This window comes from Aquarana catesbeiana, linkage group LG02 (assembly GCF_042186555.1).
Source record: "Aquarana catesbeiana isolate 2022-GZ linkage group LG02, ASM4218655v1, whole genome shotgun sequence".
Lineage (NCBI taxonomy): Eukaryota > Metazoa > Chordata > Amphibia > Anura > Ranidae > Aquarana > Aquarana catesbeiana.
The window spans coordinates 360,066,189-360,138,277 of record NC_133325.1 but is presented as its reverse complement, the minus strand read 5'-3'; the positions used below and the strand labels follow the sequence as shown (position 1 = coordinate 360,138,277).

Below are 72,089 nucleotides of genomic sequence, written 5' to 3'. Positions count from 1 at the left end.
ATATTCATTCTCTTTTTTTTTTTTTTTAATACATATGTAGCACCCTCTACCAATAGGTAGGTGCTAGTAAGGTCTATTTTTACTAGGTTATCCAGCACAGGCAAATTTAGGCAGGCCTATGCTGTATGCTAGGCCTGTCTGTTTTGATCTGGGGGCTGGGAGTGGTCAGGGTAGCAGTGGGTGTGACCACCTGCACATCAGTTCTGAGGCGCCTCCCCTGTTTCTGAGGAGAATGTTCTAGAAAAGGGGCTGGGCCTGGAACTGGAGTGGCAGGCAGCTTGTGTGTGAGCCCTGACCAATCCCCAATCGGTATTGGCAGGGGGCGGGCCTCATATATAAGCTGAGGTGATATTCCACTGGGGGGAGAAGTCGGCCGAGTGAAGTGAGGAATGGCATGTTAGACAGTCGCAGGAGGCCATCCCCATCTGGGGGGGGGGTGCGCTGATCGCAGGAGAAGCCCTGGGGAGAGCTGTAAGGGAATATTGCCTCTACACGGACATTGGCAATGTCTCTGCCACCACACTGTTGGATGGCAGCAGTGCTGGGACAAGGTTATCTAGAGCCCAGGGCAAACATGTCAAGTTGCGCCCCCCCATTATGTATGAGCATTATGTGTCAGCAAAAATCTCCACCCCTAAAAAAAAATTGATCGCTAATCCGCATGCTCACCCCCTAAGCACCCAGCTCAAATCCTCTCTCTCCCCATATGCCCCCAGCACAAATCCCCTTCCACCCCAAAAATAAATATTACCCCTCCTAGCACAAATCCGCTACCCCTCAACTTTCCCCTCCAAACACAACCCCCCCCCCACTCTATCCCCCCCTTTCCAGCACAAATTCCCCTCCCCCGATTCCCTATCCTAGCACAATGCTCCCCCCACAAACTTGCCCTCCTAGCACAAATACCCAAATACCCCCAATCACTCATACTAGCACCCCCCCAAAAAAAAATCCCCTCAAGCATATTACTTCTATAGCACAAACCCCCCCCAAATCCCCTCTCTTAGCACAAATCCTCTTCCCTCATTCCCCCTCCCAAAACAAATCCCACCAAATTAGCATTCCTAGTAAATCTCACCAAATCTGCCCTTCAAGAACAGTTCTTAACCCTTACCACCCCCCTAAATTCCCCCACCCAACACAAATCCCCTCCTCCTAATCTCCTTGTGGTGCCCCCCTACCCCACATAATACCACAGTGCCCAGGGCAGTCGCCCCTCCTGCCCACCCCTTGTCCCGGCCCTGGATGGCAGGGAACTCCTGGTGCGGAGGGGCAGGTGAAACTGTCGGTACGCATGGTCCAGTCAAAGTTCCTCATCAAGGACTCAGGGCTGTTGGAAGGTCGGTGAGTGTTACAGTGGAGGGCTGGAAGTGCCAAGGAGTCTATGAGGGAACTCTGCTAGTACACGGTCACTAGCGGAGTCTTCATCAAACACATGGTGGATTATGGGGAGTCCTGAATCAAAAAAGAGACTGTGGAGATCTGGGTCAAGTCGATGTAGCCTGCGGGCTCATGATTTGCAAGTTGGGCTGGCTGGAAACAGTAGTCCATATTTTCTAGAAGACATGCTTTTAACCCACTAGGTCTCAGAGGAGAGGTGCTGCAGGCCTAGTGGCAGCGAGCAAACAGAGCCAAAGTAGAGAGGCTTATTCAGAGTGGGCCCCTACTACTCAATAGAAGAGGATGTGTCATATTTCAAGTAGTAACTTCAAGTTTGTGCAGGGGGAACCAAGTGTACAGAAGGAAACAAGTTATGGGCAGAAGGTGAAAGATCTACACGGTCATTAGTGATGTCTATGCCACCACACGGTCGGATGGTAAGAGAACTCTTAGATAGAATAGTCTGCGGAGCTTGAGCCGCAGGAGGAGCAACAGTCTGCATGGAGATGCAGGAGGAGAGTCATACCTAATTCAATTTGCATATTTAATCTTCTGGCTCTAACTTTGTTCAGAATGTACTAAATCCTTAAATATGATGACAATAACTTATCCTATGAGCATCCCGTATTCCTAATCCCTTTCCAAGTTGTACCCCCCAATAAAAACAACAAAAACAAAGCTCGCAAAAGGCTGTTCATTGTCTCTGAAAGTGATGTATAAAATCTGGCAGTGGGGTGATTTGGCGGATTTTTTGTTATTAGCTGCAACACCATGGCTACACATAGTTACATAGTTACATAGTAGGTGAGGTTGAAAAAAGACACAAGTTCATCAAGTCCAACCTATGTGTGTGATTATATGTCAGTATTATATTGTATATCCCTGTATGTTGCGGTCGTTCAGGTGCTTATCTGTGTTATTGATACCCCCTGCTGAGACCACTGCTTGCGGAAGGGAATTCCACATCCTTGCCCCTTTTACAGTAAAGAGCCCTCTACATAGTTTAAGGTTAAACCTCTTTTCTTCTAATCTTAATGAGTGGGGCCACGTGTCTTCTTAAACTTCCTTCCATCAAAAAGTTTTATCCCTATTGTGGGGTCACCAGTATGGTAGTTGTAGATTAAAATCATATCTCCTCTCAAGTGTCTCTTCTCCAGAGAGAATAAGTTCAGTGCTCACAACCTTTCCTCATAACTAAGATCCTCCAGACCCTTTATTAGCTTTGTTGCCCTTCTTTGTACTCGCTCCATTTCCAGTAAATCTTTCCAGAGTACTGGTGCCCACAACTGGACAGCATACTCAAGGTGCGGCCGGACCAGAGTGTAGTATGGCTCTATATTCATATATAACTTTAGTTATTGAATTACAAGAAACTTAGTAATAGTTTTAAGGTGATTACTATATATATATATATATATATATATATATATATATATATATATATATATATATATATATATATATATATATATATAAATGTATGTTTCTGAGCTCACAGATGGTCACTCACAGATTGACACATTGTCTCGGGACCATTATGGCTAGTCTTTTGTTAGTACCAGATGAAAAAACAGCTTTTTCATGCCTTCCATCTAGCCTTTAAAAGGTCAGACAATAGAGAAGGGCAGTGGACTTCTCCCAGGACATGGATGTGAATGTGCCTGGGCTTTGAACAGACCATCAGCTTCCAGAACTTTCAGAAGTTGAGGGGTCCCCTGGAATTGAATATGCTGTATTTATCCTGTATCATATCATCTGTAATACATCTTTAATCAAAGCTAAGTAAATCTCTTTATTACATTCTTTGTGTCTTGTGTGTGATAATCCTTGCATTTACTGACCACATATCTGAAAGGGTAAATATATGAATGAACCTATGAATAAATGTAACACAGAATTTAGCCCCTTGTTACACCAGAGTCTTGTAGAGTGGGAGAATTATTGCTTTATCCCTGGAGTTAATCCCTTTTTTTAATGCATGCCAATATTCTGTTTGTTTTGTTAGTAGCAGCGTGGCATTGCATGCCATTGCCGAGCCTATCATCTACTAGGACCTCCAGGCCCTTTTCCATCTTAGATTCCCCCAGAGGTTCTCCCCCCAGTGTATAGATTGCATTCATATTTTTGCCACCCAAATGCATTATTTTACATTTTTCTACATTAAACCTCATTTGCCATGTAGTTGCCCACCCCATTAATTTGTTCAGATCTTCTTGCAAGGTTTCCACATCCTGCGGAGAGAAAAGTTATTGCCCTGCTTAGCTTTGTATCGTCCGCAAATAGAGGAATTGAACTGTTTACCCCATCATCCAGGTCGTTTATGAACGAATTAAATAGGATTGGTCCCAGCGCAGAACCCTGTGGGACCCCACTACCCACCCTTGACCATTCCAAGTATTTCTCATTTATCACCACCCTCTTTTAGCCAATTTTCAATCCATGTACTCACCCTATGGTCCATGCCAACAGACCTTATTTTGTACAGTAAACGTTTATGGGGAACTGTGTCAAATGCTTTTGCAAAATCCAGATACACCACATCTACAGGCCTTCCTTTATCTAAATGGCAACTCACCTCCTCATAGAAGGTTAATAAATTGGTTTGGCAAGAACGATTCTTCATGAATCCATGCTGATTACTGCTAATGATACAGTTTTCATTACTAAAATCTTGTATATAGTCCCTTAGCATCCCCTCCAAGAGCTTGCTGACTGTTGATGCTAGGCTAACTGGTCTGTAATTCCCAGGGATGTATTTTGGCCCTTTTTTAAATATTGGTGCTACATTGGCTTTTCTCCAATCCTCTGGTACCATTCCAGTCAGTAGACTGTCAATAAAAATTAGGAACAATGGTCTGGCAATTACTTGACTGAGTTCCCTAAGTACCCTCGGGTGCAACCCATACGGTTTCGGTGATTTATTAATGTTAAGTTTCCCAAGCCTAATTCTAATTCTGTCCTCTGTTAGCCATGAGGGTGCTTCCTGTGATGTTTGTTTTATTGTCACTCTGATGTACCAATAAACGACACTTCAAGGATTACAGTTTTTACAGCTCTACTTATTACTGTTGCTTCCTGTGATGTGTCATGAGGATAAACACTGCAGTTTTGGTTACTGAAACCCCCCGATTCCCTCGTGAAGACTGAGGGGAAGAATAAATTCAATACCTTCATCATTTCCCCTTATTTTGTAACCTGATGTCCTTCCTCATTTTTTCTTTTTTTTTTTCTTTTTTACTGTTTACATACTAAAAGAATTTCTTGGGATTTTTTTTGCTCTCCTCCGCTATGTGTCTTTCACGTTCTATCTTAGCCGCCCTAATTGCACTCTTACATTTCTTGTTGCATTCTTTATAAAGTTTGAATGATGATGATGATCCTTCAATCTTGTATTTTTTGAAGGCCTTCTCTTTCGTTTTTATATGCATTTTTACATTGGCAATAAGCCATCCAAGACTTTTGTTCGCTCTTTTAAATTTGGTACCCAATGGGAAAGTGAACCCATCTCTCCTCCTTGTTCTTTGTTCCTAAGATTTTATCCCAATTTATATCTTCTAGCAAGGTTCTTAGTTTAGGGAAGTTGGCTCTTTTGAGATTCAGTGTCTTTGTATTTCCTTATGTTTCCTATTTGTGTGATTTATACTGAAGCCAATTGAGTCTACCATCTGATCCATGAAATTGTCCTGCAAGTCATTTAGGAACCGCAAGCCTTAGATGAATGCATGGTTCCCATTCGCCCAGTCTATGTCTGGATAATTAAAATCCCCCATTATGATAACACTTCCCATCCTTGCTGCTAATTTAGATTGTGATAAGAGGCCTCCCCCTCCCTCAGGTTTGGGAGCCTATAGCATACTCCCAGTATTATTTTCCCCTTAGCTTCATCCCTTTGGAGCTCTACCCATAAGGATTTCACCTCCTCCCTAGCTCACTTAGTGATGTCATCTTTCACATTCACTTGTACATTATTCTTGATATACATGCATAACCCTCCCCCTTTTTTACCCTCTCTATCCCTGTGATAAAGGGTATACCCTTGAATGGTTGCCAGTCAATCATGAGAGCTGTTGAACCAAGTCTCTAAAAATTCCCACAAAATCCCAAACCTCCTCGTACAACAGTATCTCTAGTTCACCCATCTTGTCTGCCAGGCTCCTGGCATTGGTGAACATGCCACATAGTTTAGACCGGTCGCATATTATTCTCTTATTGGGATAAGCCATAGACAGCATGCTACGGCATATTTTGGAGGATGATCATACTTTCTCACTGGCATTAGTTTGTCAGTGAATAGGTGCTTTCATACTGGCAGTATTTCAAGATGATTCAGTCTCTGACTCAGCTATGTGACCCTGCCCAGGATATTTTATGCCCAGTTGATTGTAGGCCCTTGTCTACAGTCATCACTCTTGCACCACTGCCACCCTCCTAAACTTTGGATTGCAGTTTTACATTTTATCTACTGCTGTGTCAGCTGACACTTGGCAGCCACTCCTTGTGGGTATCCTGTAAAGAAACTACAGAAAAACAATAATGCCTCCAGACCTACAAAGTTTTGAAAAGTCCACTATTTGGCTAATCTGAGGCCCCTTGACACTCGTGATTTTTCTTTTTTTGGGGGGCAATTTACACACGTTTCCACGTGTCACGCACAGGGCAGCCCTTTCATTTCTCAGAAATGGTACATGTCCTTTTTTGGACATTCTATGTTAGCATCTTGAGCTGCCACAGCAATCCCTTCTCATGGGCTGCATTTTTTTAAAAATAAAATAGGAGGTGGGGCAGTGTGAACATGTAAATTGCTTTTGGAAAATATTTTTATGGTACATTTTTTTTAGATGAATGTTGTTAATGACCTAGGGTACTCTGTCTTTATTAAAAATATATATATATATTCTATTGCTTTGACTTTAATTTTAAAGTGGTTGTAAACATCAGACATGAAACATGAACAAAGTATAGTGTGTACTTGTCTCAATCCAGAGCACCAAGTATAATTTCTATCTGCTGCTTTGTTCCTCTGCTATCAGCATGAGTCACTTCTGACAAGCTTTCCTGACACCAAGAGGAAAACAGTAACAGGGGAGGGACCTCCAGCTGATTGACAGTCTCAGCTCTGTTCCTGTGTGCAGTATGAAGGGGGGGGGGGGGGGATTGCCCCTTCCCTCCCCTCCAATCAGCTCTCAGAGCTTTACTCACTGATGTAACTATCTGCCCCCTGCTTTTCAGAGCTGAGAGATCCTGTGTAAAATCCTGCGCTTTGAATGAATGTAGGGGAAAGATGGCTGCAGATAAACAGGTACAATTTATGTAGGGGGATTTGTTTCCTCTCTGTGTATCACCTGAGGCAAGTCACTTCACTGGGTATATGGAGGGGTTTACAACCACTTTAAGCAAAGCATCCTTTAAGTATATAGATGGTCTTATAATTTCATGTGGATTCCAGACAGATGTATCTGATGGCTCTTTGTTTACTCTCAAGTTACTCTCAGGAGGTTCTGGTTTGTGACAAGTAAATCAGCTTGAAATCCAGGAAAAATTCACCTTTTTTTTAATTCTTATGTATGCATGCAGGTTTTCCCATTCTGTAGACAAGCTAGATCTTGGGAAAACTAGTTGCACAGACCAGACAGATATACACAAATATTCAGGAGAATGAAAGAGTAATTCTTCTTTTATTTCCGTCATCCCCAGTCTCACCAACTACTGTATAGATGCGGTAAGTGGCATTTGGGTGTGTTTTGCTAGAGAGGTTTTTTTTTTTTATTTGGAAGGGTGCATGTGATCAGCACAGGGCCAATCAGCACTGTCCAGACAGAAAGTCAGGGTTCATGAAGCTTTATAGGACAATCAGGGAAGAATGAAAACTCCTTCTACAAGCTTTAACCAGTGCTCGGCCAGACACTGATAGAAGTCACCAGACTGCTATATACTGCTGATGAGAAAAGGTATTTAGGAGTTTATATTTACTAAAATAATTGCATTTCCATGTTCTGTGCACTGTGGAAGACCAAATATAGTGAATGCAGGGTCCTGGGTTTAGTAACACTTTACAGTGGTTCCAAGTGGGTTTAGCATTTTTCTAAATTTCCTTTGAATTCCAAAGCTTGTTTATTGAAAATTCTTATCAACCTAATCACGATGGTCTAAGGGTCCAATGTTTTATATGTATTAGAGGCATAGATAATATAGTATGAGATGTGTTTGAATCCTTATGGTAGGGAAAGACCATACCTCTTTGGGGTCTTAACCACTTGCTTATTGGGCACCTAAACCCCCCTCCTGCCCAGACCAATTTTCAGCTTTTAGCGCTGTTACTCTTTGAATGACAATTGCGCGGTCATGCAACACTATACCTATATGAAATTTTTATCATTTTTTTCCCCACAAATAGAGATTTCTTTTGGTGGTATTTGATCACCTCTAGCTTTTTTATTTTTTGTTGAAAAAATAAAAAAAGACTGATTTAAAAAAAAAAAAAATACAAAACCGTTTTATATTTTGTTAATACATTTTGCAAACAGGTAATTTTTCTCCTTCATTGATGTACGCTGATGAGGCTGCACTGATGGGCACTGATAGGCTGCATTGATGGGCACTGAGATGTGGCACTGAAGGGCACTAATAGGTGGCACTGATAGGTGGTAGTGATGGGCACTGATCGGCACTGGTAGGCGACACTGCTAGGCAGCACTGATGAGGCACTGATTGGCACAACTGGTGGGCATTGATAGGTGGCACTGATGTACTGGTGGGCACTGATTGGTGGGCACATATAAGGCGGCTTTGCCTCTCCCTGCTCGGGACTGATATCCCTTCAATATAATCCGGCGATCGGCTTTTTTTTCTTCTCACACTGTCAGCGTGAGAAGAAAAAATAAAACGATTACCGATCCTCTGTTTACATCACATGATCAGCTGTCATTGGCTGACAGCTGATCACGTGGTAAGAGGTCAGGATCGACCCCTTACTTCGATCTGTGATCACCTGAGTCTCATTGACTCAGGTGATCACAGTGCGCACCGCACGCTCCCTGCAGGGGGCATGGCCAGCTTGCAAAGGGGAGGGCGTCAATGGAAGGCAGATTTGCGCTGTAACCGCCATTCGGCTATAGCGCGGATCTGAAGTAGTTAAAGTGGAAGTCCATGCAAAATCTAAAATCCCTGCATCTATAGACACCACGGTTCTAACACTAACCTCTCTATCCCTGTAAAGAAAAAAATAATATACATACCTTTTTGGAAGCCGATCTGACCCGCTCCGACCCGATCTCCATCGGCGGAAACTCTGCAGAGGATACGGAGGATAATGGCTGTGAAATGAATGGGAAGTGACGTCACCCATAGAGTTACTATGGGGCTTTTGTTGTCATCAGTCTCCTCTGCACCCGCCTCCACAGAGAAGCCGCGTCTTTCAGCTCAGTGTGGGTTCCGGTCGGAGCGGCTCAGATCAGCTTCCAAAAAGGTATGTATACTCATTTTTTCTTTACAGGGATAAAGAGGTTAGTGTTAGATCCATGAAGTCTGTAGATGTAGGGTTTTTAGTTTTTGCATGGACTTCCAATTTAAGCAGTCCCTTTGCCCACAGAAGTCCAACTACCACTTTGGCTAATGACAGCATCAAGCAAATATTTTATTTCTTGAGCTTCTGCCTTCTGGACTAGTGACTGGAAGTAGATATAGTATATAAACCCTGATGAAGCGTTGGAACCTCCAAAACGTGTTGGCATTAATGTTCTCAGTTATTCTTATTAAAGCTACCATTAATATTTAAACCTGCTCGAAAAGGTTAAATCTGATTGGTACATGCAATGTATCGCAGTTACTGGCAAAACACTTTCTGTATTGGCAGGTTAAAGAAAGCTCTGCTATTTCTTCACATGGCGTAATATACTAGCTGATTTTTTGGTTTTAATGGGAAAGTTATCTACACCACAAAACCAGGGTGTGCTTTTTTCATATCTTTTTTTGTCATTTTTATATAAACTACTAGATTAATCATGGAACAATACATATTATTTTTTCATATTGTTAGAAGTAATGTTTTGAATGGTATTAACAGAAACTGATGGAGATTACAGATAAGATGTCTAAAATATTTGGTACTTTTTTTGCAGAAGTTTCTCAATGGGAACTAGAACTGACACTCTTCCTACTAGTAACAAGACCGGTAAGATAATAGAATCTTACAGAGAAAGGCAAAAAGTTTGTTGACTTTTATAGGCGGCGACCTGAACTTTGCTACTGTGTAACGTACAATGACACGTAATATGAATGTTGTGGTGATCATGTTTTACAAGCATCAAGGTAATTCCATGGATCAAAGTTTCATACTTGTACATAATAAGAAAACACAAACCTAACCTTTTTATCTTTTCAATTTATGAACTGCTATCAGTATCTAGAACAGCAGTAAGGAAGATGACCAGTTCATTTTTCAAGCAGCTAACAAAATAACAGGTGCATAAAGAAATGTCTCACACCTAACCAAAGAGAACAAAGGCCAACATGTTGTCGGACCAGCAGCGCCTGTTCTGTGAAGTTCTTTGTAAAAGCATGGGTTAATCCGGTTACTTTTGTAAACAAAAGGTGCTGCTGTATAATAGTAACCATAAGGTGTAATAATTGCTGCAGTGTTCCACTAGCCACCTACCCTTCCCTTTCCATATGATGGTATTAAACTCAAAAGCAAATATTAAATATTGGTAGTGTATGTAAAACCCTTACCCAAAAAAGAACAAAACTGTTTGCTGTAACTGCTTATAAGGGGATAGCTGGAGTTTGGTATTCAGTTTGTCAGTGTATGTAAATCTGCTAGTGCATCTACCCTCCCCTTCCTCCAGACAGGGGCGGATCCAGAGTCTAGCCCCGGGGGGGCACTACCAGAAAAGAAGATGTTGCTTATAGCGCAAAAAATAAAAACCGCAGAGGTGATCAAATACCACCAAAAGAAAGCTCTATTTGTGGGGAAAAAAGGACATACATTTTGTTTTGGGTACAGTGTCGCACAACCGTACAATTGTCAGTGCCGTATCGCAAAAAGTCATTAAGGGGGGTAAAATCTTCTGGGACTGAAGTGGTTAAGATTGAACAAGACAAAAATGTCAATACTAAAAGGGCATCATATTTTTTTTTTTTTTTTTTTTATAAATAATTGCATACAACCTGTATTCTGTGATTTTTCATCATCATTAATTCTTGTACTCACTTTAATTCATTTACTTTGGCACTCTGATGGGGGGGGGAGGGGCTCCCATGGAGAAGCAATAGAGATTAATGGGATCCGGATTCCAGGATTGCAGGCAGTGACACACAGCCACTGCTTCATCCTGTCTTCACGCCGTGCTGGAACCTGGAGAAGATGGAGGGAGGAGGTGGGTGGAGCCAACACTCACACTAGGCGATGAAGAGGAAGAAGGCTCCGCTCTGAATGCTGGGGCTCTCCTCCTCCTCAGCAGCGGATCGGACGTAACTGACATCACTGGTTGGTAGACGCCAGGCAGCACAGGTCCTAGCAACCAATGCAGCAAACAGCAGAGGCCAAGCCAGCGGTTTGGCTCCACCCACCTCCTCCCTCCATCTTCTCCAGGCTCCAGCACGGCGTGAAGACAACAGGGTCTCTCTCTTCGGACTGCTGCTGATACTGATGTAAGAGAGAGAGAGACTCGAGAGTCAGTCAGTAATATTTTCGGGGGGGGCAATTGCCCCATTTCCACCCCCCCCAGAACCGCCCCTGTCCCCAAACTGACAATGCTGCTTTCCAAAGGTGTCTCTGTTGCTTCTTCATCTAGAACAGGGGTCTCCAAACTTTCTGAACAAATGGTCAGTTTACTGTCCTTCATATTTTAGGGGGCCAGATTGTGGCCACTGGGAGTAGAAAATGCCCGAGCATCAGTGGGAGTAAACAATGGGGGCGTTTTACTGGTGCAGCTGTGCATGGTTACCAATCAGTTTTTAAATTCAGGTTGTTTAATTAAGCGTTGACAAGAGAAACTAGAAGCTGATTGGTTACTATGCACAGCTGCACCAGATTCTGTGTGAATCAGTTTTAGTAAATTTTCCCCAATGTCTCAGGTTTTAGGTAAGTGGGAGTAAAAAAATTACACTGTGCCTATGGTAAGTAGGAGGAAGAATAGTGCCCCATCATTGGTGTCAGTGGCAAGAATTATGTTCTACTGTTGATGTCAGCAGGAGGAAGGCTGACAAAGGGCCATATCTGGCCCCCAGGCAATAGTTTGAAGACCACTGATCTAGAGTGTATGCACAGCAACATAAGAGGTGTCTTACTGGGCAGATCACCTGGTGAAAAGACAGGGGAAAAATAGTAAAAAAAAAAAACAAAAACAAAAACAAAAAAAAACGAATGCAGCCACCACATCTAATGGTTGGTAAGCTGCAATATATTACATTTTTGGTTTTGGGTTTAATACTGACTTAACACTTGGGGTATGGGTACACGTCTGGTATAGGCATGCCTCATCCATATCCCACAACAGAGTCCCTGAGCCGGGTATTGCTTGGGTATTTGAATTCATTTGAATGGGCTGCCCTGCCAGTGTTTTCCGCAGAAAAAGCATGCACCTTTTTCAAAACGCAAGGAATTTGCATGGAAATTCCTGCACCCAAACATGCTGCATTTTTACATGCGTGGGGGCCATTTCGGATGAATGGCATCCTCGCGCTTTTCTCACAGCGTGTGTTTTCTTAGCAAAAACTGACTTCTGTATTTGTATATGATCTCCAGGGGCTTTGGTAGTGCTCTGTAGATGCTTTTTGTAATGCAGAAGATATGATTTTACACGTTATGGCTCCTACTATACAGCAGCAATTTTTGCTTACTTGATTTTTGTGCTTTAGTCTAGTCAGTGCTTAAACTAGGTGTAAACCCTAATTGAATTACAAAATGCCTTATAAAAGTAATTGTATCATAAACAATTGCCTTGTTTCTATTTAATAAAATACTTCTTTAATCTTTTTTTTTCATTTGTTGCATCTCAGCACTAATAATATCCTGCACTCACCCATGAGACAAAGCGACAATGCAAGAGCACAATTGGGAGATTAATGTCCCCACCATAACAAGAAATGCCCGAACAATGACCTTCATGGATAGATCACCAGCTATGATTTTAATGAAAGCTGAAGATTTAAAATGGTTGAAAATGATTTCAAAATGTTAACATGTTCAAATACTATATATGAGATTTTAGTGATTGGGTTTACATATAGCCCACTTCCAGAGAGATAATTTACAAACCATTCACTTAAAATAAGGCCCGATGAGAGTGAAAAACTGGGATCTTGGATTTTTGGCACTTCTGCTTCAGTTTTGAAATGTATTTTAGTGCTTATACAGTATATTTACTCTAGAAAATTAGATTTAGGCATTTTTGAATGTGTTCAAATGTAAAACATCTTCATCCACGACTACAATAGTAGCCCCCAGCATAAGCATCAATAATAACAATTGGGCTTATTTTACTCCCACTTTTTCCTCAGTATAAAAACCATTGTGTTGCTCCATGTCAGCCCACGTTTGTCCGTTCTATGCCAGTATCATGTACCTCGCGGAGACTGAGTAGATGCCTCATCTGCACCTCCTGCCCAACACTCCTGAAGGTGGTGATAGAGAGTGTGAGGACACAGGGTGATGCTAGTGTTGGTATTTGCAAGCCAAGCTGGATTTGTGTTGCAGCCAGATGTGCAGAACCGGGAGCTGAGGATCAAGGAGTAGGAATCAGGCAAAGAAACAACATGGCACTGGATCAAAAACCAAACAAACGCCAGGAAACAAGCCAAAGTCATTAACAGCTGGGCAGTGTGGTATTGATTAAGGAGGCAAAGCCAGAGTCTAGGAAACAAGCCAAGGTCAGTAACAGCTGGGCAAACAGGTTACAAGGCAGAAGGCAGTAGCAAAGTCCAAACAAGCTGGGCAATACACAGTGAGGCAAAATCAGTAGGCCAGGTTTCAGCAAAAACAAGAACTAGCTGAAGACCACTCAGCAACTTCTTTCTACAGTGCTTCGGTTGATATAGGCCCCTAAGTGCCAATACCAGTGCTGAGTGTGCATGCTAACTTTTGCACCCCCGCATAGTTGCCAACAGTCCCGATTTTCCTGGGACAATCCCGATTTTGGGACCCTCGTCCCAATCGAAGGCCGTCCCGATTCGGGATTTTACCTTTTTTTTGCCCAGGAAAATCGTGAATGTTTGCTTTTGCAGCAGCTGGCTCCAACAAAATGGCCGCCGGCGCCATCGCTAGATCGTTCCCCTTGTGTTCAGGGGAGGGGGCTCGATCCGTGCAGCCAATTAATCGGCTTCTCTCTTCACAATACTGAAGCCGGGGTTAGCTGGACAGATCAGCCCCTCCCCTCTCCACTGAACACACGGCGCCGGCCGCTTGTGGAGTTTCTTCTGCTCTCTCTTGTCCCTCTCAGTTTAAAGCCCAGGCAGCGATTGGAGGATAGTAACTATGTACAGGAGGGGGGGGTTAACTATGTACAGGAGGGGGGGTTAATTATGTACAGGGGGGTGTAACTATGTATGGGGGGTTAACTATGTACAGGGGGGTTACTATGTACTGGGGGTTACCTATGTACAGGGGGGTTAACTATGTACAGGGGGGGTAACTATGTACAGGGGGGGTAACTATGTACAGGGGGGTTACTTTGTACGGGGGGGTGTCAGAAACCATGAACCAGACCGAGACAGAAGTACAGTAAAATCACACTTGTTTATTAATAAAAATAAAAAGGTAAATAGAGTAAGTGTAGTCAAAGCATAGCCAGTAACCAGTAAATGGATCGGGTAGTCAGCCAAGCCAGAGTTCAGTAACCAGATCGGGTAATCAGCCAAGCCAGAGTTCAGTAATCAGATTGGGTAATCAGGCAGGCCGGAAGTCAGGGATCCAAGTAGAGGAACAGCGAGCAGGATAAGGAGCCAGATGGGATGTCAGCAAAGCCAGTCTTTAAACAGGAACGCAGGAGATGGTTTCTTGTGATGTGACCAAGGCGAAGGCAGGAATGAAGTGAGCTGGAGATCTTTAAGTAGGCAGGACTGACGAGCAGATCCACAACAGCTGGTTAACTGTGGAGAGAGATGAGAGCTGGCAATTAGCCAACAGCTGAGTGGCCAGCTCAGAGAAGGAAGGGCTGAGCCAGCCCTGACAGGGGGTTACTATGTATGGGGGGTAACTATGTACAGGGGGGTTACTTTGTACAGGGGGGGGGTTACTATGCACATGGGGGATAACTATGCACTATGCAGGAGGGGTTACTATGTACGGGGGGGTAACAATGCATGGGGGGGGTTACTATGTACGGGGGGGTAACTATGTACAGGGGAGTAACTAGAGGTAGAGAGGTAACTATGTACAGGGGGGGGGTAACTATGGCTCTGCCTGGGACACTAATGTAAGGACTGAGGCTGGGAACACTGGTGTTAGGACTAACTCTGCTGGGGGCAACTGATGCAAGGAGGGACTCTGCTGGGGGCACCTGATGCAAGAATGGACTCTGCTGGGGACACCTGATGCAAGGACGGACTCTGCTGGGGACACCTGATGCAAGGACGGACTCTGCTGGGGACACCTGATGCAAGGACGGACTCTGCTGGGGACACCTGATGCAAGGACGGACTCTGCTGGGGGCACCTGATGCAAGGACGGACTCTGCTGGGGACACCTGATGCAAGGACGGACTCTGCTGGGGACACCTGATGCAAGGACGGACTCTGCTGGGGGCACCTGATGCAAGGCTGGACTCTGCTGGTGGTGTGCGATGTGGCAGGTGACACGCTCAGGGGTCCCACTGATTCGGCATTATGGTGAGTTGAATGATTTCATTCTATATTACAATGTAATAATAGAAATAATGCACTTCAATCATCCTGACACCACAACAACCATGGTGCCGGGATGATTGAAGTGCTAACACCAGGTGTTTGGAGTGTCTTTATCTGCTGATTGTTAAACTTTCTAGAATACACATATTTCTATTGTTGTGTAGGATCTGGGGCTGCTGTCCCTCCATCCCTCCCCCCCCTTTCCCTCTCCATCCCTAATTCATCTCAGACTCTAACCACACCCCTTTGAGCCATGCCCATTTAAGCTTTGCTCACTATTCCGCGTAAACCACGGCACGGTCGCGCGCCACATTTTTAGTTTTTCCTATGCCACACCTACAAACGAATGCCCCGCCCCCTAATTATAATAAGACTCTGCCTACAGCCAAAAAGTGCCCCTAAAAATGTTTTTACAATGTTCTGGTTTCCTTCTATTGACACGTTTCCAGGCTTCCTTACAGACAAGTGCTCATCCAGCTTGTTTACTGACAGCCACTGTACAAAAAAATTGCATAACCATACACCAGCTACTTCTGAACTATACCTTTATTTTTTCCTAAAAGCGATACACAAGCGATAAATGGAGATAATAATAGATGCTTTCAATATTACATATGCATAACACTCACAAGTGTTTGTTAGTAAAAAACTGGAACACAAGCTGCAATTGGCCCTCGGGCCAGACTTCAAACATGCCTGCTCAAGAGGGTGAAGGCAGTGCTGGAAAATAATGGCGGTCACACAAAATATTGACACGTTGGGCCCAATTTGGACATTTTCACGTAGGGGTGTACTCACTTTTGTTGCCAGCGGTTTAGATATTTTGAGGGGACAGCAAATTTACACTGTTATACAAGCTGTACACTCACTACTTTACATTGTAGAAAAGTGTTATTTCTTCAGTGTTGTCACATGAAAAGATATAATAAAATATTTACAAAAATGTGAGGGGTGTACTCACTTTTGTGAGATACTGTATATACAGTGTAGTGTACAGGATGAGGACCTCAGGGGTGTGCAGTATACAGGCATACCTCCCAACATTTTGAGATGGGAATGAGGGACACCTACTGGCAAATGTATGTAGCCAGTGTATGTAAGGTGAATTAACCAAAAAAAAGGTTAATTAAATCCACAAGGGTTTTTTTTTTTTTTTTTTTTTTTACCACTACTATTCATTTATATTGGCTTTTAATATTTACAAAAGCAGCAATTTAGAATTTGGATAAAAGGTTTAGCACTGGAAAACACTTTTTAAAAGAAAAAAAGTGCATTTTATATACAATTTTACAGATCAGACCAAAATGAGGGACAAATGAGGCCGAAAGAGGGACAGAGGGACATTGTTCAAAATGAGGGACAGTCTCTGGAAATCAGGGACAGTTGGGAGCTATGTACAGGGGTGCGCGGTGTTCAGAGGTGAATACATCACAGAGTTCAGGGGTCAGCATGTGCTGCCCCCCTCCCCCCCACATCCTCGATTGGATTGGCATCTCAATGTTAGCACATGTCCCCCTATCCCCCCATCAACCACTGAGAGTGGTGGTTAGTGATCAGTGTACAGCATGTATGGCGTGACTATGCAGAAGGTTGTGATGTCCGGCTGTTCCTCTAGGTGGCAGCACTCTCCAGCTTGTAGCGTGTAGTGACCGTCTCGGTTTGGAGTACCCGGAAGGAGCCGGTGTTTTGGAGAAATCTTGCGGCGCTAATGATTTGCTGGTATTAGTGCCCATGCTCGGGTACCTGGCAGCCGCTGCGCTGTGTGTGGCAGCAGTGTTACTTGTACGGACAGACGTGAGGTTTCTGGCCGATGTCCCCGGTCTGAGCTCTCTATGGTCTGAGCAATGTATGGTGAGCGGGGGAAGGCTTATGAATAAAAAGGAGCTGTCCAGCTATGATGGGGGAGCGACCAGTCCTGGGCTATACCTGGCTGTGCTGGGCCAAGTCTTCGATGTGTACAAGGGAAGCAAGCACTATGGGCCTGGGGGGTCCTACAGCTTCTTTGCAGGTACCAGGGGGCTCATTCACATATCATTCAATGCACCATACCGCCATTCCCGTATCGTTCAACGCGCCATTCCCATATCATTTAACGTACCATACTGCCATTCCTATATCGTTCAATGCACCATAGCCCATAGCGCCATTCCCATGTCGTTCAATGCACCATAGCGCCATTCCCATGTCGTTCAATGCACCATAGCGCCATTCACATGTCATTCAATGTACCATACCGCCATTCACATGTCATTCAATGTACCATACCGCCATTCACATATCGTACAGCGCACCATACCCATATCATTTGGCACACCATACCGCCATTCCCATGTTGTTCAACGCGCCATTCCCATATCATTTAACGTGCCATACCGCCATTCCCATATCGTTCAACGCACAATACCGCCATTCCCATATCATTCAACGCACCATACCGCCATTTACAGGTCATTCAACGCACCATACCGCCATTCACATGTCATTCAACGTAACATACCGCCATTCACATGTCATTCAACGTAACATACCGCCATTCACATGTCATTCAACGTAACATACCGCCATTCACATATCGTTCAACGCACCATACTGTCATTCAATGTACCATACCGCCATTCACATATCGTTCAGCGCACCATACAGCCATTCACATATTATTTGATGCACCATACCACCGTTCACATATCATTCGATGCACCATACCGCCATTCACATATCATTCGATGCACCATACCGCCATTCACATATCATTCGATGCACCATACCGCCATTCACATATCATTCGATGCACCATACCGCCATTCACATATCATTCGATGCACCATACCGCCATTCACATATCATTCGATGCACCATACCGCCATTCACATATCATTCGATGCACCATACCGCCATTCACATATCATTCGATGCACCAAACCGCCATTCACATATTATTCGATGCACCATACCGCCATTCACATATCATTTAATGCACCATACCGCCATTCACATATCATTCAATGCACTATACCGCCATTCACATATCATTCAATCAATGTACCATGCTGCTATTCACATATCATTTGATGCACTATACTGCCATTCACATGTCATTCAACGCACCATACCGCCATTCACATATCATTCAATCAATGTACCATACCGCCATTCACATATCATTCAATCAATGTACCATACCGCCGTTCACATATCATTCGATGCACCATACCGCCATTCACATATCATTCGATGCACCATACCGCCATTCACATATCATTCGATGCACCATACCGCCATTCACATATCATTCGATGCACCAAGCCGCCATTCACATATCATTCAATGCACCATACCGCCATTCACATATCATTCAATGCACCATACCGCCATTCACATATCATTCAATGCACCATACCGCCATTCACATATCATTCAATGCACCATACCGCCATTCACATATCATTCAATGCACCATACCGCCATTCACATATCATTCAATCAATGTACCATGCTGCTATTCACATATCATTTGATGCACTATACTGCCATTCACATGTCATTCAACGCACCATACCGCCATTCACATATCGTTCAATGCACCATACCTCCATTCCCATATCGTTCAACGTACCATACTGCCATTCCCATATCGTTCAACGCACCATACCGCCATTCACATATCATTTAATGCACCATAATGCCATTCACATATCATTTAAAGCACCATACTGCCGTTTACTACGGATGAGCTCTGGCGTGTTCGCACACTCCACGTGCAGAGCCCGCCAGGAAGTCGGCACGGCGCTGCACTAATCACAGGCAGTGAGACATTTCCCGATCTCTGCAGCCACACATCAGGAAATGTCTCACTGCCTGTGATTAGCGCAGCACCGTGCTGACTTCCTGGCGGGCTCTGCACGTGGAGTGTGCGAACACGCCAGAGCTCATCCTTACCGTTCACATATCATTCAATGCACCATACTGCCATTCACATACATGGAGGCCATCATTGCCCTGTTTGATTTGCACTTTCCAGAATGGGTCACAATGGGTTTGTGGAAGGGTCTGAATACTCCAAATTAGGTAGCTGTAGTACTTATTAGGGGGAAATGTTGAAGTGCAATATTCAGAACACACGCCCTAGGGCTCATTCACATGGTGGTTGGGTCCTAAAAGCACACTCGTCTGCCATTGTTTTACCACCCACCGACCACCTTAATACAAAAATGCAACCACTTAGGGCAGTACCCATGCCACGGCCACAATGCTTTCTTTCACGGCTGCATTAAAAAATAAGTAAACGGTAGTACCGACACCAAACGCAACACATTAAAGTGAAGGGCCACACCAAAGTACATGCAGCTGAGGCATAGTGACTTGGCATTTGGAGGGTTACTACAGTGCATTTCTTTTGGACGCAGCATGTCCTATTGTTTCACTGCATCCGAGCACCACAAACCAAAAATACTATTTAATTCATTTTTAATATTCAGAGCAAACTCTCCCATCCATCCATGTCTCCATACTTTACTTTGTTGAGAAATCACGCTGAAAAATACCCCCCCTAGCAGTTCTGGCCATGGCCATCTTGAGTAAGGGCAAATGATTTGTGTAGCAGTTACTTCCTGGAATCCATCTGCCCTTAGCTTAAGCATGCATGCAGAAGAGTGTACTTAGATGAGAATACCCCTCCTGAAGACTCCTGGGATATATGACATCATTTGCCAGGAAGTAACTAAAGAATTTAAAAACCGTTTAAAACGAGTAAATACGATACACTTTCCTATCTAATAAAAAGGGAGAGAGCTGCGCTTAACCATACACCTAAATGTAAAAAATACAACAATAACTTTAAAGTCCGTGGTAGACATGAACACCACTATGTGGAAAAAAGTGAGAAAATGTGCATCACTTTTAAGTCTTCTCGTGATGCTATTAATTCACAACATGACGTGAAAAATCCCTCCACCACACACAATGAACGCTTACCAGATAGCAAGCGTTATAGAGCTTGTAAGTTATTACCCAGCCCGGGACTTTATCCGTAGAGAAGAAGTCAAGTGGCAGCTCATATCTAAAAAGCTTCTCCTGTAGTGGAGCAGGACAGATGGTCTGAGTCCTTGTGTGGATCTAAGGGAGCCGATCTCTTTCAATATGTAAGCTCAGAAGGATAACCCAGAAAAAGAAAACTCGCCATATTGTAAAAACCAACTACCATTTAATATGAAAAAGTAATGCATTTACATAAAAGAGCATGTGTAAAAAGCCAGCCAGCTAGTACAAACGCCCGACCTTTAGGGATCGTAACAGCATGCCCCAGAATGTCAGTTTGTGACAAACCGCGTCGGGAGGAGGGATGTGCTGATGTCACGGCACTGTTAGGATCCCGGAAGGACGGGCATTTATACTACCTGCCACTTGACTTCCCCTCTGTGGATAAAGGCCCGGGCTGGGTAATAAACCATAAGCGCTGTAACACTTGCTATCTGATAAGCGTGCATTCTGTGTGGTGGAGGGATTTTCCACATTATGTTGTGAATTAATAGCATCACAAGAGGACTTAAAAGTGATGCACGTTTTATCACTTTTTACCACATAGTGATGTTCATGTCTACCATGGACTTTAAAGTTATTGTATTTTTTACATTTAGGTGTATGGTTTAGCGCAGCTCTCTCCCTTTTTATTGTATTTTGACTGTGTGTATCTCACAGCAGAGCTGCTGCTTTTTGTTATTTAGAGACACTTAGAGCCCTTTCTCACTTGCAGCGCTGCCATGTTAGCGGTAAAGCAGCACTAGTTTTAGCGGCATTTACCGTCATTTTAGTAGCACTAGTCGGTCGCTAGCGGGGGGGTTTTAACCCTTGCTAACGGCCGAATAAAGGATTAAAAGCGTCCACAAAGCGACGCTGCCGAGGCGCATTGATGGTGCTGCCCATTGATTTCAGTGGGCAGGGACGCTTTAGGAGCAGTGTATACATCGCTCCTAAAGCACCCCAAAGGTGCTGCTTGCAGGACTTTTTTATAACGTCCTGCCAACGCAGCACCCCAGTGTGAAAGTCCGTGGGCTTTCACACTGGGGAACACAGAGAGATGTTTTTCAGGTGCTTTACAGGTGCTATTTTTAGCGTTAAAACGCCTCCAGTGGGAAAGGAGTCTTAGCGCAGTTTGTTTTTTTATTCCTTACACTTTCCTATCTATTTACTAATACTAACAGCATAAGGATTAAAAATAACATGACAGCTAGCTGTCAAATCCCCGGTATATTCGAGAACGCAATGCGTTTCTCTTTGAGATAAAAGTGGTCTCAGCGGCGGATTCGCTGCAAGATCACTTTTACTCGGTGGCAGGAGAGGTGTCCACCCCCCTCCCACCGCGCTCCGGTCGTCTCTGCCGCTTTATGGACTCACCGGTAGCGGCGGAGACTATCGTGTCCTTTCCCTGGAGGCCTGGCTGCCGACTGACAGGAAGATGACCCACGCTCGGCTCCATAGCATAGAAGGGCGAAAGCAACGTCAATTGTCACTTCTGCCCATAGCTCTTAAAGGAAATTTTTTTTTCCAAGTGACTTTTTTTTTTATTGCATGCTAGTGTAAATATGAGATCTGAGATTTTGACCCCAGATCTCATATTTAAGAGATCCTGTCATGCTTTTTTTTCTATTACAAGGGATGTTTACATTTCTTGTAATAGGAATAAAAGTGACCCAAACTTTTTTTTTTTTTTGAAAAAAGACTGTCAAAATAAAAAGTGAAATAATTATAAATAAGAATTTTTTTTTTTTTTTTTTATTTAAACGCCCTGTCCCGATGAGCTCGCACGCAGAAGCAAATGCATACGTGAGTAGCCCCCGCATATGAAAACGATGTTAAAACCACACATATGAGGTATCGCCGAGATCGTTAGAGTGAGAGCAATAACTCCAGTCCTAGACCTCCTCTGTAACTCAAAACTGGTAATCTGTAGAAATTTTTAAACATCACCTATGGAGATTTTTAAGGGTAAAAATTTGTCTCCATTCCACAAGCGGCCGCAATTTTGAAGCATGACATGTTGGGTATCAATTTACTCAGCGTAACATTATCTTTCACGATATAAAAAAAATGGGGTAACTTTACTGTTGTCTTATTTTTTAATTCAAAAAAGTAAATTTTTTCCAAAAAAAGTGTGCTTGTAAGACCGCTGCGCAAATACGGTGTGACAGAAGATATTTCAACAACCGCCATTTTATTCTAGGGTGTTCAAAAAAAAAATATATATAATGTTTGCTGGGTTCTAAGTAATTTTCCAGCAAAAAAAATTATTTTAACGTAAACAAGTGTCAAAAAGAGGCTCGGTCCTTAAGTGGTTAAAGCCGTATTAATTCCAAAGCCTCTGTTTTCACCTAGTGATCTGGCCAATAGCACTCCTGCATTAGAATGCTTACACTTTGGATTAGAGGTCTACAAACTTTCTAAACAAGGGGCCAGTTTTCTGTCCTTCAGACTTCAGGGAGGTCTGGATTGTGGTCACCGGGAGTAGAAAATGTGCCAGCATCAGCTAGACTAAACAGTCCCCCATCTTTGGTGTCAATGAGAGGAACTGTGCCCCAACGTTTGTGTCATCAAGTAGAATTGGGCCCCATTGCTGGTGTCATTGGGAGGAACTGTGCCCCATCCTTATTGTCATTGGTAGGAATTGTGCCCTAGGTTGGTGTCATTGGTAGGGATTGTGCCCCATCATTGGTACCTTTGGGAGGAATTGTGCCCCATCGTTGGTGTCATTGGGCGCAATTGTGCCCCATCGTTATTGTCATTGGTAGGAATTGTGCCCCATCTTTGGTGTCATTGGTAGGGATTGTGCCACATCTTTGTAACATTGGTAGGAATTGTGCCCCATCGTTGGTACCATTGGGAGGACTTGTGCCCCATCGTTGGTACCATTGGGAGGACTTGTGCCCCATCGTTGGTATCATTGGGAAGAATTGTGCCCCATCGTTGGTACCATTGGGAGGAATTGTGCCTCATTGTTGGTATTATTGGGAGAAATTTTGCCCCATTGTTGGTATCATTGTGAGGAATTGTGCCCCATTGTCGGTATCATTGGGAGGAATTGTGCCTCATTGTTGGTATTATTGGGAGGCATTGTGCCCCATTGTTGGTATCATTAGGAGGAATTTCGCCCCATTGTTGGTATCATTGGGAGGAATTGCACCCCATTGTTGGGGTCATTGAGAGGAATTACACCCCATTGTTGGTATCCTTGGGAGGAACTGTGCCCCATCGCTGGTGTCACTGGTAGAAATTGTGCCCCATCACTAGTGTCATTGGGAGGAATTGTGCCCCATTCATTGGTGTCAGTAAAGGAAATGGTGCCCCAAGGATGAGGGTAGTAGTGTTAAATGTATTATGCCCCGTACACACGGTCGGACTTTGTTCGGACATTCCGACAACAAAATCCTAGGATTTCCGACGGATGTTGGCTCAAACTTGTCTTGCATACACACGGTCACACAAAGTTGTCGGAAAATCCGATCGTTTTAAACGCGGTGACGTAAAACATGTACGTCGGGACTATAAACGGGGCAGTGGCCAATAGCTTTCATCTCTTTATTTATTCTGAGCATGCGTGGCACTTTGTCCATCGGATTTGTGTACACACGATCGGAATTTCCGACAACGGATTTTGTTGTCGGAAAATTTTATCTCCTGCTCTCCAACTTTGTGTGTCGGAAAATCCGATGGAAAATGTCCGATGGAGCCCACACACGGTCGGAATTTCCGACAACACGCTCCGATCGGACATTTTCCATCGGAAAATCCGACTGTGTGTACGGGGCATTAGAAGATATTGATACCCTAGCCAAACTTCAGCTCATTAAAAAAATATATTTTAGTTATAAAAAAACAAAAATAGGTCCCAAACAAATGTGTATGAAAATTATATAAGTATAGTCGCACACAGAATGTGTGTAAAAAATAAATACAAATCAAAGTGCAAGTCTTAAAAGATACGAGTATAATTCCAGAGTAGCCAAATATACAGCACGTTGGGGTGACTTTGGTGCTCAGCAAATCAGGTGACTCGTAGTGCTCCCCCCCGTTGGGTCACCACTCACCAAAGTTGTTACCCCCGCAGGGGTAGTAGGCATGTGTGGGTAACCGTGGATGGACTTCCTCCTCAGCTCTCCCAGTGAATGCTGAGAGATGATCTACAGGAAGTGATGGAATCTGAAAATCATTAAAAAATTTAAACTGACAAAATGTTAAACCTCCTGTGGATAAGGACCCAGCCTTGAGAAGCTGTGGAGTGAGTTTTGGGCAGGTGCTGACCGGTGTGTATAACCCCTGATTTTGTGGCGACAGCTGCAGGGACCCAACAGACCAACAGACGGGACACTGGGAGAGCTGAGGAGGAAGTTCATCCACGGTTACCCACACATGCCTACTACCCCTGCAGGGGTAACATTTTTTGGTGAGTGGGGACCCAACGGGAGCACTACGAGTCACCCGATTAGCTGAGCACTAAAGTCACCCCAACAATCTGTATATTTGGCTACTCTGGAATTACACTCATATCTTTTGGGACTTGCACTTTGATTTTTATTTATTTTTTACACACATTCTGTGTGGGACTATACTTATATGATTTTCATACACATTTTTTGGGACCTATTTTTGTTTTTTTTTTTAAACTAAAAAATATTTTATATATGTATTTTTAATTATCTGTTTGGCTATTTGAAGCTTCACCAATGCAACACTTTCACTATATATGTGTGGCTTTTTAGGTTTTCACTACTGGCTTATTGGTTTGACAGACATATATCATTTACCACACTATATGTTTAATTAGGTCTATGGCAAGCTTTGTTTGATCACTTTTGTGTTTTTTTTCTGCCACAAAAGTATTGATTAAGAACAATTCTGCTATATCACACTTCTATACCCACTATTGATGGATACATACACACACATTTAGCCCAATAGGATAGGTATCCCCTCTTTATATAGGCAGGGTCACTTACCTACCATTCTTCCTATACTCATCCAGTTTTAATAGGGTAGCGCCACTCACCCTATTTTTTTACCTCTACTTACTGCAAGTTTCCTTGGGAACCGAATAGGGGGGGGCTGCAACCCGTTACAATTTTGAGCGCGGAGCATACCACAAATTTGAAACTTCAGCTCACACTTTATAAGCAGTTTCAGGAACATTTTTTATCGTTTTGGGAAAAAGGTTTTACATAACTAAAAGCTGATCATTGTAGGCACTCCTGTCAGTGTTAAATGGTTTGTCTCAACCAATGGCGTCCCTAGGGGGGGGGGGGGCAGAGGGGGCCCTGACCCCCCCAACATTATGCTGTGCCCCACCATGTGCCGCCCCCCCCAATTAAAATTTTTTTTTTTATTTTTTACAAAAAGGCAATGTCTAAGAGGAAGAGCGTCCCCAGTCAGCTCCAGCTGGTGATCACTCCCCCCTCCCTCAGCTCGCTGACACTGCCTTATGCGAGCGCTCACACAACCACAGCCGCCCGATCTGCTCCTTCCCCTGCATCCTCATTGGCAGGGAGAAAAGCGAGTTGCAGGAAGGACTCCACCAGGACTCTCAGTTACTGAAAAAAACAGACTGATTTCTCCAGTCCTTAGGACAGGAGAACCAGCCTGTAAATTCCAAGAGATGCCAGACCATCACTGTCAATAGCAGGGGCAGGACAGCAAGTGGAGGCTGGGGAACCCCACAGTGGCAGAACACCAGGGCCCGGTGGCAAGACAACCTTTGCAACCCTGATAGTTCTCCCACTGCTTTGGATCCTTATATTTTCTTGGTATGCTGGTGAAATATATATCTTGTTTTCTGCCACCCTGGGGGGGCCCAATACAGTAGGAAGGGAGCTCACTGCAGAACATGTGAAAGGGCCGTTGTGGGATCGTAGTAAAGGGCCCCAGGATTATATATATATATATATATATATATATATATATATATATATATATATATATATATATAAATAAAATTGCATTTTATAGTTGCCCCCCTACTTTTGTCCCTGACCCCCTATGTGCCCCCCCCTAAAAATGAAAGCTGGAGATGCCACTGGTCTCAAACCTCTAACTGCTACATCTGCAGAATAGCTTAGTTTGGTGAAACAAAGCATAAAAAACAAAAATCAAATGCAGCAATCACATCTAAGAATAGGTAAGCTGCAATACAATAAATGTTTGCTTCTGGCATTAATACAGTTTTAAAGTGAAATGAAACATGGAGATTGGTTTTAAGTACACCATGTACCCACATACAGCCATTCATTGCTATAGGTGGGAGTACACTCCATCTGTACTTCCCAGGCACAGCGAAAACAGCCTGTGTGCATGAGGCCATCTATAGAGTGACTACAGAGAAAGCACATACCCTTAACACAAGCCAAGAGCGACTTTTACAGGAAAATATTTGTATATAACTTTGGTGGATTATGACTCTGATCTATTGTGGTATACTATTTAGTGATATTGTGGTACATGCAGTTTTACTAAAGATAACCTCTTTTGGATCGTCATCGGATTGTAGCAGGTATATCTATAAAATGCGAGGAAAGAAACATGGGAGCTGCTAGTGTTGGCTTGTTTTTGAAGTGGTATACTTTAAGACTGTGATCCCAATCCTGGATATTACTTAGGGGCCGACTTTTGTTGCATGAATGTCAAAAGCATTTGTGCAAGTCAAATCAAATTTCACTATATATTTTCAAATTGATTAATTCCTGTATCATCAGCGACCTCTAGTTTTCAGAATGCAGTATAGGTTTTTGAAATACCTCAATGAGAACATATACCACATTTTTGGCCACTGGATGGAGCTGATGATACAGTTAATGAATCTATTTAAAAACATATTGTGAGCTTTCATTCAGCTTGCACAAATGTTTTGTAAATAGACCGCTTTAAGGTTGCCTACCCCTAGACTAAAAGGGAGTTCCACCCAAAAGTGGAACTTCTGCTTTAAGCACTCCTCGCCCCCTTGCATGCCACATTTGGCTTGTAATTTTTTGGGGGAAGGGGGGGTACCTGGTTTTTACAGGTACTTCCTGTCCCACTTCCTTTTTTCCATCTTCTGGCCACCTAGGCGACTCCTCTTCCCCCCCAGGTGGCCCCTCCCTCTTTGTAATCTTCAGGGACACGTCACAGTTCTCAGAAGATTGCCTGGACAATAGGAGAGCGCAGCGCCACTCGCACATGCGCAGTGCGTCCCAGCCGTGAAGCCGCAAGTTGTCACGGCCAGGTGCCAACAGTTGCTATGACGGCGCCGTGGAGGGGAGGGGGAGAGGAACGAGGCTTCGGGCGGCCGCATCGTTGGACCATGGGACAGGTGAGTGTCTGTTTAGTAATAGCAGCTTGTAGCTCCTGACTTTTAGTAAATGGAAGAACAGTGGAACGCCGCTTTAAAGATGTGGAGATGTACCTGAACAACATGGGAGAAAGTCAAAGATCACCGGGCACAGCGTCTCCTCCTCACACCTGATTCTCTGATTGTCGTAGTACCGTGTCACAATCGATTGCATTGCACAGTAATCATGGGTTTAAATCGGATAGTGAGGAGGCAATATATCGCCTCTTCACCACCTGTCAAATACACTCGGATCACTTTTCAGGGGAGCAGCAGTGCCTGCTGCACTTTTGAATGAGCCCTTAGTTGCATTCAGCAATGGCCCCCCTAATGCTTATTCACACGTAAAGTTGGGGTTTGGTAAAACCCTGTGGTTAAGTTGGCTTATGCGGCTCTTGCTCCTACTTCAGCTTCAGTAGTCCCTCTGAATTGCACTCTGATGCTCTTGAACGGCGTGTCAGCAGGTCAAGACTATGATCAGCAGTTACAGTCTACTGGTAGATCGCGATCTACAGGTTGCTGACCCCCCCTTTATACTTGTTTCTGGCCAGAGACCAACAGACTTTAACGCCAGGGTGAAACAGAGCTTCCGGGCTTTGATTTTCAAATCAAGTTACAGCAAATCCAGTGCGTCTATCCTCAGGAGTCCTCCTCAGCTTTGCTGTACTTTGTCTAATGCAGGGAAAATAATAGGTCTGCTGCATAGGGGTCATATTAGCCATCCTATACTTTGCTTCCTTGCACTCCCATATGACCCCAAACTGCTACCAGAGCTCTAAAAATTGAACTTCAGGCAGATATACAATAGTACAAGGAACAGGTCCAGGATGACCTGGGCTCAGACGAAATGGGTTGAATGATACTAGACATCAGACTGAGGACACCTAGCAGCAGAAACAAGTATTGAGGATGAAATCTCTGGATTCAAGGTGAATATTGCAGCAAAAGCTGGTTTAGCCATTTTATCTAAATTTATACAGGGTTTGACACACTCTCCTGTCCACACATATGTGCCCCTTTAATACCATACATGTACAATGGTGTACAGAAAAAAAATGTCAACAGACATGGTGTGAACAACACCTTAAAGCTGAACTCCATGTATGAGCTTAATTGCATAGTTACATTGGTCCAACTTCAAGTAAGTATGCATATCTCATACCTGAGGGACCAATGTGGAAGTGGTGAATCACTGTACTAGTCAACACTACTGCAGTGATAACCACTATCTTCCAGGTCCTGTGCTGAGCACACACAGTTCTTGTTAATGAAGTGATGTTCTGGGCTCTCAATGCATTTTGATCAGGAAAACCGGATGATCATAAACAGGCAATGGTAAGATCAAACTGTGTGACTTAAAACCATCAGTTATGCCATCCTTGTGTGTACAAACCTGTATGTCCTGGACCAGAAGAGACCACAGGGGACACCTAGCTCACCCCGGTGTTTCACCTCCATCACCATACTACAGTTAGGGCTGTATATATCTGGTTGGTCTCCATATATGTGTGTGGTATATTTTATTATTTAACATCCATTGCCTTCCTCCCACAATTGTATATGGCAGGCCATAGGTGATGTGATTTTTTTTATCCTCCAATCACGGGTTGTAGGAAAGAAAAGCACTCAATTCCTCCATCAACAGAGTCAATTTTGATGGGGGAACCCCTCCCACAGAGCTATTGTGTTCTCCCGACAGGGGGGGATTGGGGGTGTAGGGAAAAACCTACATTGCTTTTTTCAGGCCAACAGTAAAGCTAGGTACACACGGGCCAAAAAATCGGTACAACAGTTACCGGCCAACTTTAGGCCCATGTGTACAGCTCCTTGTCTGACAGAACCTGGTCTCAGAACTGACTTCTGTTGAACGAGCATGCTGGATAACCAGCAGCCAATTGGCATCTGGTCAATGTTTGCAGCCAATGGCTGTGATCACTGACTGGTGTGTTCTGGTGGGGGGCATCCCTCTGTTAGAACACAGTAGCTCAGCAGGAAAGATAGCTTAGTACAGTGACCTCCTGGGGCCCGATTGGTTGAATGAAAAAAACCTTCCTGTGTATACCAGGCTTAATTAACCACTTACCAACCGGCCCATAGCCGAATGACGGCTGCAGGGCGGTTGGATAACTCTGGGAGGACGTCATATGACGTCCTCCCGGAATTCCCCTCTCGCGCGCCCCCTGGGGCGCGCACCCGAACACATCCGTGACCTGGACCCGGCGCATCACGGATCCCGGTAAATGGCCGCTGATCGCGGCCGTTTACCATGTGATCGCGCCGTCAAATCACGGCGCGATCACATGTAAACAGACCGGCGTCATCTGATGACGCCGGTTCCTCTCCTCCCCTCCTGTGTACCGATCGGTACACAGTGAGCGGGGAGGGGGATGGATGGATGTCTGCAGCGCTGTGGGCTGGATGTGTAGTGCCCACAGCGCTGCACAGAGACATCCAGCCATCCATCCATCCATGCTCAGCCATCCCTCACTACTCTGCAATGCTGTGCAATACTCTGCAATACCCCCACAATACTCTGCAATGCTGTGCAATACTCTGCAATACTCTGCAATGCTGTGCAATACTCTGCAATACTCTGCAATACCCCCACAATACTCTGCAATGCCCCCACAATACTCTGCAATGCTGTGCAATACTCTGCAGTGCTGTGCAATACTCTGCAATACCCCCACAATACTCTCCAATGCTGTGCAATACTCTGCCATGCCCCCGCCATACTCTGCCATGCCCCCGCCATACTCTGCCATGCCCCCGCCATACTCTGCCATGCCCCCGCCATACTCCGCCATACCCCACAATACCCCGCCATGCTGAGCCATGCTCAGCTGTACTCGCCCTCTGTATGTGGCCAGGCTGTGGAAGTCTCACACATGTGGTATCGCCGTACTCAGGAGGAGCAGGAGAATCTATTTTGGGGTGTCATTTTTGGTATGTACATGTTATGTGGTAGAAATATTGTATAAATGGACAACTTTGTGTTAAAAAAAAAAAAAAGCGTTTTAACCACTTCCCGCCCGCCGGCCGTCATACAATGTCCTTGACTTTGTGCGGGGATATCTGAATGATGGGTGCAGCTACAGGCATCATTCAGATATCAGCTTTTTCAGCCGGCGATTCCCTACACCATAGGAATGATCATAGCGGCTGTTCCACTGCTTGATCGTTCTTACGGGAGGCGAGAGGGGATGTCCCCCCCCTCCCACGCTTCTACCGACTCACCGCTACGATCGAAGCCAGGATCGTTTTTTTTTTTTTTTTTTCAGGCTTCCCAGCCTAGAGGTGAGATGTGGGGTCTTATTGACCCCATATCTCACTGTAAAGAGGACCTGTCATGCCATATTCCTATTACAAGGATGTTTATATTCCTTGTAATAGGAATAAAAGTGGTCAAAAATTTTTTTTTTTGGGAAAAAAGCATCAAACTAAAATAAAGTAAAATGAACAATAAAAAAAAAAAATTTTTTTAAAGCGCCCCTGTCCCTGTGTGCTCGCATGCAGAAGCGAACGCATACGTAAGTCCCGCCCACATATGAAAACGGTGTTCAAACCACACATGTGAGGTATCGCTGCGATCGGTAGAGCGAGAGCAATAATTTTGGCCCTAGACCTCCTCTGTAACTCAAAACATGTAACCAGTAAAAAATTTTAAAGCGTCGCCTATGGGGATTTTTGAGTAGCAAAGTTTGGCGCCATTCCACAAGCGCGTGCAATTTTGAAAGGTGACATGTTGGGTATCTATTTACTCAGCGTAACTTAATCTTTTACATTATGCAAAAACATTAGGCTAACTTTACTGTTTTGGTTTTTGTAAAGCACAAAACAGTTTTTTTTCCAAAAAAAACGCGTTTAAAAAATTGCTGCGCAAATACCGTGCGAGATAAAAAGTTGCAACGACCGCCATTGTATTCTCTAGGGTCTTTGCTAAAAAAACATATATATATAATGTTTTGGGGTTCTATGTAATTTTCTAGCTAATAAATGATGATTTTTACATGTAGGAGAGAAATGTCAGAATTGGCCTGGGTGCTCTAGAACGCCTGAAGGTGCTCCCCTGCATGTTGGGCCTCTGTATGTGGCCACGCTGTGTAAAAGTCTCACACATGTGGTATCGCCGTACTCGGGAGTAATAGCAAAATGTGTTTTGGGGTGTAATTTGTGGTATGCATATGCGGTGTGTGAGAAATAACCTGCTAATATGACAATTTTGTGGGGAAAAAAAAAAAGTAAAAAAAAAACCTTGATTTTGCAAAGAATTGTGGGAAAAAATGACAACTTCAAAAAACTCATCATGCATCTTTCTAAATACCTTGGAATGTCTTCTTTCCAAAAAGGGGTCATTTGGGGGGTATTTATACTTTTCTGGAATGTTAGGGTCTCAAGAAATTAGATAGGCCGTCAGTACTTCAGGTGTGATCAATTTTCAGATATTCGCACCATAGCTTTTGGACTCTATAACTTTCACAAAGACCAAATAATATCCACCGATTTGGGTTAATTTTACCAAAGATATGTAGCAGTATAAATTTTGGCCAAAATATATGAAGAAAAATTACTAATTTGCAAAATATTATAACAGAAATAAAGAAAAATTTATTTTTTTACAGATTTTTCGGTCTTTTTTCTTTTACGGCGCAAAAAATAAAGAACCCAGCGGTGATTAAATACCACCAAAAGAAAGCTCCATTTGTGTGAAAAAAAGGACAAAAATTTCATATAGATACAGTGTTGCATGACTGAGTAATTGTCATTCAAAATGTGAGAGCACCAAAAGCTGAAAATTGGTCTGGTTAGGAAGGGGGTTTAAGTGCCCAGTGGTCAAGTGGTTAAAGAGTATTTCCACACTTTTGCAGCCAAATTGAGAGAACACTTACTTTATATATATCCAAAAATTGCAACCTTATTTAGATGCCCTTTTCTGCAAAGTTTTGAACTGTAAATTCCTACATCATGTTCTTTGTTTATGAGGGGACTGGGCAGCTATGTTTGCCATAATTAACCCTGACTAGAACTAACGAAATATCTGCCAGCACAGTCCAAACTAGGTTTGGACAGTACAAAGAGTTAAACATTAAAAGAGAAGTAAAGGATTTTTTTTTTGATTCATACTTACCTAGGTGGATGCAACATTGGTCCGATGCTCCATCTGTCCTCCGCCGCTTCTGCACTGAGAACCGAGTGATCAAACATCGCCGATCACTCGGTTCTCAGAGCTCTGTGAGCAGAGGGCTGCTGACTGTCAGTCACAGCTCTCTGCTCTGCTCCTCCACGCTCATTGGAGCGCTGGGCTGTGGAGGGGGCGGAGCGGCTCGCTGAGAGGCTGAGCGGGGTGTCAGTCCAGGCACCTGGCGGATCCAGACTCCATGGTCAGGATGACACGATGCCTGGACTGACATTGGTGACGTCAGCAGAGAGTGGACTTCAGAGACCCTAGAGAATAACATGGCGGTCGTTGCAATATTTTATGTCACACAATATTTGCACAGTGGTCTTTCAAACGCAATGTTTTTGGAAAAAATACACTTCACTGAATTTTTAAAAAACAAAACAGTAAAGTTAGCCCAATTTTTGTATATTGTGAAAGATGATGTTATGCCGAGTAAATAGATACCAAACATGTTACACTTTAAAATTGCACGTACTTGTAGAACGGCGACAAACTACGGTACTTAAGAATCTCCATAGACGATGCTTTAAAAAATTTTAACGGTTACCAGTTTAGAGTTACAGAGGAGGTCTTTTGCTAAAATTATTGCTCTCACACTAACAATCGTGGTGATGCGATTACGTATGTGTTTTCTTTGGTGCGCAAGCTCGTGGGGACGGAGCGCTTTTAAAAAAAATAATAATAATTCTGATCACTTTTATTGCTGTAACAAGGAATGTAAAAAGTTACTCTTATCATTTTGGGAAAAAGGCTTTACATAACTAAAAGCTGATCATTCTAAAAGACCCCAAACCCCTCCTCTGCACTTCAAAGTATTCAAAATGCCAAAATGACGTCTCTTTCGGGTTACTACATCGGAGACCAGATCGAAACTTGTGATAATGGCCGAGTGGCTGGTTTTTATTACTTGAAAGCCGACTGCCGCCTCTAAAAAAACGTTACCGGAGTGATGCCTCTGGCTGCAGGCATCACCCCAGTATAACCACTTTAACAAAATGACGTACAGGTACATGATTTTGCGTGAAGTGGTTAAAACGCGTTTTGAGGTATGCTTTGTGAATAGGAAGATGAATATATTAGGATTTTCTCAAATATGACTGCAAAGATGGAAATACGCTTAAAAGTAAAAATAAGTCAGGAATTGGAAAAAGTAGATTACAATATATAAGTGTCACTTGTGTGATCCATTTCCTTGTGTTTACTTCCTTTTACTACATTATTTTTTATAAATATTCCTTTTTTTTTTAACAGCAAGAGATGCATCTCGTGCCTATGTTACTGGGGACTTCACAGAGCAAGGCCTTGTAGACGATGTGTCGGAACTGTCACCCGCACAGATGCTGCACCTCCACAACTGGTATAACTTCTATCAGAAGAATTATACTCCAGTCGGTAGGTTTTCACCTGACCATAGGGTTCTCTAATGTAGAGCTATTCACAGAGGTTTATTTACTAAAGCTGGAGAGTGCAAAGTCAGGCTCACTTCTGCATGGAAACCAGTCTCAAGTTCTATTGCCACAGCTAATTGAACAAGCTGAGGTTAGAAGCTGATTGGCTACCATGTACAGCTGCACCAGATTCTGAGTGCACCAGCCCTAGTAAATCTACCCCACTGTGTGGCTTTTCAGATGTTGCATGGCTATAATTGGGAATCCCATTTCTACAATAGCTTGAAAGCCACAGGTTTCCAATTCTGAGCTCTACTATATATGTTTAACAAAAGATATCCTTATTGAAATATTTTTCTTTTAGGGAAACTCATAGGGAAGTTTTATGATGAGCAAGGAAATCCCACAAAGGCATTGGAGGATGCACTAGCAATCATTGATATTGGATTAAAGCTGAAAGAGCAGAGGCAAGAGGAGAATAAACAGTTTCCACCCTGTAATTCAGAATTTAATGCTGGCGTCACTAAAGTATGGTGTTCTAAGCACAGGTAAGAGTAAGTACAAGTCTGTCTGATATTAAGCCTTAACCACTTCAGCCCCGGAGAATTTCGCAGCTCAATGACCGGAGGACTTCTTACAATTTGGCACTGCGCTGCTTTAACTGGTAATTGCGCGGTCATGCAATGTTGTACCCAAACAAAATTTGCGTCCTTTTTTTCCCACAAATAGAGCTTTCTTTTGATGGTATTTAATTGCCTCTGCGATTTTTATTTTTTGCGATATAAACGGAAAAAGACTGAAAATTTTGAAAAAAAATTATATTTTCTACGTTTTGTTATAAAAAAAATGAATAAACTCAATTTTAGTCATACATTTGGGCCAAATTGTATTCAGCCACATGGCTTTGGTAAAAAAATGTAAATAAGCATGTATTTATTGGTTTGCGCAAATGTTATAGCGTCTACAAACTAGGGTACATTTTCTGGAATTTTATGCAGCTTTTAATTTATGACTGCCTATCTCATTTCTTGAGGTGCTAAAAATGTCAGGGCAGTACAACCCCCCCCCTCCCCCATGACCCCATTTTGGAAAGTAGACACCCCGAGGAAATTGCTGAGAGGCATGTTGAGCCCATTGAATATTTTATTTTTTTTGTCACAAGTGATTGTAAAATGACAAAAAAAAAATGAAAATTACACAAAGTTGTCACTAAATGATATATTGCTCAAACATGCCATGGGCATATGTGGAATTACACCTCAAAATACATTTAGCTGCTTCTCCTGAGTACAGGGATACCACATGTGTGAGACTTTTTGGGAGCCTAGCTGCGTACGGGACCCCGAAAACCAAGCACCACCTTCAGGGTTTCTAAGGGCGTAAAATGGTTATTTCACTTCCTCACTACCTATTGGTCCCCTTTCACACTGGGGCAGTTTGCAGGTGCTATTGCACTAAAAATAGCGCCTGAAAACCGACCTAAAACTGCCGCTGCTGTGTCTCCAGTGTGAAAGCCCGAGGGCTTTCACAATGGAGCGGTGCGCTGGTAAGAGGGAAAAAAAAACTCCTGCAAACAGCATCTTTGGAGCCGTGTATACACCGCTCCTGCCCATTGAAATCAATGGGGCAGCGCGGCTATACCGCCTACTATTTTGGGTTGTAATTCCACATATAACCATGCCATGTTTGAACAATATATTATTTAGTGACAACTTTGTGCAAAGAAAAAATTAAAAAAAGGTGTAATTTTCCCGAAACTTGTGGCAAAATATAAAATATTCCATAGACTCAACAAGCCTCTCAGCAAATAGCTTGGGGTGTCTACTTTCCAAAATGGGGTCATTTGGGGGGGTTTTGTGCTATCTTGGCATTTTATGACCTTCAAAACTGTGATAGGTAGTGAGGAGTAAAATCAAAAACTTACACCCTTCGAAATCCTGAAGGCGGTGATTGGTTTTCGGGGTCCTGTATGCGGCTAGGCTACCAAAAAGTCTCACACATGAGGTATCCCCGTACTCCGGAGAAGCAGCAGAATGCATTTTGGGGTGTAATTCCACATATAACCATGCCATGTTTGAACAATATATTATTTAGTAACAACTTTGTGCAAAAAAAAAAAAAAAAAGTGTAATTTTCCCGAAACTTGTGGCAAAGTATAAAATATTCCATGGATTTAACATGCCTCTCAGCAAATAGCTTGGAGTGTCTACTTTCCAAAAAGGGGTCATTTGGGGGGGGGGGGGGGGGGTTTGAACTGTCTTGGCATTTTATGCACAACATTTAGAAGCTTATGTCACACATCACCCACTCTTCTAACCACTTGAAGACAAAGCCCTTTCTGACACTTTTTGTTTACATGAAAAAATATTTTTTTTTTTTTTGCAAGAAAATTACTTTGAACCCCCAAACAATATATTTTTTTTAAAGCAAAGGCCCTACAGATTAAAATGGTGGGTGTTGCAATTTTTCTTTTCACTCTTTTGCGCAGCGACTTTTCAAACGCAATTTTCTTGGAAAAAACACACTTTTTAAAATTTTAATGCACTAAAACACACTATATTGCCCAAATGTTTGATGAAATAAAAAAGATGATCTTATGCCGAGTACATGGATACCAAACACGCCTTTAAAACACGATGCTTTAAAATTGCGCACAAACGTGCAGCGGCGACAAACTACATACATCTTTAACCTCCCTGGTGGTATGATTCTTTCGGATTTTAGGTGCTGAAAGCGGTACAATTATTTTGCATGGAAATTTGGCGTTTTATATTGTAGGTCTGTAAATCTTAACAATAACACACTTAAATCTGTCCAAACCAGAGTCTAGTAGATATCCTGGGTATGATAAAGTTTGAAACACAAAAACATAAATTATAATATAATAAATAAAAATAAATAATTAAAAAAAATTTAAAAAAATAGTAATAAATTAAATTTCCCCACAATTCACTATCGCTCAATTCTGCAAGTGTTCTAATTTACTATCGCTGTTTTCTAGCTGGTCTAAAGCCACTTTTGACGTAAAGGGACACTTTTTGGTTGCTATGGACAATCTCCAGTTTCCAGGCAGAAAGAACAGTGTATATCATGTAAAACTGCATGCAGGGCATGGGCCAGAGCACTGGGGACAAAAGGGATGTGAAATAATTTCATACAGTACTGTAATCTGTAAGATTACAGTACTGTATGTGTTATGATTGACATTTTTTTGAATTTGCCGCCAGGCTCCGCCCCCGTGCGTCGCGCCGCTCGCAGGGAACGGAGCCTGGCACGGAGAGGCTTCGGAGGAGGACGGAGCCCTCGGACACTGCGGGGGACATCGCAGGATCCCGGGGACAAGGTAAGTAAAGCCGCCCCAGGATCCTGCAATGAGATCCCGAGTGTGGCTCGGGGTTACCGCTAATGGTACTGAATTTTAACCCCGAGCCACACTCGGGAATACCGCCAGGGAGGCTATAAACCTTTACAGGTTACCATTTTACATCTACAGAGGAGGTCTAAAGCTAAAATTACTGCCCTCGGTCTGACCTTTGCGGTGATACTTCACATGCATGGTGCAATTGCTGTTTACATATGACACCAGACCGATGCTTGCGTTCGCCTTTGTGTGTGAGCACAGGGGGACAGGGGTGCTTTTTTTTTTTTTTTTTTTTTTTTTTTTAATTTTATTATTTCTTTTGCTTTTTTATTATATTTTTAAACTGTTCCTTTCATTTTTTTTTAAATCATTTTTATCTCAGGGAATGTGAATATCCCCTATGGTACTCTCTTTTTAAAAAAAAAAAAAAATTGGGGTCTTTTAGACATAGATCTGTCCTCTGCCCTCAAAGCATCTGACCACACCAAGATCGGTGTGATAAAATGCTTTGCCATTTTCCCAATGGCGCTGTTTATATCCGGCGAAACCTAAGTCATGAAATGCTCGTAGTGTCCGATTTCTTAGGCCATAGAGATTCTGGTCTCTGATCAGCTCTATGGCCAGCTGGCTGAACCACCGGCTGCATTCTCGGGTTCCCTGTTGGGACAGGAGAGCCAGAGAAAACCATGGAAGACGGTGGGATGGGGGGGGGGTGTTCCCTCCCACTGCTTATAAAAGCAGTCTAGAGGCTAATTAGCCGCTAGGATTGCTTTTATATGAAATCCAACCACTGGCTGAAAAGAATGATACCAAGATGATATCTAAACCTGCAGGCATCATTCTGGTATAACCACTCAAAAGTCCAGCAACATACCAGTACGTTGCTGGTCCTTGTTGGGCATACATTGTAATGTTCTTTTTTTCATGCAGCCTGTGGGCTAAACGAAAAAAAAAAAAAAGATTGCTCGGTTTTGTATGCCTACCATTAGAGTACCGCCCTTCATCCACCCACTTCTAATGGGCATACATACACCATTTTTTTTTTTTTTTTAAACTGTGGTGGTGAAATCACCACACGCTGTTGCTGTCAAGATAAAAAAACCCGTGCTGCAGCTGAATGGCGTACCTGCTAAGCAAATGATGGTTAACAATAAAACAAAGTAACATTACAGTATAACAGTAAGACTTACTGTACCTGCAAAGCAAATACAATAAAACATAGTAAAAATAAAACATTGCAAAATATATGCTGAAGCATGGGGGCAATCTGCTCCTAATATTATAAGCAAATTGCTCTTCCACCCCTGCCCCCATGCTTCGGCATATATGCTCTTTTTTTTAACTGTGGTGGTGAAATCACCCCCGACAGCGCTGGAGTCACGGCTTTATGTATTGTGGGAGCAAATGCTGTTGCTGTCAAGTTAAATAAACCCGTGCTGCAGCTGAATGGTGTACCTGCTAAGCTAAAGATGGTTAACAATAAAACAAACATTACAGTATAACTTACCATACCTCCAAAGCAAATACAATAAAACATAGTAAAAGAAAAACAGAGAGAGAACGATAGATATAGAACAATAGTGAGCGGACAGTAGAGAGCGAACATGAGAGAGAACAATAGAGAGAGAGAAGAAAATTACAACCACAACTATTTTAGGATTTTTTATTTTATTTTTTTTTTTGTGGTTTTGTGTGTGTGTTTTTTTTTTTTTTTTCACTTTTATAAAAACTGTAAAAATAACTGTAAACTGAACGTTGCAGATTAGGGTCTGTCAAAGTGTGATGGCCATCACATCTTTCGAGACCCCGAGACCCTGTGTTATGCACCGTACACACGGTCGGACTTTGTTCGGACATTCCGACAACGAAATCCTAGGATTTTTTCCGACTGATGTTGGCTCAAACCTGTCTTGCATACACACGGTCACACAAAATTGTTGGAAAATCCGATCGTTCTAAACGCGGTGACGTAAAACACGTATGTCGGGACTATAAACGGGGCAGTAGCCAATAGCTTTCATCTCTTTATTTATTCTGAGCATGCGTGGCACTTTGTCCGTCGGATTTGTGTACACACGATCGGAATTTCCGACAACGGATTTTGTTGTCAGAAAATTTTATATCCTGCTCTCAAACTTTGTGTGTCGGAAAATCCGATGGAAAATGTGTGATGGAGCCTACACACGGTCAGAATTTCCGACAACAAGGTCCTATCACACATTTTCCATCGGAAAATCCGACCGTGTGTACAGGGCATAAGTGTGCCTAGGACTGTGTGGTGCTGTACCCTATGCTAATAACTAATGGAGAGACCAGGTTGGTCAGAACAGGAGGGACAATAAAAATGGGTGTCACGCCTAAATCCGCGTTTGCTGCAGACACAACATCTTTTTTGGGGGTTTCCAAGGTACCAGGGAGGACAAAAGGAAAATGCCTCTCATGCAGCCAGTTCACTGTATTTGGATTGGGAAGTTGGGCAAGAGCACCGTCTGGAAACAGAAGGGCTCTGACGATCTCTTCCTGGAATTTAAGGAAGGATCCAGTCCGTCCTGAAGCTTTGTATAGCACAAAAGCGTTCGACAAAGCCAATTGAAATAAATAAACAGACAATTTTTTGTACTAGCGTCTGGCCTTACGGGCAGTTAGGTACGGTGCCAACAACTGGTCATTGAGGTCCACCCCTCCCATGTTAAGTTTGTATTCATGGACACAGAGTGGTTTCTCCACAACACCAGTCGCCATAGGAATTTGGACTGCCGTGTCTGCGTGATGCGAGGACAGAACGAAAACATTCCGTGAAACCCTCCACTTCACTGCTAACAAATTATTACACTTCAAGCAGGCTCTCTCCCCCTGTCTAAGTCGGGATTCTATAAGCCGTTGGGGGAAGCCCCGGTGATTAGATCGCACGGTTGCCACATGTGCCAATTCCATTATCAAAAAGGTGACTAAAAAGAGGCATGCTCGTGTAATATTTGTCCACGTATAAGTAGTACCCCTTTCCGAATAAGGGTGACACCAAGTCCTACACTATTTTACCAGCGCTCCCTATTTAGTCTGGGCAGTTCTCCGGCTCTACGTGACTATCTCTTCCCTCGTAAACCATAAAACTATATGTATAGCCTGTGGCCCTATCACAGAGATTATACATCTTGACCCCGTATCTGGCACGCTTGCTGGGAAGATACTGTTTGATAGACAAGCGGCCAGAAAACTTAATCAGGGACTCATGAACGCAGACAACTTGATCGGGAGTAAACAAGGCTGCAAAACGTTGGTTCAAGTGGTTTACGAGGGGCCGAATTTTGTAGAGCCGATCAAATCCAGGGTCACCTCGTGGACGACAGAGTTCATTGTCATTGAAGTGCATGAACCGCAAGATCTGCTCGTATCGTGTCCTGGCCATGGAGGCAGAGAACAAGGGCATATGGTGAATTGGGTCAGTGGACCAATATGACCGCAACTCACTCGTTTTAGTTATGCCCATGAGGAGGGATAGGATCAGAAAGGTCTTAAATTCGGAAACCGTAATTGGTTTCCAATCTCTGGCAAGGGTCAGCTGGGGATTAGCGGCGATGAATTGACCAGCATACAAATTGCTTTGGTCCACAATAGATCCATAGAGATGTTCGGTGAAAAACAGCGAATAAAAATCAAGTGACGTAAAATCAACTGTTTCCACCTAAATTCCGGGTTCATCAATGAATGGGGAAGTACGGGTGCTGCAGAAGTGGTGGGTTCCCAATTAGGATTGGTGAATGCAGCAGGAAGGGCACTATGGGCTCGATGGGCCTGTCTTTGTCTTCTTCTTGGTGGCAGCGAGACACTCGCCAGCTTGAACTGCACTTATGGGACTCGTCACGTCACCAAGTGTTACTGCAGTGCTGGATGTACGACCAGGGTGTACTAGGCCGCTGGTGCTTGCCAGTTCACCAGAAGGATGAGCGGCACTAGTACTGGCTCTTTGCTCCTTACGAACGACCTGTGGTTCTTGCACCTCAACGACAGCAGAAGATGATCAGGTCTGGTACACTGACCTTGGCAGGGACCACAACTCCGTCGTCAGAGCTATCTGTCAGGGTGCCGCTGCTGTCTACAGGTTCGTATTCTGAGCCTGAATCTGACAGATGAGTGACTTCCTCTTCACTATCTGTCATGCTCAGAAACGTGTAGAACTCTTCACTACTGTACCTTCGATTTGACATTTTGGTCTCTAAATTTACTGGTACAGTAGTGAGACTCACAGGTAAAAAAGCACCTGACTGTCAGCGACTGCTTCAAACGCTACCAAAAAAAAATGTTAGCGTTCGCAGGGATCAGGCCTGACTCTGCGAATGCTGCAGTTATGTGTTTTGTGTTTTGTAAGTGACAGTGATCGATTGATACTGCACTTGGGTGGGCTGGGAGGAGGGGCTAAACGCAGGTGCTAGCAGGTATCTGGGCTGATCCCGCTAACACTGCGTTTTTGGGAACCCCAAACTGCTGGGGACGCTAGTATAGATCTGATCAGATCAGATATTGATCCATTCAGACACTATACTACTAAGGGAGGCGTATGGTGCGTGCGTGGGTGTTAGCACTACTGGCACTAATCTGATGCTGCCTGGGGTGACGAAGGCCCTATCTGACGCTAAAACCTAACTTTGATCACCCGCCGGGTGATCAGGGGGTTAAACCTTTATTGGGTAAAATAAGGCGGGAGCCCTGACGCTATAAAAAATAAACTAGCTACACTGCGTCACCCGTGACACTTATACTGTGATCACAGGTGACAGGGGATAATCAAGGGGTTAAACTTTTATTGGGGGGGTAAGGGGGGTCCCTAGACCTATCTGGGCTGAAGACTAATTACCCTAACACTGATTTTTGTCACTAATCACACTAGTACAGCGATAAAAAACAATATGCTGTACTGGGTGATACAGTGACAGGTGGTGAAGGGGTTAACTGGGGGTGTGATCGGGAGGGTGAATTGTGTGCCTATGTGACCTGGTGTCAGTGTAGTGTTGGTGCAACTCGCTGTTAAATGCTCTCTCCTCTCGGTCTGGAATGGAAAAGACCGACACGAGGAAAGATGACATCACTTCCCCTGTCAGGGGAAGGATCTCATTCGTCAGGACCGACCACCAGGTCCAGGCCAGATTTCATTGGCCTGGGCGTGGGGTTTGATCGGTTCCTGATCTAATTCGATTGTCGTGGCTGGTGGGGGGGGGGCTGGCCGCACGCGGAACATTCAGTTATGTGATTTCGCGGCGGCTGGTCCGGAACTGGCTAAAAGAGATTTTTTTTGATTCATACTTATGTGGATGGAGCATCGGTCCCCCGCTGTCTCTTCACTGAGAACCGAGCCACCGAACACCAGTTCTCTCACCTCCCCAAAAGGAGAGCTGCTGCCTGTCAGTCAGCATCTCTCCTCTCTGCTTCTCCACGCTCATTGGAGTGCTGAGCTGTGGAGGGGCGGGGAGCAACCATCTCAGCGGCTCGCCGAGACTGCCATCAGTCCAGGCACCTGGCAGATCCAGACTTGGGAAGTCGGGATAATGCACTGCCTCGACTGATAGCAGTGATATCAGTGGAGAGCGAAGTTCAGACCGCTCTGCGCTGAAAGCGGGTCACAGGAGTGAAAAACGAATTGCACCCGTGTGACCCATAGGAGAAACCCAGCCTAAAAAGGCTGGGCTGTTTTTTTAACCGGTTCCCGACAGGCCGCCGCAGTTATACAGAATGGCTCCCCTGGGCGAGCCGTCATAGCTGTAGGTCAGCTCTTTAAGACGCTGTAGGAGGCGCGCAACCACAGCGTGTGCCCGGAGGACACAATGACCGCCGGGCGCTCGTGACAGAGCGAGAGCCGGGATTTGTGTTTGTGTGTGTAAACACACAAATCCCGGTTCTCTCGGGAGAGGAGAGAGATCGTGTGTTCATACTAAGTATGAATACCGATCTCTATCCCCCCTACAGTTAGAACACACCTAAAGAACACAGTTAACCCCTTGATCGTCCCCTGGTGTTAACCTCTTCCCTGCCAGTGACATTTATACAGCAATCAGTGCATTTTTATAGCACTGATCGCTGTATAATTGTCAATGTCCCAAAAATGTGTCAAAAGTGTCCAATTTGTCCGCTGCAATATCGCAGTCCCGATAAAAAAAAAAAAAAAAAAGCGCAGATCACTGCTATTACTAGTAAAAAATAAATATGCCATAAATCTATCCCCTGTTTTGTAGATGCTATAACTTTTGCACAAACCAATCAATATACGCTTATTGCGATTTTTTTTTTTTTTTGTATTGTTTTACCAAAAATATGTAGAAGAATACATCGGCCTAAACTAATAAAAAAAATTGTTTATTTTTTTTTTTAATTTGGGATATTTATTATAGCAAAAAGTAAAAGATATTGTGTTTTTTTTCAAAATTGTCGCTCTTCTTTTGTTTATAGCGCAAAGAATAAAAACTGCAGAGGTGATCAAATACCACCAAAAGAAAGCTCTATTTGTGGGGAAAAAAGGACGTCAATTTTGTTTGGGTATAGCGTCACACAACTGCGCAATTGTCAGTTAAAGCGACATAGTGCCGTATCACAAAAAATGGCCTGGTCATTGAGCAGCCAAATCTTCCGGGGCTGAAATGGTTAAAGAACGTATGTGACCTGCATCCCACAGAACTGGTTTAGAAATGACATGTCAGATAACTATAAGGACAGGATGAGAACAATTTATTTCCTTATAGAAACAAAAATAAAAATAAAAACTGCGCTTGGAAAATAAGGTAAAAAGCTGCGGTTATAAGTGAGGCACACCAATACAGACAAGAAATATAAAAAAAACACGCTAAATATTATATACAAACAGGTGATATTCAAAATTAGTGAAAATTTATAGTCCTATGTAAAGGAATGTCCAACAATCACACAGTAGGTGACGTGATTTTCTTCTATTTTCATATGCTGTTAGGTGAAAATTCAAATGAAATGTGGTGAAATGCTTACCAGAAAGTAAGCCAAACAGGCGAGTGGCTTAATCCCAGCCTGGGCCTTTATGAAAAACGATCCAAGGATAGGTCACACTCGTACCGTGTATTCAAATCCACAAAAGATTACCCAGAAAATATATTGAAAAACATAGCGTAATACTGACAAAATATGAAATCCAAAAAAAAGGAAAGATGTGCAACACTCAACAAAAAACAAAATCATATATAATCATAAAAACATCCAGTGTTGGGGGCGTGGTCTGGAGCTGCATGGGGTAGGACTCACGGTGTGAGTGCTCCGCTCGAGACATATCCTTAACAGCGATCCTTGGGGCTATATTCTTAGCCGAAAGACGCCTGTGGAACCCGGATCACCTGCCTAACTAGAGACCGACATGTCTCCTCCAAAGTGCTCCGGAGCGGCGGTGAAACTAGCTCAATATCGCCATGACGATCGAGACACGGGTGAGGAAGATGGTGCCGCTCAGTCCCCTGCACCTGATGACCAGGCCTCCGGAGACACGGCCAGAGTGCTGGAGGCTATAGCTCTCTGTCAATTCACCCTTACCTCCAGGATCGAGGAGGTGAAAATTGACATCTCCCTGATCCGACAGGATGTCCACAAGCTCCGTGAGAGGGTGACAGAGGCCGAACGCCGTGTTGATCACGTGGAGGAGGGCCTGCATCCATTACAAATCACCACTGAACAGCTACAGCACCAATTGAATATGGTTCTCTCTAAACAAGATGAAATGGAGAACCGACTCAGGAGATGCAATCTCCGTTTTGTTGGTCTCCCTGAGAGGGCTGAGGGTGCTGACCCCCCCACCTATTTGGAAAATCTGCTTATCAAGACTTTTGTCAGAGAGGCCTTTTCCTCCATGTTTGTTGTGGAACGTGCCCATCGCCTCGCTGCAAAACCTCCACCCGCAGGTGCCCCACCGAGAACCTTTATTGCAAAGTTCTTAAATTACCGAGATCGGGACGCGATCCTTCGACTTACACGTGAAAGAGGAAATATCCCCCTTGGCAACCTAACTGTGGCGGTCTATCCGAATTTCTCCGCAGAGGTACAAAAGAAAAGAGTGCGCTTTACGGAGGCAAAGCGACAGCTCCGTATCCACCACCTCACATACGCAACACATACGCAATGCTTTTCCCTGCACGCCTTCGTGTGGTGTGTGACGGCAAGGCGCAGTTCTTTGAAAACCCACAGGATGTTCTCTCCTGGCTAGAGCAACATGATGCGCCCAATCCGGGCCCTGCATAACCTTTCACCGCACACGTACAGCAGCCTCCGGTTACTCGAAACTAATTGATCGCCGCACACAATTTGCCTGACCTACTCTGATGCCTGCGGAAACCGTGAGTTGGGACCCTCTGCACTGTAACATTCAAATTTGCCTTATTTAATTATCCCAGCTGCAATTAACAGCCCCCTCGCTCCTTATTCCACCGCATCAATTGACATTGCTGCTTCACCACCAACATGTCCACTTCATTAGTCTCGGGCGGCCCCCTTGCACCGGCAACCCAGGACACTGACTGCCTCTCCCGCTTTGCCGTGCGCTTTTCAGCAGGATCGCCCCCCCTGGTCTCGCTGGTCACCTTGAGACTGTGGCCCATTCGCCACTACCGACTGGTATCAACCTAAGAAAGTTTCCCTGTCCAGCCTCTGCCTAATCCATTCTGATGGATGGCAGTGTGTTGAATCTGCTTTGCTGGTACAGAGTTCATGCAGTTTGTTTGACCTCAGTTCTTTTATATTTTGTTTTCTTTTCTTTTGTTTTTTCGATTTTTACAATGACATGCTATGCGCATAATCTAACCTTATTTAAGCAGCTGGTATCAACAGCTCTGGCTCGCTCTTTTAGGCATGCAATGTTTAAATGCAGGGTATGGTTATTACGTATTCTTTTCTGCACTCAATTGCGGATGGGGGGCTCCCCACTCCTGCCTCGTAGCTTTTGGTTAACTAGTGTACCTGTATATTGTGTAAGCAGATGCATGGAGATGTGGATATTATTTTGTACTGTCTGCCGCCCCCTGAGGATCCGAATGTACCCACCAACTCACCCCCATATGACATGGCTGCACTAAAAATTCTAACCTGGAATGTTCGGGGCCTGGGTGAAAGGGCTAAACGAACAGCAGTACTCTCACATCTCAAATCCCAACGAGCGGATATTTCTATCCTGGTCGAAACCCACCTCACAGGCCAAAAACAGCTTTGTCTTAAAAAACCATGGGTGGGTTGGTTATACCAGGCCCCGCACACCTCCAATTCCCGCGGGATCGCAATCCTTGTAGCCAAAACGGTGCGATTCCAGCTCCACACTCTGCAGTCGGATCCTCAGGGCCGGACGCTGTTTTTGCATGCTACAGTTGGAGGCCTTGAGATACTCCTAATGGCCTTCTATATCCCTCCCCCATTTCAGTTTGCTATGTTACAGCAGGGTGTTGCCTTCATGTCTCATTACCCCTCGGTGCCGGCAGTCTGGGCAGGGGACTTCAATATGGTTATAAACTCACACGTAGATAGACTAAGCCCCGCTAATCCTCCCCCCTCAGCGCCAAATATCACCAGATTCGGTAAATTCCTCGCAGAATTTGCCCTCACCGACACTTGGCGACACACGCACCCCTCAAAATCGCGTTTCTCCTGCTTCACACCCTCATGATCCTCAATGTCCCGTATATATTATATTCTCACTACCCTCCCTCTACTTCCTTACCTCCTAGATGTAGGCTTTGCAGCCAGGGCACTCTCTGATCACTCCCCATACTGGATCAAGCTTCGGCTGCCGTCTCCCCCTGCTGCCAAGATTTGGAGAATAAACCCATTTTGGCTCCCCATTCTTTCCGACCTGGATGACATCCAGAGTGAATGGGGACACTATTTCCGTGTTAACGACGGTACGGCCCGGGCTGGCTCCATATGGGAAGCCTTCAAAACACACGCCCGCATGATTCTCTCTATTCGCATTAACCGTCATAAGGCCACCTCCAAGCAGCTTCTTCACCAAGCAGAGGAACACCTCAATACCCTAGAGCAAGCTTTTCAGGACAACCCAACCGCTGCCAATGCCTCTCTTGTTCATATGCACTCTAGACTCACAAACCAACTCCACTTTGAAAAGGCCAAGCAAGGCATTTTTTTCAGCAAGCAACGTGTCTTCGAACACGGCGAGCGAGCTGGTAAGCTTCTCTCATATATGGCCCACTTAGATCACAAACCCCCAGTAGTGATATCTCTTCGGTCGCCCTCCGGGATCATAGTTTCCTATCCCGATCGAGTGGCTGAGGAGTTTAGGTCCTTTTATTCCACCCTCTACTCTTCCACATCCCACAAATCCCCAGCAGAACTTTCAGACCTCTTACAAAATATAGACTTCCCCACACTATCACCCCCACAGATTGCGCAATTGGAAGCACCAATCACTACGGAACGTATCTCAGAAGCAATCGCCCTACTCCCCACATCCAAGGCGCCCGGCTCTGATGAACTCCCCCTCGAGTTCTACAAACAATTTGGTGAGATTTTAATTCCCAAGCTTTGTAAACTTTATGCGCATATTTTCAATACTAACACTCTTCCAAACTCCATGAGCGAAGCCCTCATTGTCCTTATACCTAAACCGGGTAAAGATCCACTTCTCCCCGAGTCGTACAGACCTATATCCCTTCTCCAACTAGATGTAAAAATACTAGCAAAGATTTTGGCCATACGCCTTAATAAGGTAATCTCTAGTTTAATACACCCCGATCAAACTGGCTTTATGCCAGACAAAAACACGGCCTTTAATTTGAGACGACTCCACATGAATCTCCAAGCTCAACACACGGATATAGGCACCAGAGTAGTGGTTAGCTTGGACGCTGCTAAAGCATTCGACTCAGAGTGGAACTACTTATGGGAATGCCTTAAAAGATTTGGCTTTGGCCCAAGATTTATAAAATGGCTCCAGCTCCTATACCAAGCCCCTAAAGCGCACATACAGGTAAATGGCAGAATTTCCCCCTCCTTCCCACTATCCCGAGGTACTCGTCAGGGCTGCCCAATCTCGCCTATGCTCTACGCCCTCGCTGTAGAACCCCTAGCGATAGCTCTTCGGTGTCATCCAGATATTAGGGGCCTTCGCTGCGGCCAGATGACGGAAGTAATAAGTCTATACGCCGATGACATGCTCCTATACCTCTCCGACTCGGGGCTCTCACTCCAAACCGCCCTCCGTATTATCACAGACTTTGGGGCATTCTCTGGGCTACAGATAAACTGGACTAAGTCCCAAATCCTTCCACTAGATATAGGAGCCCCCACGGCTGATCCGGCCGCTCTCCCCCTTGTCAGGGCAAGTACCATTAAATATTTGGGTATCCACGTATCCCGATCTCTCTCTGACTTCATCGCCCTTAACATTGAACCACTTTTCATTATACTAAAAATCAAGACACAAACATGGTCCAGACTCCCCCTCGGGGTTATGGGCCGAATCAGCCTGGTAAAAATGATCCTTCTCCCTAAGCTATTATATATCTTTTGGCAAGCCCCCCTATCCCTTCCGGTGCGTATATTCAAGTCAATGGAATCTATCCTCAACTCCTTCATATGGGGCCCATCCCGTCACAAATTATCAATGAAGGTTCTGAAGTGCCCAACTGAATCAGGAGGCACTGCGCTCCCTGATCTCTTCACATACTACATAGCATCTCAACTTTCTCATTTTTTCCATCTCAACCACACAGACAGAACCCGCTACTCCCAAATGGTCTGCTCACGGCTCCACGGCCAGATATCTCACCCCTTCCAAATCTTATTCTGCACTCCCCAGGGGTTATGCCATGGCAGAGACAAAAGGCACATGTTGTCACATCACTGTAAGGTCTGGCAAACCGCTATGCGACTAGGTCAAGCACCATCTCCTCATTCCCACACCCCCCTATGGGATAACCCCACCTTACCGGAACTCACTAAAATTCCCGATCACGATTTATGGGTAACCAAAGGCGTGATATATCTGTCACAAGTTGTGGCTAACGGGTCGGTTAAAACGTTTCAGACACTAAAAGACACCTTTGCCCTATCAAACCATATGCTTTTCCGCTACCTCCAATTGCGACACGCACTCAACACACAGCTTGGTGGCCCCATCCCTGCTCTTGAGATCCCATTATTGGTGGATATAGTCTTGGGAGAAGACCCAAAAAAAATGGATTTCCCAAATATACACGTATCTTATGCGACCCGGTGCCGAGACTACTACAAAAAAGCTGAGGTCGAGATGGGAATCGGACCTGGGCGTCCTGACGGACGAGGACTGGGAGGAAGCCCTTGGCAATTGCAAGATTGTATCCCCAAAACTCTCCGACCGCTTATCCCATTTATATGTCCTCCACAGATCATACTTGACACCGGCTCGCATATCCAAATACAAACATGACCACAACCCTGGCTGCCCAGACTGCGGTCACCACATGGCCTCCTTCTTTCACTTGATGTGGGATTGCCCATTTAAACATGGGTTTTGGACACAGGTGGTGAAATTTCTACACGATCGCATGGGCTCCCCACTGTCCCTTTGCCCCCGTCAGTGTGTGCTGGGTCTCCTCTCACTCTCCGAGAGTGACAAATATTTAAACAGACAACCTCAGACTTTCCACCAGAAGAAGTGACAAAGGGGTAATATAATGCAGCGAACCTCATAAAAATCTTGCTTACCAGATGGCAAATATAAGTGAGCAGACTATCACAAACACAGACCGAACTCCTGGCAGGAGCAGTGTAGATACGTCCTGGCATCCATGTCCCGAACTCAGCAGTGCATATTGTATAAAGAAGCAGCCAATAGTGTGATACTGTATCAAACTTTGGTGGTTCACTGTAATGACACACACTGCAGGGAAAGCAGGCTCCTCTCAGCTATGTAGCAGCCACACATACAATATGCACTGCTGAGTTCGGGACATGGATGCCAGGACGTATCTACGCTGCTCCTGCCAGGAGTTCGGTCTGTGTTTGTGATAGTCTGCTCACTTAAATTTGCTATCTGGTAAGCAGGATTTTTATGAGGTTCGCTGCATTATATTACCCCTTTGTCACTTCTTCTGGTGGAAAGTCTGAGGCTGTGTGGAATCTGTTCACAATATATTGCCATCTGGTAAGCAGGATTTACATGTGGTCTCCTGCACCTTCTGGTACTTCTTTCCATACCTTCATCTGGGGGATAGCTATATTGCCCACTTGTTTGTAGTATCTGGTAAGCAGATTCTTTGTAAGGTTTGTGCACCATTTTCTCCTATTGGTGACCATACACTTTATTGCATGATTGCATGCCACTCACATTACGATCCTATGTTTGAATTCAACACTGGATGTTTTTATGATTATATATGATTTTGTTTTTTGTTGAGTGTTGCACATCTTTCCTTTTTTTGGATTTCATATTTTGTCAGTATTACGCTATGTTTTTCAATATATTTTCTGGGTAATCTTTTGTGGATCTGAATACACGGTACGAGTGTGACCTATTCTTGGATCGTTTTTCATAAAGGCCCAGGCTGGGTTTAAGCCACTCGCCTGTTTGGCTTACTTTCTGGTAAGCATTTCACCACATAGATTTCATTTGAATTTTCACCTAACAGCATATGAAAATTGAAGAAAATCACGTCACCTACTGTGTGATTGTTGGACATTCCTTTACATAGGACTATAAATTTTCACTAATTTTGAATATCACCTGTTTGTATATAATATTTAGCGCTTTTTTTTATATTTCTAATTTATTTTCTTGCTTGTGTTGTTTTCTGTGGTTTTAATAGATGTCCTCTTTGCTTCAGTACTGGCCTGAAGCAAGCACTCTCTTGGTACAGGTTTACATTGAATGTTTCCTGTACTTTCAGTTCAGATAATTTATTTGGCATGTTTGCATGTACCTAATTTGTAGAGTAAATTGTGTTCACTTTACTTCAGTAAAGTAGTCTCTGCACCGAGCAGAGGGAGCCAAGGCAGTAGATGGGGCCTGTACCAACAGTCATTGGGCTTGTGTTGATGGGAAATTGTAGCTTGCATTCGGGTACAATCTACTTATATTGCTCTGCTTTGCCATAATGTTAGAATTCTACATAAGGCTACTGCACAGGTGCACCGAGGATTGGAGACGGAATGTAAACAAAGAGGTCCAAGACATGATTGCAAGTGGTTGGAAAACTTCTCACATGAAAAATTAACAAAGCATATCCCTCAATAGTGGGTACTTGTCTCAGTCCAAAGCACTGAGTGTCATTTCTCTCTGCTGCCTTGTTCCTCTGCTATCCAACAAGTTTTCTGGACACCAAGAGAAAAAATTTACAGGGGAGGGAGTTCCAGCACATAGCCTGTGATTGGTAGCCTCAGCTCTGTTCCTGTGTGCCTTGTGGAGGGAGGGGGGTGTCCTTTCCCTCCAATCTCCTCTCAGAACTTTCCTCACTGAGCACTGCAGAGTGTAATTTCAGCACCCCCTGCTTTCTGAAAGCTCAGACAAGCTGCATAAATTCTGCACTTTGAATGGATGTAGAGGAGAGAGGGCTGCAAAAAAAACAAGTACAACTTACATAGGACGATTTGTTTCATCTCTGTATCGCCTGAGGCCGCTCATTTCACTAGATATATGTACAACTACTTTAAGTATATATCTAAGAAGGGGGCTGGGTTAGCAGTGCACAGTGGGGGGCATATAGTAGAAGTGCACTTATATTTTTAAAACTATCACTGTCTTGATCTCTTTTTGTTCTTGACATACGTGGAAAACAAAAAACAGTTCTTAAAGCGGGGGTTCACCCACACCGCCAAAAAAAAAAAATATTAAAAGCCAGCAGCTACAAATACTGCAGCTGCTGACTTTTAATACATGGCCACTTACCTGTCCCAGGGTCCAGCGATGTCGGCAGGGGACGCCGAGAACCCGCTCGGTTCTCGGCAGCTGCCGCCGCCATCCTAGGTGAGGGAATCAGGAAGTGAAGCGTTGCGGCTTCACTTCCCGGTTCCCTACTGCGCATGCGCAAATCGCGCTGCGTGTCCCTAGTGGTCCCCGTTCTCTCCTGGGAGCTGTGTGTTCCCAGCAGACAGCGCGGTTGGGACGGGAAGAGGCATAGACTCCCATGGGAGTCTATGCCGGAAGTGGGTGCAAATACCTGTCTTAGACAGGTATCTGCACCCCCCTACCCCCTGAAAGGTGCCAAATGTGACACCGGAGGGGGGGGAGGGTTCCGAAAAGCGGAAGTTCCATTTTTGTGTGGAACTCCGCTTTAAAGACATCACAAAAAAAAAAAGCCTTGTTTGCCCCCACAACACAAAAAATAAATACATAATTCAGTTTTAATAGCAATAAAGAAAATATTTCCCATAGCTTAGTCATGAAATTGTTCTGTTCCAAAAAGGGTATACACTACCACGAGGCCACTTGGATAATGTTAGAATTAAAAAAAGTGATTCAGTATTCATAAAGAAATGTGTTAATTTGTCTTCTTACACTGATTCTGCAATTCATCACTAGTGTTAATTTTGACGTCAAATTTCGATTTAGTCTTTTGACTAAAATGCCGTTTTAGTCGTATTTTAGTCATCTGAATTCTACTCATATTTTAGTCGACGAAAAAATGTTAGTTGACAAAATTAACACTGCTCATCACACTATGCAATATATATCAGTGGTGCAGCTAAATCAAGGATTATTAGGACATTTAAGGGGTAACTACACTTTTGCAGAAAAAAAAAAAAAAATTAGCAAAATTGAAAAAAAAAAAATTTTTTTTTTTCTAATAGTGGTTTCAATTCAACATTAATATTTGACCGCAGTGACACGAAAATTCCAAGGCGCAAAATGGAGTTTTTTTTTTTCTCAAAAAAATTATATTTTATGCAAAAATAAAATTATACATTTGGTATGTATACCTGTTTATTATGCCAGGCATTCATTCAAATGGCAATATTGGATTAAGGGTTTCAATGGAAATTAGTTGAGCCACTAATGGCAAGAAAGAATGTTCTGACAAACTAATTTTCTACAGATGTTTGACTGTGTATGGCCAGCTTTAGTGCAAACTTCTGAGAAAAGCTGTAAGCCGATCACACAAGCAAGAAATTACATTTTAGGTGCATTCTGTACACCAAGGGTATACAAAATGTGTCTGGGTTGCCCTATTATTGCATTGAAATTTTGGATAGCTTTAGAAACCTACAGCAATCGCAGAACATTACATTGCAAAATGACTCGTGTAGCAATTTTATATGATATAATATTTTTTTAACAAAATTTGAGGATTTCCTTTAGGGGTCCTTTCACACGGGTGGTCAGCCAGACGGACTCTACTTTGCTCAGCGGGAGATAGATTCCCTGATCCCCGCTAAGTAGGCGAATGATAGGTCCGTCTTCGCTTTGTGCAAAGATGGACCTGTCAGAGCCCCACTCTCCTCTATGGGGGATCGGATGAAAACGAACCACCTGTCCGACTTCATCCGATTCGCCAGACAAATGGAAAATAGGGTCACCATCCGTCTGGATTTCATGGACAGGATCGGATAGCAGTGGATGTCAGCGGACATGTAACCGCTGATCGCCGCTCCATAGGATTGAATGGAGTGTCCGATTAGGTACGCCTGAAAAATGGACAGGCAGACCTGATTGGAAAGCCCGTGTGAAAGAGGCCCGAGTAACAAAATAATATGCACAGTGACTGGAATTTGTATAGTTTTATCAGTTTGTAGTTGAAATATTTAATTTTTTTTCCCATTTGTCTTTCACTTAGTGGTGGAATACAGAGGGACTGGGTTGGTGTTCCCAGGAAATTGTATTTAGCTGGCTATGATGGCTATCGCTGTGTTTGTGTCAGGACGACTGGGCCTCCATCAGAACATCTAGGATCTAAACAACACAATGATAAAGGAGATCTAGATAATCCTTCCCTTCAGCAATATAAAGACTGCAATCCACTATTTGACTGGTGTCTACTTAAAGAATAAGGAGTTTGTGTTTTAGACGGTCTACTTTAAGCAATACAGCGATGTTAAACAGAAAGAATTAACATTTCAAACTGGCAGCAATAAAAAGTGCATTAACTCTGTATTGCACTCCATTGCATGGGCAGGTCTAGCAACAAATTCCAAGAAGTTCCTCGATTATTTGATTATTTGCCCTTTGTTTATTAAAAGAATTAAACATCCTTTTTTGAATGGATTTTCTTCGTGATTTTGTGACTAGCTTTAAAGTCAAGAGTAGGTACTCGGTGTTATAAGTACCGCACTTCCACCACAAATTTGACAGCTTTTAGGCTCCGTTCACACACATGCGGTGCGGGAAACAGCGAATCCTGTGCATTTCCTGCACCGCATTGAAATCACACAGTGTTCATGCGAACTGCAATGGGTGTTAATGTGAACAACACCCCAAAACAGTTCACAAAACACAGTGCGATTGATAGAATCGGATTGCATAAGTGTGAACACCCATGCAATCCGGTTCCAGTGCGGGAGGAAAAAAGGGTTTTGCACCTTTATTTTGTCTGGATTCAGTGCGATTTGGGCCATACAAACAAATGGCTCAAAATCTCACCGCACAGACATCACATGTGGGCAGCACAGTGCTTAAGTGGTTAGCACTTTTGCCTAGCAGCACTAGGGTCATCGGTATGAATCCCAACTACCACACTGCCTGGAGTTCTCCCTGTGCATGCGTGAGTTTCCTCTTGTACTCTGGTTTCCTCCCACACTCCAGAGACATGCTGGTAGGTTTATTGGCCCTAGTATGTGTATGTATGAATGTGAGTTAGAGACCTTAGATTGTACGCTCCTTGAAGGCAGAGACTGATGTGAATATGTAAAGCACTGCATAAATTAATGGTGCTATATGAGTTCCTGTAATAAATAAATGTGATTTGCACAGGAATGCAGTGTAAATCACATGTGATGTGCTGTACTGCATATATGTAAACGGAGTCTTAAAGTGTTACTAAACCCAGGACCCTGTATTCACTATATCTGGTTTCCCACCGTACACAGAACATGGAAATGCAATTATTTTAGTAAATATAAACTGCTAAATACCTTCTCTCATCAGCAGTATATTGTGACTTCTATCAGTGTCTGGCTGCTGCATGACCCCTGACTTTGTCTGGACAGTGCTGATTGGCCCTGTGCTGATCACATGCACCCTCCCAAAAAATGAAAAACCTCTAATACACACCAAACTCAGCATGTGTAGAGTGCCTCCTAGGGCTTTTTTTTGTTTGTTTTAACAGAAATGGGCTTGGTTCTTTTAGCAGATGGATTGGGGACAATAAAAAAATAAAGGGGGGAAGATCAGACAAGATGTTTTTACACAATGCGCAGGATTAACCTATTAGGTTCCACAATGAGTATAACAAACATGCTTTATTGCATATACAGACTGATTTTATTGTTGTGGGTTTAGTAACACTTTAAACAGTACTGTTTATTCTTTGAGAAGTAAACTGACCTATTTGTGGGAAATGCTAGGCTTGGGAGTAGGGAGGTTTGTCAAGATAAACTTGATCAAGGAGATCTTTGGGATAAGTAAAAAAAAAAAAAAAAAACACACTGTCCTAACTCCATGATGCAGCTTTCCGACACCAACTCTAAAACAAGGAACTGAGCAATCACATGAACGCCGATCACTCAATTCTTGGTTTGCTTATTGGAGTGCCGAGCTACAGAAGGGTAGGAGTGGCTGGCTCCAGCTTTCAGCTGTGCACTGAAGGGTGGAGCCAGCTGTCCGTCAGGCAAGTGGGTGGATCCACGCAATAACATTGGGATGTTTTCAGAGCCTGACTCTGCTCTGCCTTGTCAGCTAATAGCAGGCAGTATTTCACTATCAGCTGGGTCTGGGTCAAAGTTGGAATGAAAGAAAGTATTCCTGTGACCCAAAAGAGAAGTATGGCCAAAAAAAATAAAAGAAGCTTTGCCCATACTTTTTTTTTAACCACTTAAGCCCCGGACCATTTGGCTGGCCAAAGACCAGAGCACTGCGATTCGGCACTGCGTCGCTTTAACTGACAATTGCACAGTCATGCGATGTGGCTCCCAAACAAAATTGACATCCTTTTTTTTCCCCACAAATAGATATTTCTTTTGGTGGTATTTGATCATCTCTGCAGTTTTTATTTTTCGTGCTATAAACAAAAAAAGAGCGACAATTTTGGAAAAAAGCTATATTTTTTACTTTTTGTTATAATAAATATCCCCCAAAAAATATATAAAAACACATTTTCTTTCCTCAGTTTAGGCCGATACATATTCTTCTACATATTTTTGGTAAAAAAAAAAATAAAAAATTCGCAATTAGCGTTTATTGATTTGTTTGTGCAAAAGTTATAGCGTCTACAAAATAGGGGATAGTTTTATTGCAGGGAGCTGTGATCAGAGTCAGTGTCATTGGGCAGAACGGGGAAATGCTTGTTTACATTAGCATTTTCCCGTTCTTCTTCTCCGTGAGACGATCGCGGGTATCCCCACGGACATAGAGTCCGCAGGACCCACGATCACGTTCACGGAGCTCCCAGCGGGCATGTTAATCGCCTGTACGTGCCCTTCTGCCGCAGTATATCTGCGCGAGGTGGTCGGGAATCGGTTAAATAGGTTGAGTCAACAGTTGAAGAAGGTAGGGTACATAACAAGGCTGTAAAAATTTGTTGATGAAAGCAGGGGAAGACTGTGATTAGGTACATCTAGTTCAGTTTTTAGTGATGCTAATCAAGTACAAATGACTGCAAAAGATAACATCCAGGTACCACTGTTGCAGCAAAGGTTTTTGGCTGCTTTGTAAACAAGCGCAACACTTGTAGATACAGTATATGCATGCACTTGTAGAAACATCTATTTCACAGTTCTGTGAATGGGGGAACTACAACTAGCGTCAGCCATTGTGGCTGTTGGCTTCTAGTTCTCAATGGACTACCAGGACGCTGATGAGCGCTCTAGTTGCTTCTTGTCATTGAGTAACTGTCTGCCCATATGAGGTATGGGCAGACAGCTACACTGACATTCTGCAGGAGCCTGAGATTGCACCTGTATTCTGCTGATCATGGGGACAATGTTCTACAGGCTCATAATATAAAAAACAATAATTAATGCACATTTTTTTACCTGCAAAAAGATGTGTATTTATTTATTTTTTTCCTACAAAAGGTGAACTTACCCTTTAGGCTGAGTTCACACTGTTGCAAATTCAATGCTGGTTCCCCGCAATCCAATTTGCAATAGCAGGAGATTTTGACTGGCTCTCTATGGCGCCGGTTCACATATCTCTGCTGCAGCTTCGTTGCGAATTTGCACAGGAGCCCCGTGCATCTTTTGGTCTGTTTCAGGTCCAAATTCAGCCAAACATTCAAGCTGAAATCGGACCTGAAACGGTGAACGCACTGGACCCCTGCTGTGAACCGCGTATAAAAAGCCTATTGTAAAGCAGCTGAGCAAGAGCACTGTTATCATGGGTGGACGTCTTACGACTTTCTCCTAGGTGCCACGGAGCAGGGTCCTCCAGACACAGCGGAAGACAAATCATTGTACTGGGTCGGCTCTGGTACACAATGACTTTCATTTATAGCCAATCATTGTGTACTATTGTGATCTCTATGATTGGTCACAGTGATCACATGGTACAGACAGGGCCAATCACAGCGCCCCTGTATCGTGTGATAGCTGGAGCCAATCACAGCTATCACAATTGTACACAGTGGCATATGAATGGATGCCATTCATAAAAATATAGCAAGCAATCAGTGCAAAAAAAAAAAAAAAACCTGATCACCTCCCCAGAGCAGTACAGTGTCACTATAAAACCTATAATTTATTTTTTACAGTCAGTGTCCCCGATCGCTGCCACACCAGTCATATGATGGAGCTGTACTGTTCTGGTGATAGTATATAAAAGAAAAAAAAAATGTATTTAATTTTCCAAAAAATTGTGACAAAAAAATTACAACTTCAAAAAACTCACCATGCCTCTTGCCAAATACCTTGGACGGTCTACTTTCCTAAAGGGGGTAATTTGGGGGGTATTAATATCATCTCAAGAAATTAGATAGGCTGTAAGTACATTAGAATTGATCAATTTTTAAATGTATATTCTAGGGTTGCACTGATACTGAGTATTTGCACAAGTATCGGTACTCGTGCAAATGCACCGATGCCCGAAACCGATACTTTCAGGCTCGGTTCTTTGAGCTGTCAGTGGGTCTCCCCGGTCTTAAAAAAGTCTGGTAATTGGAGCTGTCCAAAAAAAAAAAAAAAAATGCAGCCGGAAATGTTTATTAACAATTGCTCAGCCCTGAAACACTTAAATAAAAAGAACGTTTCTTTTTGTATATTTCTGTTTCTTCATCTGCAGATCAAAGGGATGAACAAATGTTCCTCTGTTTAACCCCTCAATAACCTTTAATTTACTCTAATCAGCCTTAATTAACTCCCTAATCTCCTCCATTTAATTTTTATTTTCCTGCTTTTTTTCACGTCTATTTTATGAACGATAAACAATTAAAACTTTTTTGTTTGCTTTGTTAGTGAATATTTTTACACATTTCACATTGAAAAAAATCGCTAAATTAAAAAAATAAATCAATGTATTTCATTTGTAAATAACTTTTCAATGCTTTGTACCATTGACGGCTGAAGTTAAAACAAAACAGTTGCGGTAGGTATCGGTAATTGGTATCGGCGAGTACCAAAAAAAAAAGTATCGGTACCTGTACTCATTGTAAAAAAAATGGTATCGGTGCATCCTGTAATAGAAATTTGTAAGTTCTGTATATAATTATATTCTATTTTACATGTATTGCACACTGCCCTCACTGTGCACAAGGCACTAATAATGTTTTCAGTACATGTTTGCATTCTTTTGAATCCTGATTAGAATTAGCCTGCCTATGTAGCGCCCTTTGTTACCATAAACGTACAATTGTAATATTAATGTGATACCTACGTAATCATATGTATAAAAACCTTCAATTGCGTCATAATAAAGCAGAACAGTTATTTGGAAAGATTTGTGTCTGTTCCCTACTGCAGTAGTTATTAGTAGTTATTATTAATTTGGAACCACTAATCAATATGAGGATAGGAGTTGCCTATCTATAAAATGTCCAGCTCAGGTGGCGAGCCATCCAGAAGTCGAACCTAAAATTTTATGATAAATCAGCCGGCTGAGGTAAGCCTTTTCCTTACATTTGAGTTATCAGACTTCCTTGATCGGTAAGGCATTTTCGGGACAAAGGGTACCTACTGTACTCCCCTTAATCGAACTGTACTGATTGGTGGTTTTTTGTTATGTTGTCACTGTCTATCGGAGTGTAATAGATAAGAAAGGGTAGAATAGTGCTGTTCACAGGTATATGTAGTACATCTGCTAGATAAAGTAGTTAAGAGGCAAGAGGGTATAGGCACATGTAGAGAAGACTGGCCAGTCATTATGGGCATTAAATTAAGTAAGGGAATACAGGGTAAGAGACCCTCAAAAATGCCCAGTGCAAGAGGAGCGCTATATATGAACGAAGGTGCGGTTCTGCCTATATTGAGCCCCTAGATTAATGGTTAAAGTGGACAGGGATCCACAATGGGTAACTGGGTTACCACCAAAGTCCACAGGGACTAAGACTCATGCAGAATAAACAGCTAGAGAAACAACTATTTATGTGAGCAGGATGGATCATGGGTGACAATTAACACTAGACAGAAAGGGACATTTTGATGTTAAGTATTGGAATGAATTTAGGGTCAGGCACTATACCTAGTAAAGTCAAGAAACAGAGCAATGAGAGTTAAAACAGAATACTTTATATGTTATTATTATTATTATTATTATTATACAGGATTTATATAGCGCCAACAGTTTGCGCAGCGCTTTACAACATGGGGCAGACAGTACACTTACAATACAAATCAATACGGCACAGTGGTGTGGTGGTAGCACTCTCGCCTAGCAGTAAGAAGGGTCGCTGGTTCGAATCCCAACCACGACACTACCTGCCTGGAGTTTGCATGTTCTCCCTGTGCCTGCGTGGGTTTCCTCCGGGTACTCCGGTTTCCTCCCACACTCCAAAGACATGCTGGTAGGTTAATTGGATCCTGTCTAAATTGTCCCTAGTATGTATGAATGTGAGTTAGGGACCTTAGATTGTAAGCTCCTTGAGGGTTAGGGACTGATGTGAATGTACAATGTATATGTAAAGCGCTGCGTAAATTGACGGCGCTATATAAGTACCTGAAATAAATAAAAATACAGGAGGGATCAGAGGGCCCTGCTCGTTAGAGCTTACAATCTAGAAGGGAAATTGTTATCAGAGAGGGAAGATGGGATGAGCACTATGGCTGCCAGTCTGATCATAGAAGCTAGAGTATGTGAAGTATGGGATGCAAAGGATATCTGAACAAAATAAGGAAAGCAGAAGTTAAGCAAGGAAATATTAAAGAGTTAAAAGAAAGTGAGAGAATGATATGCATGTGTTGTGTACAAAAGGGAAAAATGTAAGCAATTTTAGAGAGATATTTGTGTATGTGTGTGAATGCTGGAGCCTTTAGTTCTATCTCTTGTGTGTGTCATGTATGCAGATGTGACCCCTTTCTTTGTGCTCTCCTGAAAGAATGTGGCTGGGATGAAAGGTCAGTGATAAGCTGGAAGGACACCATGCCAATTTAATTTTTTTTAGTCAAAACATTTATAACAAAATGTGCCGGGTTAATGAATCTAATGATAAACAATGTGATCACAATTATTTTTGAATCTGTTTTCCAAACATGGTAAAATGAAGGTTACATTTAGCCGTTTATTACACAAACTGAATATTCTTTCATAGTGGAAACAGTGCATTTAAAAAAAGGGAAATTAAGTAATATGTTCCCCTTTAAGGAAATTTATCTGTGGATATATATTAGTGTGTGATATTGAAATTATCATTTGAGTATTAATTTCTAATATGAGTTTAACAATTTTATTAATAATATAGATATATTGGGGGGGGGTGGCCGGGATGTGAGCTGGAGAGGACGTGTGCCCACAGAGCTCCGGGATGATCCTGTGATTTACCCCTGACAGACCGCTCGTTCCTTACCAGAAGGATTCTCCTCAGCCTCTCCAGACAACCTGGACCCGCCGACCGCCGCAATAATGTCTGAAAAAGGCCGGGGTAAGCCGCAAAAAGATGTTAAATCACAGCGCCCTGGGAAGGGGCGGGCTGTGAACTCTCCGGGCGCCATCTTGGGCTTTACTTCCGGGGCACAGCGTGGACGAGGGACGGAGCAGCCGCAAAAAGATGTTAAATCACAGCGCCCTGGGAAGGGGCGGGCTGTGAACTCTCCGGGCGCCATCTTGGGCTTTACTTCCGGGGCACAGCGTGGACGAGGGACGGAGCAGCCGCAAAAAGATGTTAAATCACAGCGCCCTGGGAAGGGGCGGGCTGTGAACTCTCCGGGCGCCATCTTGGGCTTTACTTCCGGGGCACAGCGTGGACGAGGGACGGAGCAGCCGCAAAAAGATGTTAAATCACAGCGCCCTGGGAAGGGGCGGGCTGTGAACTCTCCGGGCGCCATCTTGGGCTTTACTTCCGGGGCACAGCGTGGACGAGGGATGGAGCAGAGTCCAACGGGATCTCTCTCAGTCATGGCGTCTCCCCCAGCAGAGATTGATGCTCCCCTGCCCCCCACATTAATAGAGGCAATCCCGGAGGCAATTACCAAGCCTATCCTGGCAGCCATAGAGGACTTCAAGAGCATGCTGATGGTGCGCGTTGAACACCTGGCATCCGAGTGCACTGTGATTAGCCATGACCTAGATACAATAAGGGGGAGGCTTACTGAAGCTGAAGGACGGATCGGCAATGTGGAGGATCAAGAGGGGTCTCATACCACGCAAATCACAGAATTACAGTCGTTGGTGAATTCACTAGTCCGTAAAGTGGACGACGCTGAGAATAGACAAAGGCGCAACAATAGTTGCGTGGTGGGCCTTCCAGAAGGTGAGGAGGGCTCCCGCCCTGCCGTATTTGCCGAATCGCTGTTTAAAAAATTACTGAACCTGCCAGATATGCCCCCCACGTACGTGGTAGAAAGGGCTCACAGATTCCCTACGGCCGTCGCCTTGAGGGAGCCCCGCCGAGACCGTTCCTGGTACGGTTCCTAAATTACCGTGATAGAGATATTAGCTGAAGCCTGGAAGCACCCAGAACTACCATATAAAAATATTAAGGTGATGTTTTTCCCAGACTTCTTGGCTGAAGTTCAGAAGCGACGCAGATTCTTTAATGATGTGAGATGCCAACTTAGAGAAAAAGATATCAAATACAGCATGTTGTACCCCAGCAGACTGCGGGTTTCACACCAAGGAGTAAAGGGCCGTGGCAATTGTTTGACTGTTTTTGAATCTCCTGTTCAGAGAGGGGGGGGCTGGGAGACTGAGATCCTCACGTACTTTCTTCGGTTCTGCAGACATGCTTATCCAGCCTAGACTGCACCCCAAGGCCCTCAAATTATTTTGCCTGTAAGGAACAAACATTTCCTGGAGGATGGAGGGATCTCACACTCCCCAAATGGGGGGTCTACCGAGTATCTGTCTCAGAGGCACGGAGCAACAGAGGCACAGATACTTTACTCTTCCAGACTGACTGACTCAGGGACATTTTTTTTTTTTTGGCATTTTTTTCTTTTGTTGGGTTTTGGACCTAGTATGTGGTCACGCTTTCGTATCTTTTTTTTATGGACTAGTTTTGGAAATAAGTTGCGTGTATATGTTGTTCCAGTTTTTTTACACCGCAGCAGGGAGTTACAGGGGTTTGGGGACTTGTTTACAGGGCATGTGCAACGCTCCATACTGGGCCCTTGGTTACATACACTGACCTCCATACGACCTGTAAAGGTCTCCTGGTCACCTTTACCTATAATGCTAGTACCCTGTATGACTTATACTGTGCTGATGTATGATTATGGTGGGGTCAACTATTAATCTGGTGTCTTGGAACGTCCGAGGCTTAAAATTACAAATTTCGTCGAGCCTTGATGTTCCAATACCTAAAGCCGCTTAAACCACATGTGGTGTTTTTACAAGAGATGCACTCGGATGGGAACAGGGTGCAGGCCTTGCGCAGAGCCTGGATTCAGCGTGCACTGCATGCCTCGCACTCCACCTATGCAAGAGGGATAACTATTTTAATCAGCAAGGCTGATTAAAACCATCCATCAAGTCATCTCGGAACCGGGGTCGGTATCTGATTATATTGCTGATATTTGTATGCATAAGATGGTGTTGGGGAACCTTTATGTCCCTCCCCCATTCCAGGTTCAGGTGTTATATCACCTCATTGGTAAGCTAGCTCCATATATGCACCTCCCTCTTATTGTAGCTGGGGATTTTAATGCCATATTATGTGCCACCCTGGACTCATCCAATGTGTCCAGAGTGGCATCGGCCGATCTTTCTGACTGGGCGGCTACGGCCTCCTTGACAGAACTGTGGAGATGGAAAAACCCCACCACAAGAAGCTTCTCACACTTATCCAAAACCCATAGATCCTCCTTGAGGATTGATTTGGCCTTTGCCAATGCTGCAGTTGGTGGGGGGGTGCAAATTATTCAGCTGGCAGTCTGTCGGATAATACACTGCTGTCTGTTCACATTGAACTGCCCTCACAGCTTAGGGGAGGTTGGATCCGGGATTGTTGGAAGTGGAGTCAGCGTCCTCGCAGGTGGCGCCACATTTTTCTGGCTATTGGGAGGACAATCTCACTTTGGCCACTCTTCCTATTGTGTGGGACGCCTTTAAGGCATGCATGCGAGCGCAGTATATATCAGCCATTAAACAGGAACGGAGGGTTCACAATAGTAACACAAGAATTACAAGACAAGGAAAGGACATGTGAGCTTGCACATGCCAATAATCAGTCAGATGTTACATATACAGAACTGTTGGAGGCTCGCAGCATTTTAGCGCTGCACTTCACTGAACTGACACATACCTCTTGGACGAAAAAGGGCTGAGTCCATTTTCAAACAAGGTGACAAGAATGGGAAATTTCTGGCTATTCTAGTGGCAGAACAGAGAGTACAGACAAATATACCGTGCATTAAAAATACCCAGGGGGACGTCCTCACAGACCCAACCGACATTATGGACACGTTTGTGGACTACTACAGAGCATTATATGTCCCTATACTAGCCTATAGCGAACAGGACTTAGAAACATTACTATCGTTTCTGAATATTACTGTTCTGTCTGAAACAGATAGGAATAGTCTGGAGGCTGCAATAACAGAAAAAGAGATTGAAACGGTTATCAGAACCTTCCCTCCTCACAAATCCCCGGAACCAGACGGCCTTTGCATTGAATGGTATAGATTACATTTAGAGGCACTGGTTTCAAGACTTAGAGACCTATTTCTTTTCTGCTTAGAGCATAAATATCTCCCTGAATCTATGTTAGAGGCACAAATGATTATTTTGCCTAAACCGGGTAAGGATCCTCTGTCTTGTTCCTCATATAGACCTATAGCACTGTTGAATCAGGACCTCAAAATTCTGACAAAGATACTGGCCACAAGATTGTCAAAGGTTATTGCTACCTTGGTGGGCATAGACCAGACGGGATTCATCCCCCAGAAGTCTACAGACACCAACCTGCGCAGGCTGTTCGCACACCTACAAATTGACCATGCCAATCCCGGGGCTAGGGTGGTGGTATCACTTGACATGGCTAAAGCCTTTGATTTCGTGGACTGGAATTATATGTTGGCAGTGCTGCGTCATATCGGCTTTGGGGATGTTTTTCTGACATGGATCTCACTACTTTATAGTGAACCCAAGGCGGCTATTAAGATTGGCACATCGGTTTCCCCCCAATTGGTGGTGGGTAGGTGTATGCGTCAGGGGTGCACGCTTTCACCATCTTGATTTGCTCTGGCGATCGAACCCCTGGCTATAGCTTTGCGATAGTCACCTGATGTGAAGGCACTAGAGGTGGGTGGTAGATGTGAATGCATTGCATTGTACGCAGACAACATGCTTCTCTTTTTACAAGACGCTGGACCATCATTAGAAGCGGCATTCGAGATCCTAGGTAATTTTGCCCGGTTCTCAGGGCTACGAGTGAACTGGGAAAAATCCAATGTGATGGCCATTGACACAGGTGCCCAGGCCACAAAAACAGTTCCCATTGCTTGGGTACCTGAATTCAAATACCTGGGCATACGTATATCCCCTAGAGTAGGCGATTTAATGTCCCTTAAAGAGGAAGTAAACCCTAATGGGTTTACTTCCTCTTTGTTTCCCTGCAAAGGTAAAGCATAACGGGCTACCATCATGTGTCACTTACCTGACACAGGAGCCTGCGATGTCACTGCTGTCCCCTCTGATACGGAGCGTCCATCTTCTTTCCGGGTATCATGGCTCCGGCGCTGTGATTGGCCGGAGCCACGATGATGTCACTCCCGCGCATGCAAGCCACCACTAACGGCATATCGCCATTAGCAGCAGCATGCTCAGTGCGCCGCTGTCTACAGCGCATCGGTGCCTGTCTTTTTGCAAATATCTCCTAAACCGTGTAGGTTTAGGAGATATTTCTTGGACCTACAGGTAAGCCTTAATCTAGGCTTACCTGTAGGTCAAAGTGGTCTGTAAGGGTTTACAACCACTTTAATCTACTCCCACTTTTGACCAAGGTTAAAACACAGCTGGATGCTTGGAGACATTTGCCACTCTCCCTGATCGGACGAGTAAGTCTTCTTAAAATCCCTGAAGACCCAGATATTACATTTTTTGTAGATTTGATCGCGGATTTATACTGAGGATGGCAATACCCATACTGAGTATGCAGTTTATCACCCAGAGGGATACTGTGTATTTAGAGTAATTGGATCCTTTTTCCCCAGCTTTAAGAAGCAAAGCTCCATGTTTTAGCAAAGCCTGTGAGCTATAAAAAAAAGTGTATATTTATAAAGATAGTCGAGATATAGAGAGCTTTTGGTTCCATTTGAAGGGCCAGAAGTTTGTTTTTACTTCGGGAGGTAAACCAATCAAACATGTCAAGTTAATTTTATTGGCTGGTTTCAGCCTACCAGGTTCTTGCTGAGGTAGCCATACTAACATTAAAACTCACACATGGAAGCAGACCAGGCGACTAAGGATGCTGCATTTACAGCCCCGGACACTTGCTGGCTCTGTGCAACTCACAGATTCCACCCTAATTCTGGCCCAGTATAGCTGGGATTAATAATTCAACTTCAACGACCCCAAAAAGAGAACAAGTGGTCCTCAGGGGGCAACTTCTTATGAAACAGGAATTTGGAAAAGATGATTATTTATGTCTGCCAGCCACTCTTTTCCCTCCAGCTTGACACATGGACCGTGTCATCAGTCACAAGCAGTTATGGCTGCCTTAGCAAATGAGCGTTGGATAGAGCCAGGGTTCACCACAGTTGTTTTTATAACATACCACTTCTTGTTTTACCTGTTACCAATGGTGTTACCAAAACCTGAACATCCCTTTCAGAGATTACAAAAAGATATATCCAGATGCCCAAGTCAGGATCTTACGAGTATGCATTTTGTCTGTATGGACACGTTTTCTGGATGTCTAATGCCAAATGCTACTGCAAAGGCCACAGTAAAAATTGTTATCAGAAGTAGTTTGTAAGTACAGAGTGCCAGAATCTACAGACAGTAACAGAGGAAACCATTTTTATAGGAGAGTCCTTACTAGAAATTTTGAGGTTTCATTTTTACACTCACTACTGTCTACAATGTAGCGGACAAAGTAGAGTAAGAAACTAGAAAACTTTTGCCTGAATGTTTTCTTATAATTTATCAAGCCCCTAAGGGGATGTTGGACTCTCTCCCTATGGGATTTGGTTTGGGAGTGTGTTACTCACTTGCTTATATTTTGTCTCAGCAGCTGAAGTCCTCCATTCAGATCTCACAGAATGTTGCTGATCTTTTAAGGTTTTTGACAAACTCATTTATGTGTTTTCTACCCAATTCCAGATCCTAAAAGTTTGGAAGGATTTAAAACTAAAGCCAGGTGACTTGTGGATTGTTAAGAGACATTATATATATATATATATATATATATATATATATATATATATATATATATATGGAAATGTTTGGAGACTCAATACAGCATCAATTTCACTTACAAGTTGTGCAAAACTTGAAGGAAAAGTCACCTGGATCCACACCAGACACTGCAAAAATGACTAAATTAAAGAAATCTCGGTGTTTGATTTGTTTCCCTCTTGCGATCAGTCTAGGGTACTTTTTGATTCAATTACTTTAATTGTGAGGGATATATATATATATATATATATATATATATATATATAATGTGATTTGAAAAGTAGTTTAGCCATGTTGAAATCATATTTGTCTTTTGTACGTCTTCCATTTTATGTAGAATTGTCTGTGTCTACATATGCTGATAAGTCAGCGTGCCCACAATTCAGCTAGAAGGCCATTCTGGCCACAGGAGTGTACAGCCAGTACTCTGTAAATATGACTTATCAATCATTTGTTTTTCACAATGAAAAGCCATTTTGTAATGAAAAAAGCTGCTCAGCTATTATTTTCTCCACAATTAAGTTTTTGCCTCTTTGGCCAGGACTACTTTCCACCTAAGCGTGTGGAGGTTCCAGGTTAAAGGTGATAGCAGGTATGGTTAGTGATCAAAATATTGATCAAAAGAGAGGAGACTGTAATGGAAATGTATAAGTTCTGTATATAATTGTATTCTACTTTGTATGTATTGCACACTGTCCTCATTGTGCACACGGCACTAATAATGTTTTCATTACATGTTTACATTCTTTCAAGTCCTGATTAGAATTAGCCTGCCTATGTAACGCCCCTTGTTACCATAAACGTACAATTGTAATATTAATGTGATACCTACGTAATCATGTGTATAAAAACCTTCAATTGCACCATAATAAAGCAGAACAGTTATTTGGAAAGATGCTGAGTGTATCTTTTGTGTCTGTTCCCTACTGCAGTAGTTATTAATTTGGAACCACTAATCAATATGAGGATAGGAGTTGCCTATCTATAAAATGTCCAGCTCAATCCCTAGTATATACTATAGTTTGTAGACAAAACTTTCACACAGGCTAAATAATATACACCGATTTAGGTTGGTTCAGGTAATCGGTTCAGGTGTTTTGTTCAGCCAACTTGCTGAATGGAAAAAAAAAAAAAATGAACCATGTATCGCCAGCTTGAGCTGTTGGCTTTGCAGTACAAACACACATGGCTATAAAGCCACCCAATCACTTCAACAGCTCTGTGAAGGTGCAACTGTCACCATTTTATTCTACAGGGTCCTTGCTTTCAGAAAATATATCATGTACCAGTGGTGGGGGGAGGGTTAAATAATCTCTAGGCTTTAAAAGCCCATCTTTAGGATACTTGAAAATTCTCCCTTGCAGTGGAGCTGTGCCCACGTTGCAAGGATTGACTGCTCACTTAGCTTTAGGGGGGCATAAAAGTGCTTTTACTCTTCCCAAGAGTAAACCGTTAACCCTTGAAGTTTGGAGAAAGCACAACTGCAATAAGAAATGTTCAAATTTCCTGGAGTTGGGCTTTAAAATGTGTATTTTAATGTGTGTGCAAGAAATTAAAAAATGGCTCTGCCAGTGAAAGTAAAGTGCATCACTTGCTTAGATATTTTGTAGTGCTGGCAACATATGTTCATATGGGTCATTTGGTTTACATCATCTAGATAGATCATAAACCCATATTCACAATAGAAAAAATATCAAAAATGTAAACTGAAAATAGCGTACAACTTAAAAGAAAGAAAGAAGGTACTTTTGAAACTGATGGCAGCAAAATGTCTCAAACACTGGGACAGGGCAACAAAAAGCTGGCGAAGTAAGTGATACTAATAAGGAAGAGCTGGAAGTACATTTTGCAACTAGTAAGGCTAATTGGCAACAGGTCAGTAGCATGACTGGTTATACAAAGGAGCATTGTACAGATTCATAGGGGTAGATTTACTAAAACGGGAGCACTCAGAATCTGGTGAAGCTGTGCATGGCAGCCAATCAGCTTATAAAGTTAGTTTGTTCAATTAAGCTTTGGCAATAAAACCCGGACACTGATTGGTTTCCATGCAGAGTTGCACTTTCACATTTTATTAAATAAACCCCATAGAACACGTTTTGGGAACACGAGGCACCGGAAGGGACGTGGGCGAGCTTGCGGCTCGTTTGTTATATGCCTGTTTGATACCTCTTATTGTGAGTACCTTGATTTTACTTTTACTGTTTTGTCAATTAACATTTGGAAATACTACACTATCGTGCATCCCTCTTTACATCTCCCCATGCCCCGTTGCGAGGTTTACTGGATGCAGACACACCAGGGACACTAGGGGGACTCCGATTCCAGACTAGTGACACACACCAGTGGAGCCGGATACGCCATACTGGGAGGCTACCGAGAAATACAAATACCTGTTCTGTGAGGAGAGGCAGATCATGAGTTCCTAATAGCTAGGAACCACGATCTGTCATCTCCTATAATCAGCCCCTCCCCCCACAGAACACACAGTCAGGGAACACAGTTAACCCGTTACCTACCAGTGACATTTACACAGTAATCAGTGCATTTTTATAGCACTGATCGCTGTATAATTGTCAGTGGTTTAAAAAATGTGGCAAAAGTGTCCGATGTGTCCGCCGTGTCGCAGTCCCGATAAAAAAAAAAAAAAAAAAAAAAAAAAAAAAATCAAATCTCAGATCGCCGCCATTACTGGTAAAAAAAATAAATAAAAATTCCATAAATCTATTCTTTATTTTGTAGACGCTATAACTTTTGTGCAAACCAATCAATGTACGCTTATTGCGATTTTTATTACCAAAAATATGTAGAAAATACATATCGGAAAAAATTTGCTTTTTTTTAAAAAAACTGGGGATATTTATTATAGCAAAAAGTACAAAATATTGTGTTTTTTTTTTTCATCAAATACCACCAAAAGAAAGCTCTAGTTGTGGGAGAAAAAGGACGTCAATTTTGTTTGGGTACAGCGTCGCACGACCGCGCAATTGTCAGTTAAAGGGACGCAGTGCCGAATTGAAAAAATTAGCCTGGTCATTGAGCAGCCAAATCTTCCAGGGCTGAAGTGGTTAAAAACGGACAAGATTCTGTGATGGACATCAGTGCATGGGCTCAGGACACAGTCTGTGAACACAGTTTGCCGTGTCATCCAAAAATGAAAGATAAAGCTCTATCATGCAAAGAAGCAGCCATATCTGACCATGTTTCAGAAATACTGCCATCTTCCCTAAGCCAAAGTTCATTTAAAATGGTCTGTTGCAAAGTGGAAAACTGTTCAGTGCTCAGACGAATCAAAATTTTACTTTCTTCTTGTTAGCCATGAGTTCTGCGTCCTCCGGGCTAAAGAGGAGAAGGACCTTCTGTCTTGGTATCAGCGCATTAGTACATACTGAATGGGCGGCTTGCACACGTGGAAAGGCACCATCAATGCTGAAAGATATATCCACGTTTTAGAGCAGCATATGTACCCATCCAGACAATGTCTTTTTCAAGGAAGACCTTGCATAATTCAGCTTGACAATGCTAAACCACATACTGCATCTATGACAACAGCATGGCTTCATATTAGAAGAGTCTGGGTGCTTAACTGGCCTGCCTACAGTGCAGACATTTCACCAATTGAAAATATTTGGTGCATCTTGAAACACAAAATACAACATAGAAGACCCAGGACTGCTGAGAAGTTAGAATCCTATATCTGGCACGAATAGAACAAACTTTCTCTTTAAAAACTCCAGCAACCGGTCTCCTTAGTTCCTAGACGTTTACAGAGTGTTGTTACAAGAAGAGGGGACGATACACTGTCGTAAACATGGTACCATCTCAACTTTTTTGAGACATATTAGTGTTATCAATTTCACAATTACCTATTTTTTTTCTTGAAATGGTAAATTTTGCTCAGTTTAAACATTTAATATGTTTTCTATTGTGAATAAAATATGGGGTTTATGAGATTTGCAGATCATTGCATTCTATTTTATGTACATTTTACAGTGTTCCAACTTCTTTGGAATTGGGGTGGTAGATTCAGCACCATCATTTATATATTTTTATAAACACTATATTACCAAAAGTATTGGGACACTTTATTGGCGTCCTTGTCCATAGGGTTCAATACTGGGTAGGCTATAAGCTATAACAGCTTCAAATCTTCTGGAAGGGCCGGACACAAGATTTAGGAGTGTGTCTATAGGAATTTACGTAGTTTGACCACTCTTCCAGAAGCGCATTTGTGAGGTTAGGCACTGATGTGAACGAGAAGGCCTGGCTCGCAGTCTCCGCTCAAATTCATCCCAAAGGTGTTCTTTCGAGTTGAGGTCAGAACTCTGCAGGCCAGTCAAGTTCCTCCACCTCAAAATCGCTCATCCATGTCTTTATGGACCTTGCATTGTGTACTGGTCCAAAACATTTGGTGGAGGGGGCATTATGGTGAGGGGTTATTATGCTGTTCATGACACCATTTTAGAAATGCATTTTCCCCGGGACTGCCTAACTGGAAAGAAACAGCACTGAAAATCCAACTTTTTGAGAGCACAGCC

The 72,089-nt window shown here is 43.4% G+C and overlaps 1 protein-coding gene across 1 annotated transcript; it reads left to right on the top strand.

Annotated features, from left to right (window-relative positions):
• Positions 1-16,822: 16,822 nt before the first annotated feature.
• CYB5D2 (cytochrome b5 domain containing 2) lies at positions 16,823-56,700 on the top strand. Its single transcript, XM_073615048.1, has 4 exons — positions 16,823-17,230; positions 33,999-34,139; positions 34,500-34,683; positions 54,251-56,700. Exons 1-4 carry the CDS (start codon positions 16,954-16,956, stop codon positions 54,462-54,464), a joined length of 816 nt encoding a protein of 271 aa, XP_073471149.1. The 5' UTR covers positions 16,823-16,953; the 3' UTR covers positions 54,465-56,700.
• Positions 56,701-72,089: the final 15,389 nt, after the last annotated feature.

Excerpts from the sequence above, each read along its gene's own strand:
- CYB5D2 (XM_073615048.1), top strand. The coding sequence starts at position 16,954 with ATGCTCGGGTACCTGGCAGCCGCTGCGCTGTGTGTGGCAGCAGTGTTA. Across the intron at positions 17,231-33,998 it reads GTCCTACAGCTTCTTTGCAG|CAAGAGATGCATCTCGTGCC; the intron begins GTACCAGGGGGC and ends TTTTTTTAACAG. Across the intron at positions 34,684-54,250 it reads GTATGGTGTTCTAAGCACAG|TGGTGGAATACAGAGGGACT; the intron begins GTAAGAGTAAGT and ends TCTTTCACTTAG.